The sequence below is a fragment of the Amblyomma mixtum genome, chromosome 7 (genome assembly GCF_055824585.1).
Source record: "Amblyomma mixtum isolate Tamu chromosome 7, ASM5582458v1, whole genome shotgun sequence".
NCBI lineage: Eukaryota > Metazoa > Arthropoda > Arachnida > Ixodida > Ixodidae > Amblyomma > Amblyomma mixtum.
The window spans coordinates 72,514,817-72,576,287 of record NC_143018.1 but is presented as its reverse complement, the minus strand read 5'-3'; the positions used below and the strand labels follow the sequence as shown (position 1 = coordinate 72,576,287).

Below are 61,471 nucleotides of genomic sequence, written 5' to 3'. Positions count from 1 at the left end.
GAGGAGGCGAAGCCAGCCTTGCTTAGAACACACGGCTTAGTGCGTCTACGTTCGCGTTTTCCTCGCTTCTAACGGACGGTAAACGACACCCGCTACAGCGGAAACTAGTGACTGCCTTTTTCGCTGTGCTGAGCTTTTCTCTCTCTCTCTGTACTTGTCTTTCCAGTTTCTACGGGAGCTACAGTACGAGAGCGATTCGCTTTCATAGACTGGCAACTTGTCCCTTTCTTTGCGCTTCGCGCGCCAGTCGCGACGTCCCATAGCGAGTGCGCAACGCTTCCGATGGGACCGTTCTTTCTTTCTCTTTGTTTTTGGCGGCAAGTGAGACCTTCCACGAGTTTTTAATTTCTCGCGCACCTGTTTGCCTTTCCGCTCGGTGTGTAGTTCGCCTCTACACGGCCTTTTGATTTTACGCCTACTAAGTGGCGTCATTTCGAATCGCGGCTTCCTATCGCGATAACTGTGCTTGGCTGAGCGCTTAGACGGTTTCTTCTTGGCAATTTTCTTGCCCCTGTCACTGCGGCCTCGTACAATCTTTCGCTCTTTGAGCCGTACACGCGCTTTCCTTCCGCGCGCGTGCCGCTCTCTGCGGGAGCGCGGTTTCCCCCGTGAATGCAGCGGAAAGCGAGAGCCCGCATGAGAGCACGTGCCTTTGCGCGTCTCGCTCTCTCTGTGCTGGCGGCAAGATTCACACTTCTCCCGCTCCTTAATTTTTCGCCTCCCGGGCAGCGCTCTCTTGAATCTCGGTTTGGTGCCTTGGTGCACTTTTCCGCGCGAATGTTTGCACGATTTCTTTTTGCAGTTTATTCTACTGCCCAGACCTATGTGCCCCGACACACTTATGCGCTTCGCTTTGCGCGATAGTAATGCCTCGCACATTTCTTTAGCTCTGGTTCTGACGCTAGTTTCAGGGCTGACAACGTGACTGACTTTACTGAAGTCATTTTGCCGGCGACGCTGGCGCTTCCGATGGTGGAAACCTGTTTTCGCGCGTTTGCCCTTTCTCTCTTTTCGGCGGCGCCTGTCTTTCTTATGCCTGCCTTTCATCTTTCGGCGGCACCACTCTTTCTTTTGCCTGCCTTCCATCGTCTTTCGGTGACAGCTCTCTCTCTTGAGCTTGCCTTTCCTCTCCTTTCGACGGCAGCACTGTTTCTCTTGTTTCGCTATCACCTTGTGGCGATAGCTCACATTCCTGAACTGGCGGTGCCTTTCCTTCCGGTTGCAGCTTTTTATCGTGAGCTTTCCTTTCACTTTCGCCTGTGAAAGCACATTCTGCTTCCGTCGCCTAAGTTTCTGCTCTCTGACAACGTCGCTTTGATTGTCAGCTGATTCATATGTGCTACCTAGATCAGGCCTGTCTTTGGCGCCTTTACTAGCATCCTCCAAACTGCGTTCTTCCTTGTCAGCGTCTCTGAGTGCGCATTCGTCCTCATCTTTCTCGGACGGGCTGACGTCTACCGCCCCCATGTCGTGTGGAGCGTTCTGTACTCCACTGTCGTCCAGCACCTTAGTTTCTTCAGGCGCGGACGAACCAGTGTTTTCAACTGACATGAGTGCTGGTATACAGTTCTCGTCATGCTCCTGACGCGTTTCAGCCAATTTCGGATGAGGGTCGGTTCTGCACTCAGTCGCGGTGTTCCCGCTACTGCAGCTGCTTTCTGGAAAGTCGCAAATCTCAGAGCAGTGCGAAAGCACAGGACTCGTTTCGCATTCCTCGCCAGAGACACCAACGCACAACTCAGCGTCCGCAAACTCTACATGCACCCGCTTCCGTTGATCGTAAGTGTCGGGTTTCTGCATTTCTGCCGAACGCGCTGCACAACACGGTGTGCCGTCCTTATCTACTTTGCTTGCGTCGGCGCAAGCGTTTTCATTAATGTCCAGACGGACGTCCTCTCTGCCCTGTTCGGCAACTTCTCCTGCTTTTGACTCGCTAGGAGATTCGCTTTCCGGTAACTCCGCCACAATCTCAATGGGCGAGACCTCTGTAAATGCATCGTCCGATGCTGTGACTACCTTATCCGATGGTGTAGAGGTTTTCTCAGTTGGCGAATGCGGGGCAATTCCCAATGTTACAGCAGCAGTTACATCTGCCACGTACGGACTACGTTCCTCTGTGCCGCACTGGCAGCTCTGCTCTACAGCTACGCACTCTACCTCTGCGTCACGATCCTCCGACCATTCAGCATTTTCGAGCCACTCTAAAATGTCGGCTTTAAACTGGTACGGAAAATCGTAAAACGATGGGGTGCTATACTCTCGCAGGTAACTCTGGCGAAGGTCCAGCGGTGACACGTTATATCTCGCCAGTAAGAAGCTTTTCAGCTCATCGTAGTCCGCCAAGCCGCCGTCCAACCGGCGCTTGACAACGTCATACGCTTCGCCGGAAAGCAGGGCTACCAACTTCTGTGCCCAACCATTCCGCTCAACGCGCTTTCTCTCGCAGACGCGCTCGAACTCCGCAAGATATTTCGCCATATCTTCGGCGATCACGAAGGGCTGCGGCCTGTCTCTCAGCTGCTGACCGTTGGTCTCATGCAGAGCGGACAATGTTTTATATCTTTCGAAATCGGTCTCATGCGCTTCAAGCTCTAGATCCATCAGTTTCTTAGCGCGAGCATACCGTTTTATCTCAAGCTGCCTCCGTTTTTCTGCCTCTTCGAGCTCAAGCTGCTTCTGTTTTTCTGCCTCCTCGCGCTCACGGCGTTTTTCGGCCTCCTCGCGCTCACGGCGTTTTTCGGCCTCCTCGCGCTCACGGCGTTTTTCGGCCTCCTCGCGCTCACGGCGTCTTTCGGCCTCCTCGCGCTCACGGAGTCTTTCGGCCTCCTCGCGCTCACGGCGTCTTTCGGCCTCCTCGCGCTCACGGCGTTTTTCTGCCTCCTCGCGCTCACGGCGTCTTTCGGCCTCCTCGCGCTCACGGAGTCTTTCGGCCTCCTCGCGCTCACGGCGTCTTTCGGCCTCCTCGCGCTCACGGCGTTCTGTGATCTCTTCCCAGGCCTCATTGGCTTCCTCAGCCGTTACATTCTCCTTCCGCATGATCTCAAGAATCGCATGCTTTCGTTTTGCGGGGCCCAAATCAATGCCCAACTCTTCACAAATTTCGATGAGTTCCTTCACTTTGAAGTTCTCCATCGCTCACAATAGCCTCTTGTAGTTTGCCCTTTTCTTAGAATTCCCTTGCCGTTCACTACTATAGCGCTACTAGTACGACACGCGCAAGTAATTCTTTCCAAAAACGCCTCGTTTACTCCCTGTGCACCAGCTTTCGTTTCAAAGCGCTCCGACTTGGCTCGAAACAGCAAAGCTCTCTCCAGTGCAACGCACAGCCCTACTCTAAACTACAATCACGTGTGCTAGAGCAGTCTGGCGAATTGAGGGGAAAACATCAGGCACTCACCGCGCCGAGGTAGCTGACGCCGGTCGATCCCGCAGCTGCCATCCACTGTTGAGACTGGGGCATCCCACCGCTGCCACCACTGTTGGGACTGGTGGTCCGAGCCAGGAAACGGTCGAGGCGACGGTGAGTCAAATGAACTTTATGTACAGTATGTACAAGGGCTTTTACATGATACAAGGGCCAAGAGCACCACGGGCGAGCACAAAGAAGAAGGGCGGCCCCGGCGGCGAGCGTAGCTCCGGCGTGATGGCTCTTCTGCTGCCCGTCTGCTGCTCGGGTTCAGCGCGGCTCCGCTTTTAAAGCCGCTGGAAACGGTTACGGCAGCCAGCCGTTCAAATCCTCCAATCACTGGCCACCTTTCAAATTAGACCAATGGTCGAGAGCCAGCGAGCGGCGGAGGAGTTCGCACCGGCGGAGAGGAGGAGAGGAGGAAGGGTCCGTGTCGGCGCCGCGGCGTCGGGGTGAGTCACGCTGCATGTCGCGACTTGTCCGAGAAAGTCTGGGCCTGCTTTGAGCGTCGGCGAGCGCGCAGCGCTTGTTTCCAGGGGGGCCAGCCAGCGAAATGGGAGCTCCGGCACTACAGCGCACATGCTATGTCTCTCATCCACGCCGGACATCGGGGCATCGTTGCAATGAAAAAGTGTGCCAGAAGCTACATGTGGTGGCCTGGCATTGACAACGACATCGAAACAGTGGTGCGAGAATGCAAGCCTTGCCAGAGCAGCCGGAGCGCCCCGCCGAAAGCTCCTGTCCCAGAATGGGAAAAGCCAGACACACCATGGCACACACTGCACATTGATTTTGCAGGACCAATTGAGGGCTGCACTTTCCTTGTGGTCGTAGATGCCTACACAAAGTGGCTTGAGATAAGGCAAATGGGACAGACGACTTCGGCAGCAGTCATTGACAACCTCCGATCACTATTTGCAACGTTCGGCCTGCCACGCAAGGTAGTGTCGGACAACGGAACACCGTTTGTGTCTGCGGAGATCCTCAAGTTTTATCGCGACAACGGGATCTCATCAGTTACATCGGCCCCCTACCACCCAGCGACAAACGGACAAGCCGAGCGCTACGTAGCCGAGCTAAAACGCGCCCTTGAAAGAGATCAGACAGGCTCGCTGCAGCGCCGCCTTGCGCGCTTTCTCTTCAAGCAGCACACGACGGTTCAGAGCACAACAGGCGAGACCCCCTCGAAAATGATGTTCGAGCGTGAAATGCGAACCCAGCTCACAGCCATCCTCCCCGAGCCAAAGGCAGAGACGTTCCGGGAAGAAAAAGCAATTCCGCGCTGCGGCACGCTTAATGAGGGGCAGCGCGTCCTCGCCCGACAGTTTCTGAAAAAGCCACGCTGGGAGGAAGCTACAATTGTCAGACGCATAGGCCTGCGCTCTTGGCTCGTCAACATACATGGCACAGTAGCACGCCGACATCTCAACCAGCTGCGTAGATTTACGACGCCGTCTGAGAGCTGTCCGCCAGCGGAGAGAACACGTGCACCATTTTCCCACATAGCCTGGCACCTCTTCCCGGAAGAAGAGACTTCGCCCAGGACAGACCCAGGAGACACAGCGAACAACAGCCAGCCTACAAGTGTTTCTCCCCCGAGCGCACAACGCCAGCGCGCCTCCACGCGTGAGCGCCGACCCCCTGCACGATACCAGGCAACTTTCTAAGGGGGAAGGAAGTGTTGTGTCCCCTTATTGCTTTTGTGTGTGTGCGCCCCCGCGTCCTCCTCCTAACGACAGTTCGCATCCTCCTCCTAACGACAGTTCGCATCCTCCTCCTAACGACCACTCAATCCTCCTCCTAACGACCACGACAGTTGCCCCTCGTCGCACGCTGTCGCCGGATGCCCCCCCACGGTGAGCCCCCGCACCCTCCTCCTGTTCTGGGAAGCCACTCCCTCCCGTGGACGACGCTTCTCCACTCCCTCCTTTCTTCTGGCGGCCAGTTCGGCTGCTGCCTCGGTCGACGCTGGTCGCACCCTCTTCAGCTTTAAATAAACGAAGTCTAAAAGTACCGTGTGCGTCTTTCGCTGCATTCAACACAGCGACCGGACACGACAGTCAGAGAGAAGACCTTGTTGTAATTGACCATATGAGGCACCTGAGCTACATCGGAAACATTAACGCGGTCGAGAGATTTTTGCTGCCGTTTGTCTCGTTTGTCTTTGTGTAGCGTCTCGTTGTGTGGCGTCTTGTTTATTGAGCAAACACACAGGAAACTGTTCATTTGTTGGTGTTTATATCAGTATAAATTGCGTTCTTATGTGTGCTCTGTTCTAAGGTCCTTTTTAAGGCGAAAACCTTTAATGGCTCATGCTGTGGTGGTGGTGAAAACATTTCTTTAGAAGGGACAGGAGGTATGTTTGGATCAGCCCGTAAGGGAACGATCCTTACAAACACTATTTGGAGGTCCCTAGTATGGGACCCCAGTGGCGGTGGCCGCCGCCCGGGCGCGCCCGACTAAGGCTTGTTGGGCCTGTAAGTCTTGGCAGCCGAGCAGGGTCGCCTAGTCCTCCCGGGTTGGGTTGGGGATGGGGGGAATAGCCGGGCTGGAGGAGCAGCCCCACACCATATGATCGGTGTCAGAAAACACCGCCCTACTGAGCGGGCCACTGCCGTTAGAGGAGGGGTCAAAATGTTTTAGTGCGGCCGGGCAGAGAAATGTATTGGCGAGAAGGCGGAGAAGGAGCCGCTCATCCGCCTTCTTCAGGCCTTTACATGGGCTAGGGTAAAGGCGATGACTGTCTTGTCAGTAGGTTGTATTATTTTTAAACGTATAGACCGGATTAAAATCGGCTTCCTGATCGGGTGGGGAGGAGAAAACAACCTGCTGAGAGAGCGCGTGGGCGGCTGCGTCTGCTGCCTCATTTCCTGCCAACCCCTGATCAGTAGGCGCCCATATAAGGTAACGGTGTGCGGGGTCCGTATCCCGTATGCAATTTTGGTAGATTCGAAAGGCTAGGGAGGGAGTGCAGCCTTGTTCGACGTTCCGAAAGGCCCCTCGCGAGTTAGTGATTATGTATTTTGAATCGGAATGTGAGGCCGCGAGAGCAATCGCGACCTCTTCTGCTTGTGTTGCACTGCGGGCTCTGAAGGTGAGGCCGTTAACTGTGTTGCTATTGTGAACTGCCGCGACCATGTACCATTCCCCGTGATACTGTCGGCCAAACTTCTGTCACACTATAGCTGTCAGTCAAACGGACGACGGATGTCCACCGACATATGTGCGACAGTTACTGCGTGTTCATTACGGCACCTCTTTCTTCTTTCACTCCCACTTCCTCCCTTCCCTTTGTCACAAACTTCAGCGCATTTTAGAAACAAACAAATAAAAACCGCCGCGCGCACGGCGTCTCGCCGGCGCGAGCCCAACGGGAGAGAGGGAAAGCCCCCGCCGAGCGCGTGCCTCTCTCTCCATCGCCACGGCGTGCGCCGAAGGCATGAGTCATCCACGCCGAAGATTCTCGAACATGCGAGTCGGTTCTTCTGCTGACCGGAGGAAAAGGGCGTAGCCTTGCGTGCATTAAGTCACGTCCCCCTCCTCTGCACTCGGACGTCGGCGACGCCGCCACGACGGCGCCACGCTAGAACACGCTGGAACCTTCGCGAAACGACTCCTGACTCTGCCCAATGGGGACGCGCGGCCAGTGAGAAGAGAGAAGGGAGACAGCACTGCAAATGCTGCGTGTATGTGCGCGCCTACTCTGGCGCGTTGAACAAACAGATGTGAAGGACGTTGACCGCTATCAGTCAGTCCGGACCGCCGTTTAAGCTTCGGAGAAGCGCGCCCGTTCGACTCCCGGGGAAAACACCACTCGGCCAGCCACGGACCAACGAGGCAACGTTCGCCAGTCTGCGGGACGGCATCGTCGTGGAACTCTGGTCGTCGGACTGCCGCAGTGCCCGGTGAACAAATTGTGTTTTGTTTGTTTACCTCTCTCTCTGTATTAGTGCACTTTAGGTGCTATATTGCCTCTGTATTGTTTTCTCTCTCGAATTTAAATTTGCACGAGTTGCATCGTTTGTTAATCACTTTGTATGTGCTTGTACTAGTGATTGTGAAATCCTCTGTATCGTCTCTTTGCTGTATAAACTTTGTTTTGTTTTGTGAACCTTTGGCTCCGACCCATTCTCTGGCTTGCGACCAGCGAAAGCTGGGCACCGAACGCCCAAAAACCTCTTGTCACTTGGTAGCTGGTCTCCGCTGAGATTGCCACGCTGAGCCGAGGGCATCTCCTTCGAGTCCGAGACCGCTACCCCCACACGCTCTAAGGGTGTCTGGGAGCTTCCCACGTAAACGTGCGCGAAGTCTGGGTGACACCCTTACGCTGCGGTTCGGGTGTCCACCGAGATGACAGAGAACTGCTACGCCATATCCTTCCGTCAAAAATGTGTTGCGTTCAAAGGTGTTTCCAACGGGCAAGGCATCGCGCCTAACGGGCGATAGCGTTCCGTGCACTCCCTGTCAGCGCTGCAACACGCGGTCGTGTTCCACTCCTAAAGGCGAAGCTTCGGCGTCATTAATTAGTTATTAGCCAATAGGGTGGTTGGTTTATGGGGTTTAACGTCCCAAAGCGACTCAGGCTATGAGAGATGCCGTAGTGAAGGGCTCCGGAAATTTCGACCACCTGGGGCTCTTTAACGTGCACTGACATCGCACAGTACACGGGCCTCTAGAATTTCTCCTCCAAAGAAATTCAACCGCCGCGGCCGGGATCGAACCCGCGTCTTTCGATCCCGGCCGCGGCGGTTAATTGGCCCTGAGTCATTACTTAAAAAAAATTCAGGGGGCACTTTGACTGTCTAAAGTGGGTAGAGGCGGAAGCGTTTTGCGCACCACCTTCGCTGTTTCTGTGGCACTGGTGGCGTCACATATATTTGAGTACTAATTACTAGGTGATGGCAAATCACTAATTAATAGTTAATTACTGATTAATGCCTGAATACTAATTAACTGCTAATTAATGACGCTTAAGCTTCGCCTTACACAAAGCTCAGTCCCACTTACTGGGAGCATCACTATACGATCCCTTCAATTGGTTGTATGGCTACTAGCCAAAGTGCAATTGGCCCCGTTTGAAATTCGCGCACTGTGACGTCACGACCGTTTCCACCAATTGAAAAGCGTGACATTTTCTGTCGACAACTGCTGCTTACAACGATGAGACATTAAAGGCTTCCGCCTTAAAATTAGACGCTAATTAGTATTAAGGCCTTTAATGTCTCATCGTTGTAAGCAGCAGTTGTCGACAGAAAATGTCACGCTTTTCAATTGGTGGAAACGGTCGTGACGTCACAGTGCGCGAATTTCAAACGGGGCCAATTGTACTTTGGCTAGTAACCATGCAACCAATTGAAGGGATCGTATAGTGATGCTCCAAGTAAGTGGCACTTAGCTTAGTTAATTGCTTAATTATCCAATTGACCTAAATAACTTTTCTAGTCAAGCCATATAAATAAATAAAGCCGAGTAGGAATTTGGTCGAGCTCGGGAATCGAACCCCGGTCTTCGGCGTGCGAGACGAGCATGCTATCCACTTCGCCATGCCAGCTCAATGGTTTGGAATGAACAAAGGCGCCTCTAGTGAATACGGTGTCTTCGCTCACTCCCATCCTCCTCCATTCCCTTCCGGCGAGGTTTAGGTGTCCACCGACAAATGAGAGACAGATATATTTCCTTTCCTCAAAAACCAATTTAGCGACGAGCGAGGCGAAGAACCGAAAGGACGATGGCGTTGTATGGAGTCCTTGGCAGCGTTGCAAGACGCTGTCGCGTTCCACTCTTAGCGGCGAAGCTTAACATCTTAACCACACATCAGTGACCACACTTTAGGTCAAAAAAGTGCCCCCCCCCCCCTGAATTTTGTGAGACAGTTACTGCGTAATTTCCTTTCCTCAAATACAATTTTCATTTTCTTCATTATGGCTCCTCTTTATCTATCTTCTTTCACTCCCACTTCCTCCCTTCCTCTACGGTGCGGTTCAGGTGTCCACCGAGATGACAGAGAATTACTGCGCCATTTCCTTTCCTCAAAAAGCGTTGCTTGGTTTGGTTTATTGGGGTTTAACGTCCCAAAGCGACTGAGGCTATGAGAGACGCCGTAGTGAAGGGCTCCGGAAATTTCGACCACCTGGGGTTCTTTAACGTGCACTGACATCGCACAGCACACGGGCCTCTAGAATTTCGCCTTCAAGAAATTCAGCCGCCGCGGCCGGGATCGAACCCGCGTCTTTCGGGTCAGCAGCCGAGCGCCGTAACCACTGAGCCACCGCGGCGGGTAAAAAGCGTTGCGTTCAAAGGGCAAGGCATCGCGGCGAACGGGTGGTGGCGTTCCGTGGACTCCCTGGCAGCTCTACAACGCGCTGTCGCGTTCCACTCCTAAAGGCGAAGCTTAAGCGTCATTAATTAGCAGTTAATTAGTATTCAGGCATTAATCAGTAATTAACCATTAATTAGTGATTTGTCATCCCTTCGTAACTAGTACTCAATTATATGTGACGCCACCAGTTCCACAGAAACAGCGAAGGTGGTGCGGGAAACGCTTCCGCCTCTACCCACTTTAGACAGTCAGTGACGTCCCCAGTGCCACAGAGGTAGACAAAGTGGTGCGAAAACGCTTTCGCCTCTACGCACTCCAGACAGTCAAAGTGCCCCCTGAATTTTACATTTTATGCGAAGCATATTAACGAGGTTTCGGGCCTTCGCGCGACGCCCGGCGGTGGCCACCATTGACCTTCAAGTAGGTCACGTGACATGAGGTCACGTGATGACGTCACACCGGCTGCTATAGATGGGGCCTCATATCGCGCCGTCGGTCGCCTCCCGGCTATAGTGCCTAGAATATTCTAGGCACTATAGACCAGATTTTTGAGCCTCTCCTGGGCGCTGCCATTTTGCACCGACTGGCGCGCCGCGGTGCGGGCGTTTCTTTGGGGACTGCGGGGCTGCGGCAGTTCCGCGGCCGCGCCTGCATATAGCCGCGCTTCGGGCGCTAAAAAAACATTGTCGAGCATACTTCCGCTGCGTGGCTGTGTTGCAGGAAGTATTTACGTTATCAAAGCGATAACATTGACGCGTTTTAATGACATTTAGTTTGACATTCAGGTTAATTGTGCCGGCGCTTAGAACGCACTCGTGCTTATATCGAATTCCGTCTTGGTGCTCCACCGCAAAGAAACTTTTTATTCAATATCAAGAATTAGGTGTGCGGCTAGTATGCAGTTCCAATTCCCATGCACTCTTATTCCTTCCTGCCGGCCATAAAGCCCCCCCCCCCCCCCTTCCACAAACGGCTTTCTTGTCGCCGCGCCAGTTTATCAACAAATTACCGCTGTGAGCTCAACTGAGTCGCAGCGCCAACAGAAAACAAATTTTGTCATGGTTTATGCAACCTGGTGCATAAAAACGTACTTTCGCTTAATTTATAAAAGCTTGAATAGATATGAGCAGCTAATCCAGCTTTCACTAATTCTGAGGTCCGAAGTCGCGTTATGTTATTCAGGAGCTCTCGCCGCGTGTGATAGCGTCGCGTAGGGCGTTTGGCTAAGTGTGGAAAATGTAATGAAATCGCGCATATTTTCCTATGAATAATGTATATACCGCACCGCTGCGGTGGCTCAGTGGTTACGGCTCTCTGCTCTGGCCCAAAAGACGCGGGTTCGATCCCGGCCGCGGCGGCCGAATTTCGAAGGAGGCGAAATTCTAGAGGCCCGTGTACTGTGCGATGTCAGTGCACGTTAAAGAACCCCAGGTGGTCGAAATTTCCGGAGCCCTTCACTACGGCGTCCCTCATAGCCTGAGTCGCTTTGGAACGTAAAACCTTAATAAACCAAACCAAGCTAAGGTAGATACCAACAGCAGAAAGATACTATAGATAAACCTTTACCCCCCAGATACCTCTGACATATGCGTGCGGAAAAAGCAGCTGAAATCGGTAGCGGTCGTGCTTACAATCCTGTGCATGAAATGTTCTGAATGGGAACAAGAGCAAGCTCAGCGCAAGGATGCTGAACACGTACTGGTGATCGAAAACACGCGCTCCGTCGGGACAACCTTCAGTCTGCAGCTCGCCTATCCAGTTACTACTCCACTGAGTCAAGTCAATAGATCTACATTCTAATGCATAATATTATCATAGATGATATCGCACGTAAAAGGCGACAACAAACGACACGACAGCGCAGAAATCTGCTTCGAAGTGCCGGTTTCCAGTCCGTACACTACCTGGTCGACTACTCTCGGATGTCAAGTTAACGAGTAACTGCGCACAAGATAACCGCAGCACTGTCTGGAAGAGGGCAAATGTGAGTAGTGACGCACAGCACACACCCTCATACGTTAGCTGATGGAGCACAAAACGGCAGAAGCGAACACGTAAACATGCGTTCTATGCGCGGCGCCGGCGCGACCCGCAGTCCCTCGGGCCGCGCGCGCCGACAGATGGCGACTGGCGTCGAGAGTAGGCGCGCGTCCGCAGCCTGCGTGCGAGGGTAAAAAAATCTGGTCTATAGACCAGAATTTTGAGCCTTTCCCGGGCGCGGCCATTTTGCACCGACTGGCGCGCCGCGTTGCGGGCGTTTCTTTGGGGACTGCGGGGCTGCGGCAGTTCCGCGGCCGCGCCTGCATATAGCCGCGCTTCGGGCGCTAAAAAAACATTGTCGAGCATACTTCCGCTTCGTGGCTGTGTTGCAGGAAGTATTTACGTTATCACAGCGATAACAATGACGCGTTTTAATGACATTTAGTTTGACATTCAGGCTAATTGTGCCGGCGCTTAGAACGCGCTCTTGCTTATATCGAATTCTGTCTTGGTGCTCCACCGCAAAGAAACTTTTTGTTCACTATCAAGCTTTAGGTGTGCGGCTAGCATGCAGTTCCAATTCCCATGCACTCTTATTCCTTCCTGCCGGCCGGCCATAAAGCCCCCCCCCCTCCCCCTTCCACAAACAGGGCTTTCTTGTCGCCGCGCCAGTTTATCAACAAATTATCGCTGTGAGCTCAACTGAGTCGCAGCGCCAACAGAAAACAAATTTTGTCATGGTTTATGCAACCTGGTGCATAAAAACGTACTTTCGCTTAATTTATCGAAGCTTGAATAGATATGAGCTGCTAATCCAGCTTTCAGTAATTCTGAGGTCCGAAGTCGCGTTATTTTATTCAGCAGCTCTCGCCGCGTGTGAGAGCGTTGTGTAGCCGTTTGGCTAAGTGTGGAAATGTAATGAAATCGCGCATATTTTTCTATGAATAAGATAGATAACGCACCGCTGCGGTGGCTCAGTGGTTACGGCTCTCGGCTCCGGCCCAAAAGACGCGGTTTCGATCCCGGCCGCGGCGGCCGAATTTCGATGGAGGCGAAATTCTAGAGGCCCGTGTACTGTGCGATGTCAGTGCACGTTAAAGAACCCCAGGTGGTCGAAATTTCCGGAGTCCTTCACTACAGCGTCCCTCATAGCCTGAGTCGCTTTGGGACGTAAAACCTTAATAAACCAAACCAAACTAAGGTAGATACCAACAGCAGAAAGATACTATAGATAAACCTTTACCCCCCAGATACTTCTGACATGCGTGCGGAAAAAGCAGCTGAAATCGGTAGCGGTCGTTCTTACAATCCTGTGCATGAAATGTGTTTAATGGGAACAAGAGCAAGCTCAGCGCAAGGATGCCGAACACGTACTGGTGATCGAAAACACGCGCTCCGTCCGGACAACCCTCAGTCTGCAGCTCGCCTATCCAGTTACTACTCCACTGAGTCAAATCAATAGATCTACATTCTGATGCATAAAATTATCGTAGATGATATCGCACGTAAAAGGCGACAACAAACGACACGACAGCGCAGAAATCTGCTTAGAAGTGCCGGTTTCCAGTCCGTACACTATACCTGGTCGACTACCCTCGGATGTCACGTTAACGGGTAACTGCGCACAAGATAACCGCAGTACTGTCTGGAAGAGGGAAAATGTGAGTAGTGACGCACAGCACACACTCTCATAGGTTAGCTGATGGAGCACAGCAACGGCAGAAGCGAACACGTAAACATGCGTTCTACGCGCGGCGCCGGCGCGACCCGCAGTCCCTCGGGCCGCGCGCGCCGACAGATGGCGACTGGTGTCGAGAGTAGGAGCGCGCCCGCAGCCTGCGTGCGAGGGTAAAAAAATCTGGTCTATATCCCGGCGGTGGCCACCATTGACCTTGAAGTGAGATCACATGATGTGACGTCACGTGATGACGTCACACCGGCTGCAGATGGGGCCTCATATCGCGCCGTCGGACGTCGCCCGGCGGAGGCCTCCACGGCGCGCGACGCGGCGGCGGCGCCACCATCGCTGCATCACGTTATATGTGACGTCACGCCAGGGATGAAGCGGCGCGGGCCCGCCGTCGCGTCAGTCTTTTTGCCCGCAACCGCGCCAGCGTCTTTGCGCCGGGCGTGTATGCGGTCAAGATGCCTCCAAACGCTAAGGACGTTAATAATAGGAATGCAAAACGAAGGCTGCAGCGTGCTACGGAAACCGATGAAGAACGCGAAGAACGCGTAGCCAAGCGGCGCGCTCAATATGCGGCTCGACTACAACTCTCCGAGGGTGTAAGTGAAGCCTCAACCAGTGATTCAACTAGCGGAATCAGCGACTGCATTTACAGACCATAAGAGTGTGTTTGTCGGGCTGCAAAGAATAAAGTACGACGATTAACCTAAAACCCCGTCTCCGTTACTTAGCCCCATCCACACTTAGGCAGCTGCTTAACATGCTTCGCATCCACTGGGCTTAACCTTGATAAGCCTCCAATTTTTTTTTCTTGCTTTCTCGTCGAGCTCCTACTGCCAGTCGCTTGGTTGTAGATATTTTACTATCAACTAAATAGAACTAACAACTCCTCCATAAACCTGTTCTTGTCGACTTGCTCCAGTAGAATCGAAGTGGTGCCTCCTCCGGTTAGCCGAGGGCTTTTACGATCCTCTAGGGATGTGTTTTGTTGCGAAAGGAACACTCAGACAGCCAAAGCGAGACAGTCTTAAAGAACAACCTCAGGTGGCCGCCATCGCACCATAGCTACGCTTACCTTGTTTCAATTGGTCGAAGTGGTCTTGACGTCACAGTGCGCGAATTTTGGCTAGTAACCATGCAATCAATTAAAGGGATCGTATAGTGATGCTCCAAGTAATTGGGACTGAGTTTAGTTAATTGCCTAATTAATGAATTAGCTTAATGAACCTTTCTAGTCAGACCAAATAAATAAATAAAACCGAGTAGGAAATTGGTCGATTTGGGGAATCGAACCAGGGTCTCCGGAGTGCGAGACGAGCACGCTAACCACTCCGCCATGCCACCTCGATGGTTCGGAATTAACAAAGGCGCGTCTAGTGAATACGGTGTCTTCGTTCACTCCCATCTTCCTCCCTTCCCGTTACGGTGAGGTTCAGGTGTCCACCGCGATATGCGAGACAGTTACATTTCCTTTGTTCAAAACCAATTTACCGACGAGCAAGGCGTAGAGCCGAACGGGCGATGGCGTTCTGTGGACTCCCTGGCAGCGTTCCAAGACGCTGTCGCGTTCCACTTTTAAAGGTGAAGCTTAACATCTTAACCACACATCAGTGACACAAGCAGCAATACCGCGCTTAAGGCGTTCACCTCACCGCACTTTAGGTCAACAAAGTGCCCCCTGAATTTTTTTTTGTGAGCAGAAGTTTCAGTCTCACTCACTCACTCACTCACTCACTCACTCACTCACTCACTCACTCACTCACTCACTCACTCACTCACTCACTCACTCACTCACTCACTCACTCACTCACTCACTCACTCACTCACTCACTCACTCACTCACTCACTCACTTGCGTCTCTCATAGCCTGAGTCGCTTTGGGACGTTAAACCCCATAAACCAAACCATCACTCACTCACTCACTCACTCACTCACTCACTCACTCACTCACTCACTCACTCACTCACTCACTCACTCACTCACTCACTCACTCACTCACTCACTCGCTCACTCACTCACTCACTCACTCAAAGAAAATCGGCTGTGTTTAGTGACATTACACGCCGGTCTTGCGTCAGGTGGAGCTTCGTCAAGTTGTACCGCGCGGCTTTTTTCAACCCTTGCTCCAGCCAACGGAAACCACAGGCGCTTCGTCGCATCTGTCTCGTGAATGTCAACGCACTTCTCTCACCTCACACGTTTGTGCTGCTTCTAGCATTTTTCAGGCCGACGCGTTAGATCTTTTTATTCTTCATAATGCATTCCTTAAGCCTGTTTCACGTGCAAGCGAGAACGCTATATAGCGATGCTTGCCGCCGCGGCGCGAAACACCTGTGTCGGGTCGCCGCGGCGGCCAGTGCGACGAGGTTCGAATAATTTATAAATTTCTCGCTGCGAAGCGCCACTCAATCGCTGAATCCGCTCAGTCATCATCATCATCAAAACTTTGTTATCAAACAGAGTGGTATGGAGCACGCAGGCTCGATCCCGGCACGGCCCCACTGCAGTCAAGCGTTGATGTTCCCGCGGTCCATAACGCTGGCAGCCCGGTCGGTCTCGATGGTCTGCACGACCGGTTCCTCCGGCTTAAGCAAATGCTCCGGCTTAAAGTTCTTTCGTGTCATGGGCGTCTGACGCATGTTTGACGCGTCATTCCACATGTCGCCGCTGCATTTAGGCGTAACCTCTCCGTCGGTAGAACACAACGGCCGCCTTTGTTGTCTTCTCAGTCGCAAAAACAGTTGTGGCCATGTGTGTGTGTGTCTGTGCGTGCGTGTCTGTGTGTCTGTGCGTGCGTGTCTGTGTGTGTGTGTCTGCGTGTGTGTGTGTGTGCGTGTGTATGTGTGTGTGCGTGTGTGTGTGTATGTGCGCGCGTGCGTGCGTGCGTGCGCGCGCGCGCCTTCTTCAGGGCAGAGCAAACGGCCGATGCGTTACGGATAGCAGATGTCTTCTGCGGAGGCATTGATTCCTTTTCTTTTTGCTTAGCTGCTTGTGCGATGTTTAAATTGGTTCGTACCTTGACAATGGTGCCTGCATCTTCGTGAAATCACTGACAAGCAAAAAGGAATAGAAACTGACTATGTTCTTTGACCCCTTATTATGTGGCGAAAAACTAAAGTCAACTCTGTGGTATTCGCCGACAGGCAATGACTCTTTTAGGCTCGTGTTGAAGAAAGAATTGTAGTGTTTCTTGCAAAAACCTCTGCAGCATTTCTACGACTCGTTTACTTTCTGCAATTCGTTTCTACGATATGTTAAATGAATTGCGCAACGTGCGCAAGGCGTTGTCAGAATTTTGCGGGGCCACTTTCCTGGCTCATTCAATGCGCAGTGGAGCCGCCATTCTAAAGAACCTGGTCATGGGTTAGGACGATAGAGCATGGACAACCTTTTCTGCATGCTGCCGATGCTGCGGAAAGCACGGGTGACGAGTTGGCGTCGCGATTACGTTATTTTACTAAGCATGTCCTCGAAGACAAGTTAGTAATTCGCTAATTTTACTTCCCTCAATCGCCAAGTGATTGCAGATGGTGTGGAGTTAAAACAACAGATGTTAGAAGCAAGGGCAAGGAATGCACGGCTAGGATTCAAGTCCACCTTTCTTGGACGAAAATTTTGAATATTGGTATATTGTATGGTATGGTTATGGAAATATTGAAGGTAATGATCCATTCTTCTTACTTGTAAAAAAAAAGAACCTCTATTTTAAAGTGTTTCCAACAATTGAAATCCAATGGGGAACGCTTTTCGCAATAGCAAACCCGTTATCAGAAAAAATTCAACACTGCCGTCGGGTGATCTGCGGATACATTGATTGTTATAGTGAAATTTTACATTATATGAAAAAATTGCGTTCATAAACTGTTTCTCGTTGAAAAATGATTTCCAGAATTGCTGGGTACGTATATGTCATAAAAACATTAACTTTGCCCAGTTTATGGGATTCGATGCCGTCTAACTGTAGACACCCCTCAGGGGTAACGACTGGACTTGGCGTGATTCGGCAAACATTAAGTCGTGATAAGGAAGAAATGCTGGAGGCGTAGATTTCTTCCATGTCGGCAGCAGTGAAAACTGTAATCAAATACTTAAATCAACTCGGTCCAACTAAGCTATATGATAGAAAATTCTTAAAATCCGCATTGCACCTTGTGCGGAGAAGTGGGCAAGTTATATCACATGAGGCATACCACAGGGGAGGCAGCGAGAAAAATCAAGATATACTGAGGATCAATGACCAAACAACTGAGGACTGGAAGGAAGCGCTATCTAGCTCAGACCTGGATGACCAGCTTTGGCTGGTGAACTGTGTCTGGTGTCTGTCATACTACGCATAGGCTATGGCTCAGGAGAAGTATGGATGTGCAGCACTCGGATCTATTCGCAAGTCTACGCTTGTATCACTACCAGCCTTTCAGCTTACATGTTTTTATGCGAAGCATATTACTAGAGCTACACTACAGCCCGTCGAGCGCGGCGGTGGAGCTACCATTGACCTTTAGCGTGACCACGTGACACCACGTGACAACATGACGTCACAGCAGAGGAGAGATGGGCTGCCGGCTCGCGCGGTCGGCCGCGGCGGTGGAGGCTCCACATCAGAGGCGCGGCGGCTGACCACGTGACGCTACAGCAGCGGTATAAAGCTGAGCTTGCCTCGCTCTCCGGGCACTTACGAGGCGGCCAGGTGTTGGGATGCCGCCTAGAAGCAGGGCTGATTTGAACGAGAAGCGAAAGCTTCAGCGTGCCACAGAGACCGATGAAGAGCGGGATGAACGTCTGGCTAAGCGGCGTGCTCAATATGCGGCTCGGCGACAACGTTCTACAACAACTGAAGAACAAAGCGAGGAACTTTACCAAGCCTAGTCATCAATATGCTTCGCATCTGACTAGGCTTAACCTTAGCTAAGCCTCAGCCATTTTTTTTTTCAAGTAGTCTGCCATGAGGCATCAGTTGTGAAAGGGAGTTGAATGTAGGATACAGAGAGTTAAAAGGAGGAATGTAGAATATTAAAAGTTTCAGCTTATACTTTAAGAAGGTTAACTGCTGAGCTAGTTGGTTTTCAGACGTAATAAAGAATGTTTAGCGCAACGTGGACACAACGCAAGAACGACGACAAGACGGGCGCTTACTCCAACTGTTTATTCAAGCGACAGCATACGAAATATATAGCCCTCCCAGCGCATGCGCACGCGTACAAGGCACCCAGATACACCATGCATCAATCTTATCACACTAGGCGCGACAAAAATTTTTGCTCAGCTTGATATAGAAAAACAGAAGTGTCACTAACACAGCTCAGACCCGCATTTTTGATATAAAAGGCCTCCAGAATTTCCTTCCCGCTTCCAGCTTATATGTAACTTGAACCACTTCAGTTTCTCTCTAAAGGTGCGAATTATAGCGCCACCTGTTAGCGGTAAGAAGCACTAAGCGTGAGCACAGTTCTCGAGTAACGTGCCGGGTGGTAGGAGAATGGAGAAAGGCAAAAGGAAAAGCGTCTCTCATAGCCTTAGTCGCTTTGGGACGTTAAACCCCGTAAACCAAACCAAGCAAAAGGAAAATAGAGGAAGCTATAATCTTCTTTTCCGTCTTTACTGTCTCTCCAGTGGCCTAGACGTGAACCGCCCAAACGCTTTCACCTTCTCTGCTACGTACTATGCCTGACCAGTAGTTCATAAAGCTATTTATGACCGCAAAGGAAGCATTAAATTACGGCTTCTTGATGTGAGGCTTGAACAACGCTCGCTGTGAATACCAAGCTTGTTACCAAGGGCTTTGCCGAGCTGCTCTGATATGCTGCTGTTGCTAGACTGCGGCTGCTATATTTTCGCTAGAATTTGCAAGAAATCATTTATTCACACTCTGGCGTGACCTAATTGCCACACAGGGGAAATGCTAAAATAGTCATAAGACAGAAAAGTGATTAGGTGCGTAACGTTGCTCTTTTCAGGACTATCTATTTGTAATCATTTGAAATGGTAACACCAGTATACTGTTAACAAGCTACTTCACAACGGGCATGCTTACTTAGTATGAACATGCAAATTTGAATATATCACGGCAGAAAATGCGTCAGCCTCTGGCTACATGAGTTATATAGAATGCCACTGCGAATGACGAAAATCATTGGATTGTTTCCGACTGAACAGCTATACCGGGTGTTTCACCTAAGACTTTCTACAATTTTTAAAAATAAGCTATTTGAATTAGATGCGCGCTTTTTCTGGCATAGCATTGTCAGTGGTGTAGTACATCATAATGCAGCTAAGACGTGCTAACTAGCAGGCTTGTTAACCAATATTTAATAGTTAACTTTTAAACTATTACCGTTAGGCTCCTTAATTAATGAGAGGCACGTAGGCCACCTTAAGTAATGTCCATATCCGTTTTTAGAATTTCGAGAACGCGATTATCCTCGGCGCTGTGGCCCAACAAATTTTGGCTATCTCGACGAGTTAGGTTCACTGGAGAGGTTGCTTTGCCTGCAAGCTTCTCAACCCGCATGTATTTTGGCGCGATGTAGGCGAAATTTGTTGGGCCACAGCGCCAAGGGTAACCGCGTTTTCGAAATTCTAAAAACTGATATGGGTATTACTTACGGTGGGCTACATGCCTCTCAATAATTAAGGAGCCCAACGGTAATAGTTTAAAAGTTAATTATTAAATGTTGGTTAACAAGCCTGCTAGTTAGCACGTCTTAGCTGCATTATGATGTAGTACACCACTGACAATGCTATGCCACAAAAAGCGCGCATCTAATTCAAATAGCTTATTTTTAAAAATTGCAGAAAGTCTTAGGTGAAACACACTGTATATATCCACTCATGCCCTCCCCCCCAGTGAAGGTTTGCAAACTGGTTTCTTCCGGTTAACTGCCCTGCCTTTCCTTCCCCTCTCTCGCCTCTGTGAAATGCGATTATGTTCTCAAGAATAGCCGTGTGTGAATGCCAACACGGTAAAATAGTCACCTATAAGTGTCACTTCCTCGCCGCCGTGCCGGAAGATCGAGGAGTGTGGGTTTTCTTTTTAATACGTTGTGAATGTTTTGTAACATGCTGTTTTATGGCAAAAACTGGAGGGGGACACTTAATCTCCGCCTTACGGGTATGATGCGACAGAGTTAATGGGCTAATGCTCATATATACGAAATTGATCATTGTCTACTTCACAATGAACTATCGCTGAGAGTCCTCATACCCATAGAGTTTCTTACTATTACTTAGAGTGAAAGCTGGCGCCCCTTCTATGGGAGTTTGCATGGCGGTCCCTCGACACCACTTTAGCCACCATGAGCGCTCAAAGCATCATGGGGTGGTGAGCTACCGACTGCAGAACTACAACTTTTGGCCAAAAAATAATGCAAAAATAAAGCTGTTTGATACATACGAATGTCGTACCATTCAATATTCTGTCTGTAAATTGCAACAAACGTGCAGGAAAGCATTTAAGTGCAAAGTTTGCCCAAAATAAGAGATGGCTAGCTCTCCTATTGGCCAAGTAGTGAACACTACAAAACTATTACTTCGTGCTGAACAGGTGCACATTTAAAAGAAAATATGTCTAAAAAATGTTGTTACCTAAACATTTTAAGAGTTTTTAATGGTATTTCGGAAAAGTGACACCTTTTATTGGCGTCTTGTGCTGTTGCGTTTTCACTACTATGGATTTTGCACACTGCGTGCGCGCCAAAGTCGTCTGCGCACACACGAACAGCGTTTTCGGTATGAAACATCTTAGCAGTGCCACTCTGCGTTCCCGAAAAAATACGGCTTTTCCGCAACAAGTAGCTGACCGCCCAAAGATGCTTTGAGCGTCCATGGTGGCTGAAGGGCAGCGCCGCCAGCTTTCCCTCTAGGTAATAGTAAGAAACTCCATGCTCATACCACTCATGGCGCAGTGGCGCAGCGGTTAAGCGATGCGCCACTGCCCTGCGATGGCGGGTGCTGCCATCGGCGGGGATGGAATTGTACGACCCAGGTTGCTTTTCCCGAGCTACTCCTCGCGACCAGTCATTAAGTGAACTCCACCTGTCACGGTGGGCAGTTTGGCCGCAATACCGCTGCCAGGTTGTGATGACGTCACAAGATCACGTGATCTAGGTAGCCCAACTGCGACCTAGGTGTAGGGGGCACGTGGGCCACCCTAACCCGGCCCATCTTCCGTTAACAACGCCGACGACGGCGCCGGATTCTTTGGAGGACAGGAGCGTAACGCTATTGCGTCAAAAGAAATGACTCATTAGCATTTGGCGCATGCATGCTTGTTTGTTTTTTAACTTGTCAGTATATTTCGAACACCTGTGGGCTTCGAGGATAATTAATTATTCGTAACTGTATGCAAACTTGTTTGCCACGTATCTGCTGTCAACGTCCGCAATCGAACAATCATGTAGTGCAGCGGCAAGTTTGCACATGTGATGGAACACTTCTCGATCTGCGGTAAGATTCTGCATTCCTTGCGGTGGTTCAGCCAGGTTTCGCTGAACGTATTATTCCTATGAAACAGTGTCTGTTTGAAAAGGAAAGGTGTTGCAAATAGTGGTCGCGGCTCTTCAGAGCTGCACTGAATTATGCTAATTGTCAATGCAATGCTTGAGTGCGCAGAACTCTCCTGTTTTTCTTTTTCGTACAAAGCACAATGAAATATTTGTTCTGCAGAGGTGGCCTTTACTGAGAAATAGTCACAATGAAGATAAGCGCCTTTTACAGCAGTAGCTTGTGCCATAGCCCCGCAGTGCCGACGCCGCTTCGTTGCCTCCTGAACTGCCGCTGCGCACCTAGCGGCAAGTTTTGTCCCTATATCAAACTTGCTCAGAATCTTCATATCAGTACAAAGGTGTTTAAGGACTCTGATATAACTCCTTCGCTTAAAGCGCAAACCACTGCCTTAAATTGCGCCGCTCCCCGTACATCCTAGAACTAACTGTCTCGTCGCTGCCGCACACTCTAAAAAAATTTGCATCCTTAAGAGTGCATTTGCGTGTCTATAACTCACACACTTGCACCTCCGAAAAGGGTGCAAAGTATGCTAGTCGCCCCCATAACAAGCGTGGGATAATTACAGTTGCACCCTTATTTTTTGGCTGCCTAAAAGGGTGCAAAGTATGCTTGTCGCACCCTTTTTCCGACTGCTTTAAAGATTCATAGGTTTTTATTGCTTTTAAAGGCGCTGATCAATTTCTTATCTGGAGTGAACCCTTGAATGGAAGCTAAACATTTCCTACGAAAAGCTTCCGACGAGCTGTCCAACTTTGCTCTAACGTTACGGCATGTCCAACTATAATTATAATACCGAGATGTGTGTCGCACGGTGTTTCTGAACCTCCTTGCTGTGGAGTTACATTTGTAGCTTAGCACTTCAGCTAAAATAATTCAGTTAATTACCACATTCTGGGGACACAGACCTCGGTCATAGCTGCTCGTATCAAGGTTGCAGCTGTCTTTTAATGGAAAACTCGAATAGCTCACATCATATTAAAAGCACGCTTGATTGAACTACTGGAATGTTGTTCGACAAGTCAAAGAATACCGTACACCCTTACGCACCCTTGCACCCGAAGGAGGTACAACATCCTCCCACCCGTGCAGCTTTGAAGGCTCCATGGGTGCATTAAAGGTGCTAACGTGCTAGCGCACCCTTCTAAAAAAATAAAAAAATGAGGGTGTGGAAAGGGTGCAGCCATGAGCGCTACACCTTTAAGGGTGCAAATTTTTTTACTGTGCAGAACATGCACAATCTGGGCGACATTCCAGTCCAGGTGGCGTTGCTGCACGCCTACTCGACATGGCCAAGATCTCCGACGTCCCCTTCTTCTACACGGATGCGCAGATCTTCGAGTTCTTCGCCGCGTCGGACGTGGTGGCCGCCAGTTTCAGTTCCACTACCGGCTGCGTGAGGAGGACGGCGCCCGATAGGTCGTGCCCAGGGACACCGTGGTGCTCGCCTTCCGTCCCGAGCGAACCATCAGGCCTAGCGAGAAGCACGCAGAGGCGCTAGGCTACCGCATATTTACCATGAAGCCGCACGTGACGGCGCCAACGCAGTGCTACAACTGCTTCCCTTTTGGACACATGGTCAGACACTTCCTTCGCCGCACACGCTGCAAGGTGTGCGCGGCCTATCACTCGTACAAGGTGTGCACGGCCACACACCAGCAGTCCAGGTGCTGCAACTGCGAGGGGCCTCATGTGGCCACATACTATGGCTGTCCCGTGCGCCGGGCCGCTGTGAGGGACAAGTGCCAGGCGCTCAAGTACGACCCCAGGCTCTGCGATGGTGACTGCTACTGAGGAATAAAACCGTAACATCCGTCAATGGTAGGCCTTGAGGTAGAGCATCCGCCTTGAATTCGGGAGGTGCTTGGTTCGATCCCCAGTGCCGCCTGGTACCCACCGGTTTCTTTAATAGGTACAAGATTTCCACTGGCCTTGTGCTCGGCTCTTCTAGGGTGAGATGCTTGGGAAAATGGCCTTAGACTACAGTTGACTTGACGGATCAGAGATAAGTTCCGCCGTCAAGCAACCCTAAATCCGCCTCTTGCAGTAGAAGCCCAACTTGTGGCCCTTTTTAATCACTGGTAGAGCATGACATCCGTCATGCTCTACCATTTCTTTAATCTGAATCACTTCTAAGCCAAATCAGCTCTCAGCCCTTTCCAGATGTCCTGTGTTGCCTCGGTGGAGTGCAGTGCCATCAAAGTAGGCGCTGCAAGAAGAAGAGAAACGATAAGAGGTTTTTGACATGCAGTTATAGTGAACTAGAATAGTATCCTAGTTCACTATACATGCAGTCAAATTGTTGTTGTTGTCCTCAAGAAGGTAATGGCGCGTACCCAGTGCGAGGGATTGGCCAAGACACAGGCGGCGACTAAGAGGTGCTCAAAACTTTAGGTGAAATAAAATGAAATAAAAATTAAGAAGTAAATAATAAAAACAACAACAACAATATTAATAACAATAAGTAAATAAATAAAAGAAATTCAGATTTGTTGATTTAAATCAACAAATAAAACTAAAATGGGTGAATGGAAGTGGGAACGGGGCTAAACGTGCCGTGTTTAGATCCGGTGCTCGAGAGTTCTTTTTTCTTTTGCCCCTCCCTTCGGCCGCCGCCGCTGCAAAAAAACGCAATTTCCTAAATTCCTAAACGTAAGGAAAAATCTCTGCTCATCAAGCGATGATCATTAATGCTGTGCAAGATAACGAACAACTTGCAAAAAAAAGAATTCGCTGGATGGTCATTGCATTGTAACGCGACATTCAGCGAGAGCAGTTTTGCACTGGTGCGAATACTGCATTTTTTATTTATTACCGCTATATTCTGAATACACAGCGCAACGCTCTACAGTGCAGTCATGCTTGACGTCACTGTCATGGTGACCAATCAGCCTGCCACGATGCACGTGCTTCGCTCTCCCTTCGCATTTTATTACGTCGACAATTTCTGAACCAGAAAATGTGTCTTTAACTGCTGTGGCTGTGGAAATAAACGTTCATAAAAAAGATAACTGCAAGCAAAAGTAAAAACGAGCGAGCATGGTGCGCAATATGATTCCCTTTGAAACAAATGCACATAAGTTATTTCATTTGTGCTCCCAGCAGTAATAACTCCGACGCTTAACCTGCCCTTGCGAGTACAATGCGCAGGATTAATGTAAGGGGTGTTTCGGGGAGTCTTAGACCCCCCACAGATCCTGCACCATTATTGACAAGGCGTCTGAGACCTTCTGTGCTAGAATGTAGGGTCCGCATGAATGCGAAGCAGGCAAACATTATTTATTCTTCTTTTGAGTGGTTGTCGGAACATTTCTTTGGTTTTGGTTTTATATGGGTTTAACATCCCAAAGCGACTCAGGCTATGGGGGGCGCCATAGTAAAGGACTCCGGAAATGTCGACCACCTGGGGTTCTTTAACGTGCACTGACATCGCACAGCACATGGGCCTATAGAATTTCGCCTCCATCGAAATTCGACCGCCACAGCCAGGATCGAACCCGCGTCTTTCGAGTTAGCAGCCGAGCGCCGTAACCACTGAGCCACTGTGGCATCGTTCCGAAAATTTCTCTGTGATTTTTAGTAACAACCATTAACGTGTTTTCATAAACTGGAGATAGAAAAAAAATTTCAAGGACACTTTGGCAACTGAAGTGTTGAGAGGCGAAAGCCTGTGTTTGGTATGCTGCTTTTGCGAATGATTGCGATTAATTACATTTAATTATCAATTACTTCACTCGAACCACCTCGCTTCATCTACATTGTCTTCTAAGCATTCATATTTTGCGCCACACGTCGACTGCGCCTACACTTCCGGTCACATGATACTGCACTTCCTGTGATTAAATTTAGCGTCACTATAGCCTCGACCACGGCCACTTTTGGTCGGTTTTTTGCCTATAATTAATTAACTAATTACTGTACAGTCATCACACTTGGCATCTACGTTCATTTTTTCTTCCTCTATCTGAAGCAACTATTGATTTTCTTGTATCTTTTTTAGTTCCCGAGTTGAACCCCTCTGACACGCTTCGTTAACGGACGACAGTATGAGCCATTAAATGTCGGCAGCACTACACAAACGCTAGAAGAAAAGGGGAAACCCGTGCCCTCTCACGACGAGTCAGTCCAGAGTTGGCCACTGAGCTCCAAGGCTACACGGAAACAATAAACAACAACAACTAGCCCACTAGCAGAGCATGGGGTCGTTTGTTTCATATCTGTGTCATAAATTGAGCAAACAACGACTTTTACAAAATCATTTCTTGCCTTCGTATAAAACATGACGCCAGCCACTTTCTCTCCATGTTCATTTCCCTCTCCATCTGCTCTCGAATCACTGGAGACCCCCTTCCCTACAATGGAGGCAGACTTTAACCATTGTAGTCAGTGCGAACCCACTAGAGATCCCTCCCCCGCAAGCACTCCTCCTCTTTCATAGAGTCATACATCCCTGGGAGTGCTCATACCACTCCTGCCGCAGCGGCGCCACAGGCGAGGTAGGTGGCTGTTTCAAACACAGCTACCGGTGGGACTTGTTAGACCCAGGCTGTTATTTCCGAGCTCTTGTAAGGCTAAGTTTTGTATTTCTCGGCCATAGAGCTGACGCGCAGTGTCATGGCGGGCAGCTGGTAATTGCATGCAATTTATTTGAATTGATTTCACTGCTACTTGCCATGCTGGCCTGGTTGTCCACATGTTGGGTGGACAGGGTTCCAAGTGCTTTTTCGTGACACGGACGCCGGCGCGCTTTTCTCGAGAACGAGAGCTCTTATGCTTTCGCATTAATAAAGGAGCTGAGTCATGTCAGTTGACATTGAAGAACTCCAGACGATCAAAATATTGTAGCGAAAGCTATATTGGCCACGAACTTGCGATTTCGCTGTGGCGGTGCTCCGAGGAGGCACAGAGGTCGACCTTGAGCCGTTGCCTAGCAACCGCCGCAGCTGGCGGACGCCGCGCGCTCGCCGCGCCATCTGACATGACGTCACACAGCGCGCCTTGCCGCGGAGCCGCCGCCACCGTTCGGTATGACGTCAAACCGCTTGCCTCGTCGTTGCGCTCGCCTTTGCTCGCTTCGCCAGCTGTGTCGCATGCCTGGTAACATGTCGGAGGATTGAAAAGGAAAGCTCGCGTTCGCCGCAACCACAGTTGAGGCGGCAGTATGGACGGCGACAAGCCTGCTAAGCAGGAGGAGGCCTGGAATCGACGTCGGAACAAGATGAAGAGGAAACGAATCGCCCAGGAAACAGAGGAACAGCGCGGCTTAGCTTTCGCAACGTATATCCTGGCATAGCCGAGCTAAGCCACTGCCAATTTTTGATTCGAAGTGCGCCTTTTACCCCCTCATTACTCCCTTTCCTCACAGAGTGGTTTGGGTGCCACCCTGAGCGTGACAGTTACTGCGCCTCTCCTTTCCTGACAACCAGTTATCACTTGTGCCCATACTACTGCTGGCCATAAGTCGCATGGCCTGCTGCTCTGACTTGCTTGTAGTCGCACCACTGAACAACAGCACGGTGCTGTGTCGCACAGTCGTGCTGCTCTTTTCGTTGGCTGCATGAAGATCTGGAAAGAAAAAGAATGACCTGATATCCTTTCTACAAGGTTTTCCCTGAATGTAACCTGCGAATGTGAATAAAAGACCAAAGCAGACACTGCTTAGTGGTTAAGTTTTAGTATATCGTACACTTGTTAGCAGAACAATTCGTGGGTGTTGTTCAAGAGTGCACGCTTGGGGGTGAGTCAGTCGCATATCGTTAAGCAAGGGACTGCACACCACAAACAACTGCACCTCTCCCGTTGTGCTCTTCACGTCCATGTTTGCTTGCAACAATGATTGAATCACGTACATTTTTTGGCTGTAGAATATGTCACTGCGGTGACCATAAGAGGAAGCCTTGAAGCGTACTGTCTTTGCTTTAAGTAACCAAGCAAGGCAGTTTGTTTCTTAGCCATATAACGGACCAATTTTAGAGAGAAAGGAATTTTAATGAGGGAAAGGTGGAGAGGTTGGCCGGTGGTAACATGGCCCTGGCCTGCTACTTCACACAGGGGAAAGGGAAGAGGAGGAAAAGGAAAGTGCGAATGAAGGCTGATGATGGCATAATACAATGAGTTTCACGGGTGATGTCTACACACACACACACACCACACTGGCTGGCACTCGCATCGCGGTTAGTAGACGCACATAAAACTCATAAAACTGGTGTCTGCAACACAAACACCGACACATGTCATTAACCATGTAGGTTGTGCACAGGTGGTCACAGACGAGTATCCAGGCCTGTTTCACACAAAAAGTTGAGCAGGGCCTTTATCAAACGCCACCAATCAGAACGTCTCGTCCTGGCGCCCAGAAGAGTTTCCTCAGAGAGAGGGCGAGAGTCCAGTTGTTTCACGGTGGCCTCCAATGTTCTTCTTTCAGCAGTATAGTTCGGGCACTCGCAAAGAAGGTGTCCAATAGTCTCTGGAGTGTGGCACTGTGCGCAATTTGTGTTACTTTCGATGCCGATCTTGTGAAGATAGTGTTTGGTGTAGGCAACGCCAAGCCGTAGCCGGTGGAGTCAAGTCCCATGACGTCGCACCACCATAGATGGCAAATGTAATCGTGAGCCAGCGTCAAGCTTACAGACGCGGTCCTGTTGATGACTCGAATCATGCCAGTGCGACTGCATTGCCGCTTGCATTAAATGCGCCAACAAGGTTCCAATGTCTGATCTAGAAAAGGCTATCTCAATGAAAGCACCATCACTATGTGCCATCCGAGCCTCGGCGTCAGCACGCTCGTTTCCCGCTATGCCGCAATGGCTCGGTTGTAATTTTGACACCCCTTAAGCTATAAATCTGCGTTAGGTGAGGAGAACCCTTGTCCTGACCCTTCAAGGCATTGTAGCCTGTAGGGGTGCCATAAGAGCTCGCCTACGCGTCTGAGAAGCAAACCGGGTTGCCTGGTTACTTTTGACAAAGGCGGAACATGTAAATTGATTTAAATAAAAATTTACGGGACTGTAGGAACTCTGCCTAGTGTTGAAACCTTGAATCACGACCACAGCATGAGCAACAATCTACTTGCAGCGCCATTGCAGCCGTCTTAAGTTGTATCAGCTTTTTGGCGGATACAATAGCATTTTACTCTGAGGAGTAGGGAACAGTTTTGTTTCATGGGCTGAGTGTAATGTCGAGTAATAAATTTCATTTTGCGTTGTTCGTATTTCACATCTTATACTGTACCAGAGGCACAAAAAGCGCGAATATTTCAACAGTTTACTTTATACAAGCTTGTGTTTTCAACCGGAACGCCTTTACATCAAAAGAGATATGTCCCTGCACTGTCGGCAGCCAATTGTAAAGTCCATAGCTCGTAAGTGTACCTAAAGCTTGGAGTAACTGTCACTGCCTTAGATATGAAATTTTCAGTCTCATATTCGCAAAGCCCGTCCTGCATTAGGTCTTTTGTGCTGAATCGATATTTTTACCACAAAATTTTCTACAGAAGGACTTGTAATATATGACATATTTTTGTGATCGAACACATAAATAACTCTTTTTTAATTAAAAAGAAGCTTAATTTAGCCTGTAAGAAAACTTTGCAATACGGCTATCTGGAGAGGAAGTTCATCCTGAATTTAATAAATGTTCAAAAAAATTTGGCAGGTGAAACGCTCCAAAATCACATGTGGGCATTTTTGTAATAAGGACAACCGCAGACAGCTACATATAAGAATGTGTATTTTCAGAACACTGAAAATATCTACTGTAACAAAGTACGCCGCATAGTCCAATCCCTGCAGGTTTCTGAATTTAGGGAAACTACGTTGGCTGGGCAGAAAATGCAAGAATGGCGTGACGAACAGATTTAGGCCTCCATTGTTCATTCAACAATGCATAGGGCTTTCTCGCTTGAGCTCAGTATACTGCCTGCCGCGCCGCAGTATGTAATGTATTGATCCCGGCACAGAAAGCCTCGCCTTTGGAAGATCAGGAGAAAGGACATTTTTCAAAGCGCACGTTCTTGAAACGTCCAGGAATAGGAGTATCACTGTTACTTAGCCGCCCGGATGCAGCAACGCTAGGAGGGAACTGAATTTTCCGAGTTTTAGCCATGCCTTTACCGTGTAACCACTCGGTTAGTGACTCCGGTTCGGAGGTGGAACCTATGGAAGACACTGTGGGGCGGAGTTCAGATGGAAAGCCTGACAAAAAGAAGCGACGTCAGTGTAAGAGCTCTTCACGCCATTCCAAATACAAGAGTGCCAAGGGTACCAGAAGCTCACCTTCTCATCCTAAAGACTCAGACGCAGTCTCTGAACAGCGCTCTCAGTCCGACTCGGAGTCAGACTGGGGCCACCGTTCGCACTCATCTACGCAGCCTGATTCGGACTCGGACAAGCAGCAAGACTTGAAGTCGCAGGCCGGCTCGAAGCCAGAGACAAGCGGAACGTCTTCGAGGCCTTCGGCGTCATCGTCAGTGCAGTCATCGAGATTCACGGCGAAAGCCACTAACGGAGGATTAGGGCGTCACCGTCCGCCCGCCGGCGGCAGTGGTCGGTGGTACCAAACAGGCCGAGGTTCTGGTCGCAGATGGTTCGGTATCCCGTCGTCATACGGCGAAGACTTCAAAGTCCACGGAATCGAGGTCATCATCAGGACCGTGGGGGAAGCGCCATCCTTCCTGGAGCTGGAGATGGAGCGTGTGACCAAGGATCTGACAGAGGCGGCAAAAGAACAAATACTTTTCCAGCGAGTCACTTACAAAGGCAGCCTCATCGTCGCCGTCGGCTCGGCCGAAGCGGCCGCTAGGTTGTTGCGTACGCGACAGATCGCGGGGTACAAGGTTGGCGCCAGGGTCAAGTCAGACAAACACAACAATATCGGCAAGATCACTAACGTTCCGCTATGCTACACGGACGAGGAACTTCAGCGATGTTTCGTGTCTCAGGGCGTCATCCACGCTCGTCGGCAAGTTGGGTACAAGAGGCGGGAGGATATGAGAGTCGAACGAGTACCCACGTTCAATGTCGTCGTGACCTTCAGGCCGGACAAAGTGATGCCGACCGCCATAGTTCCGAAAGGGGAGGCAACCAAGATACTCGGGGACAGGCCGTTTGTGGTGAGGCCGCACTACGAGCCCCCCATACAATGCATGTGCTGCCAGCGTTTCGGTCACATGGCCCGCTTTTGTTTCAGGTCGCCCCGCTGCAAGGTATGCTCGGGTCCGCACAGCTACAGGGAGTGCGACAAAAGGGACCGACTCTCTTGCGCCAACTGTAAAGGGCCTCATGCGGCTACCTTCACCCGGTGTCCACTACGCAGACAGGCCGCCGTCGAAAGATGCTGGTCTTCCTTTGGAGGGCACGGACGAGGAATGAGCTTCAAGCTGACCAACTGAAAATGTCCTTCACTTGCTGCTTTTTTACAACTGCAGCTGTGTTTTAGGATTGGACGTCTTCTGGGAAAAAAAAAAACTGTGCGCTCGGAAAGCTTGGAAAGTGCATCGGTTGCGTCCGGGGAGGTTTCTAGTAATTGCCACTTCTTGCTTCAAATAAATGAGTTTCACGGGTGATGCTTCGTTCGTTGTGATTTATATCGTATGCGCTGGTTACAAATAACGAGTTGCTTTATCAGACGCATACAAACTACAGTTGGTGTGGTTTCAAGAGACCCTTGGTAGTACATGTCAAATTAAGCTAATGGAAAGCCAGAACAAAGATTTTTCTTAAGCATCTATTCTCAACAGAAAGCCCCTACTGGCATCTGTCCCAAAAACTGAATAATTTAATCTTAACTTCACGTTGCTTTGGCGAAGCGCCTATGTTTTAGTATCTTACACGCACTGCTGCAACAAGCATCGTGTTTTGTGGTACAACCGCCGCTGTGGCTCAGTGGTTACGGCGCTCGGCTGCTGACCCAAAAGACGCGGGTTCGATCCCGGCCGCGGCGGTCGAATTTTGATAGAGGCGAAATTCAAGAGGCCCGCGTACTGTGCGATGTCAGTGCACGTTAATGAACCTCAGGTTGTCGGAATTTCCGGAGCCCTTCACTACGGCGTCCCTCATAGCCTGAGTTGCTCTGGGATGTTAAAAAAACCCCAATAAACCCATAGCTGCGTGGTGCATTTGAAACACGGTACACATTTCGAGAATATGCGTTCGAAGAAAAAAAAAGCGCGCGATTCATAAAAAAATAGCTTCCTTTTTTTTACGCGCGAAAAAAAAAGAGACAAAAGAGGGAAAATTGCAGGCGTGTCGTGCAGACTCTTACTGTCCACCGAACCAATTAGAACGACCGGTTGCGGCCCGCCCGCCCTCTCTAGGCGCTGGCTGTGTTGGCTGCTTAATTTATAAAGGAGTCCACTTCAACAAATTGTCATAAAGGAACTGGATAATGACAGTTAGTACTTCACAGCAAAATCAACCAGTGGGAGAAAGAGAGGAACAAAAAAGAAAACAGGACCGAGGAAAGCCGGCCGCCTGTCCCTTTATGTTGTCGCGTCTACTGCGCTCTTTCTTTTGCTATGCAAAAACATGCTGAATTCACACACACACACACGCACGCACGCACGCACACACGCACACACGCACACACACACACACACACACACACACACACACACACACACACACACACACACACACACACACACACACACACGCGCGCACGCACACACGCGCGCACACACACACGCACACACACACACACACACACACACACACACACACACACACACACACACACACACACACACACACACACACACACACGAACGGGTCTTGATCACCAATAACACAGCGCGAACACTCAAGAAACCATTGCGATTTACCGTGTTTCCTAGGTTGAGAAATTAGAACAAAATGAAATGACTCGCTACGGGCATTTGGAAGCTGTACAGCTAGTCACGAAATGTGGTAAATTCCCGCAGTCTGGTCGCTGTAGACCAGAAATGTCCAAGCCCGACAAACACCACCATATTCTCAATTGAAGAAGTGCTACTTACGAGGGACCTCCGAACAGATGTGACGTGCAGGACAATGACACACACCAAATCTGACATAGGGCACGAAAGCGCCAAACACCTACGCTCAGAGATGACTCTGCTTTTGTTGCATATCTCTACTCTATTTGAAAACAAAACCCGTACTTTCTACGCGCTATTCCCATTGGGGTGGAAGATTTTTGGTAACTTCCCGAGACTGTGTCAGCCAATTTTACATGACCCCACAACAAGGCCTACTTGTTTAACAGTCCCGCTTAATTACACGACTCACATGGCTCCTTTTTTCTACGGTACAACATACTGTTGTACACCTTGCACAAACCTAAAAAAAAGTTGTCATCTACCTCGTATTATTGTCCGCACGGCGATATGCTATCCAAGCATGTCACACTTGTTTTCAGGGTTCATTGGGGAGCCATCTTGGCACTCAAAGGCGCGGGAAAAAGCGCGGTTATGTTTCAGTGGCACGTTGCACATCGTCTCACCCTTGACATCGCCACAGAACAGGTAGCAACCGAAAACGAAAAACGCGCGGGAAGTCGTCAGCCAAGGTTTCAAAATGTCCGTTAGGAAGATAGCGTCTAGATCAGTAGTATCCTCGGCGTTGACTCTAAACGCGTTCCAAGCCACGCTAACACCGGCGACCGCGGCCTGCACTTCCAAGTTGGTCGCCTTGATATCCGAAGACTCCGTTGTGAGACACGTGTTATTGTAGAGCACTTCATGGCCACTGTCGAGGTGATTGATGTGTTCAAAGTAGATGGCCGCCGCCACACGTGACCCCACGCCGGCGTAGAGTACAGCTGGGTGAACACGATCAGAGTACCAAGGAAATGAAATGTAATATGGTGTGAGCCGGAAGTCCTGGAATGAAACTGAAAAGTCGTTCTTCCAGTCGTGTCTCCTCTCAACAGGGATTGGCACCGCGGAATCAGCGTTTTTATAGCGCAAGTCCACTCGCATAAGATGTTTTGCGAAGGCCATTCGATTCTGAACAGGACGCGAACTCAACTCGGGAAACGAAGCATACGTGCTCAGGAATGCCTGCAGTTTCGAGCTATTCAGTATTGCGAAGACGTCCCCAAAAGTGGGCATCTCTGATTGCAGGGATGTGTCAACTCGACGCGACGTGTTCACGTGGAGAGCGTTCGAAAACGCCTCGACGATTGTGCTTGCGCATGCTGTGACTTTGCCGAGGGCTTCTTCGGCTCCCTGGAGGAGAAAGTGCACCATGGCGTACCGAAAAACTGTGTACGCGTCACTGAAGCAGTGCTGTTCTTGCTGGGTCAAGGCTTCTTCTCTGGACCCGAAGAATCCCTCGCGGACTTCGGCGTTTAAATAAAAAATAGCCGCGTGGACTGCCAGGCATCCCAAGATATCTTTCGCCCCAGCATGACTGTGGGTTCGGATAAGGTCGAACACGGCCTCGAACGATGGGACGTCGAAAATCACAACCTTGTTGATTTCAGATGTACTCGTCCCCAGGTACTTTCGAAGTGCAGAATCCCAATTATCCCTTGGCACCATCGGCGCGTGCCGCACTAGGGATGACACGTTGTCCACAACCTCTTCCCGATAGTTGGATCGTAGGTAGACGTCAAAGGTTTCGGTCGCACTGTGGAGGTCCTTCAGGATCTCAGATAAGCGGGACTCGCTGACCTCGTCCTCTGCCATACTCTTGTACACGTGACGCAGATACACTGGCCCATTAGGGGATCTGATGTGCTGTTGGAGTCTTTTCAAGATGGAGTGGAAGGCTGCGTCAGGTGGAAACGCCAGCGTAAGGCGTCCGCTCCGTTCGTCTCTCACCACATCGATGCCGAAGAACACTGGCAAAGCCAGGCGCCTCGCCATGAAAAAGAGAGCGGACATGAAGTCCGAGCCCTCGCTCCTATCTGGCCACGTCAGGCCCTCCTCCGCTAGGGCCGCCTTCAGATCTCTCAAGTCCGTTCCATGACCGGCGGCAAGGCAGACGTTCACGAAGCGTGCGGCTTTACCTATCGGTTCCCGAGCCGACCGCTCGTCCATTTTTTCCTCACGCATGCGCGTCAGAGTCCTGTGTATAAAGTACCGTAGGTTCTCCACGCTGAACGAAGTGTCCGGGTGGTTCCGTTCCCAGGAGCCGCAGACAAACTGGTAGAAATTGTCGCAAGGCCTTCTATCCCAATCTAAGGCGTCACCCAGTAAGATGCCGTAGGCGTTGAGGGCTGACTCTCCTTCCTCGATTCCGGACTGCGCTTTTCTAGCGTTGGTCTTGTTGAGTTTATGCTGCAGAATCCGTTTCGGCCGCGAGGGGGCCTTGGCGATGGAGATCAGCCGCCACGTGAAGAGGCACAAGACGACGATGACGAATGCGGTCAGTACGCATGCGCCTATCATCACCCGGAAAGAAGTCTTCACTCGGTCTTTGTCGCCGGGCTTGGGACTCCCCTGGGTCTTGCTTCGAGTGGAGCCCTGGGTTAGACAGGACACCGTATGGTTTGCTGAGTCTTTAGTTAATCAAGTTTTACGAGCGAGAGCAATCCTATGAGCCACGAGGCATGCTGCAGTTAAAGTGGAATTGGTTTTTAGCGCAGAAAAACAGACAGGAAATAAAGAAATTGACACAACAGAGAAGTTTGCTGTCTATCTGCGCTAAAAACCAATTCCAGTAATGTACCAACTAGCCTGCAAAAATGTTCTGGCACTTAAAGGCATTGCATTAACTTCGTGTATAGAAGTTTGTTTCAACATGCACAACGACTGGCTTTTCCATCTGGAAAATCAGAGACTGAACCTGTGAAATCATGCCCAGCAGATGAGTGTCACATCCACTGAAAACTTCTTGCAAGCCGAGTGCTCTTTGAATGTCGTTAAATCCTAAAGCGGCGCGGATGTCAGTGGTGGCCTTTTTATTCTAGGGGACGCAGGCTGTATCATTGTGAAATAATGTACTGTCGTATGTCAGCCTTCTGCAAGCCAAAGTCCTGCCTTGAAAAAAAAAATCATTTGGAACCGCTCCTAAACGTTATCGGTGAACTCCACGAGGGCTTGGTGGTGAGCCGTATGGTGTACAAACTACCTCCAATTCTATAATCTGTATCACAATTTTGACCGACTAGAAATATTGCGCCGAAAGATAGCAAAAAGGACAGCCTTACCGCCTTCAGGGCTGACAAAAGCTGTTAATACAACGTGGTCCTATTTACACGGGTACGTAAACCGGACGAGCTGTAGTCCTTAGTCTCCAATAGAGGGCGGCGCCTAGAGCTCACTCGGCGCTTAACATTGTTAGCGCACAAAGTGTTCATTCTAGGAGGCGTTGGCAACGGTTAAAGCACCATTAGACATTTGAGGATCTCAACTGCACACTGGACATTTCCCCTGATCGGGCTAAGCGGAGAGTTGCTTTGGCTGAAACCCGTTCGTTCGTACGCGAGCATTTCGAAAGAAACTATGAATATCAACTGAAAGTGTTTACTGATGATTCTGTGGACCGGATGGGCGTGGTTACCGGTGTGGCGTGAATTATTCCTTATAGAGCCTCTTTGAGGTAGGCTTAAGAAAATCTAGGCCATTACCCTGTCAACCTGTGGTAATCTGGCCGCATTGCAAATGTGGAGCTATGCTATGCTATGCTCGACCTCGCCCACGAAAAGAGTCAAGTACAGGATTCTTGGACATCAGTTATAATTGTGAGGATACTGTGAAATATTGTAATATACTGTTGAGGAAGTATTGAAGCTAATTATCCAATCTTTCAATACCTTAAAGTTTTTCCTTCTCTCGCATCGAGTAATTAAGGCTGCCATAAAAATCAATTGGGAACGTGTTTGACAATAGCAAAAACACTATTAGCAAAAACCTACCACCCGCAATGAGATCTGCGGCCATATTGATCGTTATATTGGAATCGTACGACATGCGAAAAAATTCCATTCATAACTTCCCGTTGAAAAAAATGCACTTGTCCACAATTTCTGGACATGTACTTGCAGTCGTGTGAAGCAACTGCACATAATGACATTTGGTATGCGTTTTTAGAGGGTATACATTCGCACATAGGTGTTCTGGTAAACAAGGTGGCTGACAGCCTCACACGTGAAGCGCTGTGTACTGAACTATCAAGAAAAATATTTCAAGACGCCAGCAGATTCCGGAAAGAAAGAATGATCAGCTGTTTCAGATCCCCGTGGAGTCCACCCGACCAACCCTGTCTGGCCAAAGAGAAAAAAGGGCTGAAGCCGCTCTAGTACGTTATACTTCAGGAGGTTTGGCACGTATGCCAGCGTGGATGTATAGGACAGGTCTGAAATAGACTCCACTATGTGGCTCATGTGATGTTTGTGGTCATTTACAACACTTAATCCTGCCCAATTCACAAAGGGAAGCTTCCCTCAACAGTACACGGGTGCCACATGGTTAGCTGAAGTACATTGTTTACCCACGTAGGAACCATGTTAAGTACTAAAGGGAGGTTGTCGCCTTTTTTAAAAGTTCCCCCCGCACCTTAAACTTGTCTGCACATGATGACAGTGGCAGTTCGCGACTGGTTGCTTGTGCGCGTGTAAACAGATATCTGCTAGTTAAGAGAACTAGGACACAAACTACCGTCTTTTATTACTACAGCATCTCTACAGTGGAGCAAGTTTCAGCAGAATAGTTCAAGGGTAATCGCAACTGAAGCTCTCTCTCTGCTCAACTGACTTCGACCCATACCCAATTTCCATGTACCTGTCGTGTTCCCGAGAGCGCACATCGAAATTGAGTAATGGTCGAAATTGGTTGAGCACTGTCGAAAATGTAAAGTGAAGCAAGACTGCTCCCCAAGACTGCAAGACTTACGCGTTGTCTAGAGACACCGAGATCAGATACCTCACGAAATTGTGGAAGCCTTCTACATCCAATTAAAATGGAAGAGCAATTCGTTAATAAGTCTTCAAACTGCGCAGCATGAAAAGAAATTTACGTATCTTTGCCGGCACAATATCACTGGAGTGTATCTCTACCCCTACGAATCTAATTCTCTTGGTGTATTGTGACGTCTGGGTATGCGCATGGTGACATTTATCTTTTCTTCGAAGCCTTTCGTACTCGTAAAGTTTCAGTCGCAAGCCAGCACAAGTCGTGTCTTTTCTTCATTCGGCCTTGGTTTTTCCCTGTGTTAGACATCCAAGCATATCAACCAACCAACAAGTCCAGCTTGAAATTCTTACTCTGCAATTAACCCTGTCTTGTTCAATCTGCGACCACGCTATCTCCACAAATTTCCTAATCTCATCCGCCCACATAACTAGCTGCCGCACCCTTGTACGCTCGCCTCCTCTTGGAATCTTGTTCGTTACCGCGAGGGGCAACAGGTTATATTTTGTCTGTGTTACACACTCTACATGCGTTCAGTTCCTCTTCTTGGTTTAAGCTAGTGTATATTTAACTAGCCTTTATTTACGAACCTACTCGGTTGCCTTCCTGTCCCTTAATTATTTTCAGTGGTGGCTGAGCTACTCTCAATTTAATTTCAAGCCTTTTCGTAAGCGCGCAAGTTTCTGCCCTACAGGCGAGTCCGTGCAATGCACGACTATTATAGTATACACCTCCCAGCTTTCTTGGGCGTCGCCAACTAGCGCCATCTGTCGGCCTCCAGTAGCGAACGCTGAGTGACTCAGTGAGAATATTTTCATTTCTAATTGAAAGAAAGCTAGTGAGTGCGGTGAATCGTAGCGAGAAGAGATAGGTTAGTACTGAAGGCCTACGGTTTCTGCGCGCTGCAGAATCAGGCCTTAAAAAACAGTTCCCATGGTCGCACTGACTAGTTCTGACGGCTTAAGGAAATCAATGGGTTGTACCAAATATTGAAAAATTCCAGAGCCAGTTGTTTATGTTCGGCGCCATGGAGCACGTGATGGCAACCGCGGAATTTTGGAGCATTTATCCAGATTTTCAGGCCTTGTTCTGGTAATTGCTGTTCATGACCATGGAGCAGCTGCCAGGTGCCCTCCATTTTCACTGCTCAGACGATTTCCCTTTCACTGGCCGTATTTGTCCACTGCTTGTCGGGTGTTGGTGCATTTCGTGGCTCTAATACTTGGCTGTGTATCGTAAAATATCATTAATTTCCCTTGCTGTGGAACATTACCTTAGTCTTCTTGATGTTATTTTTAGATCCACCGATCTGCGTAGTGTGGTCAGGTCATCATTAAAGCTGCAATTACAGGAAAACAAGCTCCAAACATAACAAAGACGAGGCGAGAAAGCGGGAAGCAGATGAGAATTTTCACGTGGCCCCGCGTATCCGTTATATGAGAGGGTGCCTTAACTGTAGGGATTCCAACAAACGAAAATCACAAATTATCTCGCCGACAATTGGGGCAGCGGGTTAAAACTATTGCCCTAGCGCAGTCCACCTTATGTTAATGAGGACGGAAAACTGGGCGAGTTGGTGGAGATTCATACTTTCAACTGCGCAAAAAACACGGACACAAGGTAGACACAAGGTCTGCGCTCGTGTCGTGCCTTCTACCTTGTGTCCGTGTTTTTTTGCGCAGTTGAAAGTAAGAACCACCTTATGTCCTCAATAAGTGCACACATTACGAGGGACATCTTAGCTCAATAGCCAGAGGACGTACCATGGTCCAAGGCAGAAAGGCAGTTTCTGTGCAGCCGTAAGCAAGTAGTCCGCCACAGCACCCACTGTCCAATATCTTGCCGTTGCTTTCAGCGCCCGGACAGAAAAGGCCTCCAGAACCACACAACCCCTTGACAGAATAAGTTCTTATTCTTTTGCATACCAATTTTTGCTTGCTTCTTTCCTGAACTGACCTCAGGAGGCGCCACAGGCGGTCCTCCCATGCCAACTAAAACCCAGTTTGTGGCCGTTCCAAGCGCATTCGGACCAGATGCCTTCAAAAACGAGTGACCTTCGTCACGTTTTTGTCCTGGGCCGTGGTAGTGGTGGTGCCTCTCCTATCTTTTCCTCCTACGATGGGAGGCACACTCTGAGATTCAGCTACCACGGCAGCGTACTCGGTTCGATTCGGGTCCGAGCCAACAAAAAGGCAAGCATCCTCTCACGTAGTGTATGATGGAAGAGGCGAACTCAGGGTCTGTTGGCGTGCGCCCCGGCATCGATCTTGACGGCGACCGACTTCCGGGGGTTCGGCCTTTGGAATCCCGAATCAGCGACGCCAGTCTCTCGCGAGCGAGTGACGGTAGCTGGATGGCGGACCTGCGGGAAAAGTGTTACGCCGCAGCCGGAACCAAAACTGCATTAAGGCTGTAGTGCAGAAGTCCTTCCAATGTTTTGACGCTACAAGCTACCATCGTGATGCTTTAATTGCAGATTACATTGCACTGCACGGGACATCGTGATATCGTGACCACTTGCAACGCGTGTGTGAATACGAGGGAGTACGTGGGTTCCGTCTGTGGCCTTGTAGACCGTACTGCGACGAAGCTCAAATTGAAAACGTCGCGTTTCGCGGTGTTTCACTGCCCGTTGTTGAGCGCCAACAGAATATTTAGAGGCTCACGAAAGTACGCTTCATAGTCCATGGTGAAGCGTTTGCAAGTAAGATCTAGCATTCTAAGAAATTATGTATGTATGTATGTATGTATGTATGTATGTATGTATGTATGTATGTATGTATGTATGTATGTATGTATGTATGTATGTATGTATGTATGTATGTATGTATGTATGTATGTATGTATGTATGTATGTATGTATGTATGTATGTATGTATGTATGTATGTATGTATGTATGTATGTATGTATGTATGTATGTATGTATGTATGTATGTATGTATGTATGTATGTATGTATGTATGTATGTATGTATGTATGTATGTATGTATGTATGTATGTATGTATGTATGTATGTATGTATGTATGTATGTATGTATCGGCCTTTATTCATTTCGGCGCCATCGAAATGCTACCATCGCGGCCGGGATTCGACTGAGCGACTTCAGCGTTGTACCGAACGTCAAAGCCAGAGTCCGCGAAGAGGTTTAATAAGGACGGAAAACTGGGCGAGTTGGTGGGGATTCCAAACTGATTAAGGCTGGCACAGTGACCTCCTGTCTGAAAGCTTCCCTGGAAATATCCTATGAGCATAGGGTTCAGGCCAGCTTCCAAGCACAAATAAGGAGGTTGAAGGAAGCCGGTTATCCTGAGCTTGTTCTCGGCCAGATCACTGAAAGGATCTTAGCCGAGACAGGGGGCGGGTGGTCAAAAAGAGAACAGAAAAGGACGAATGGTAGGGATTCCATACGTTCACGGAATTTCGCACAGGATAAAAAAGTGGGGGCTAGATACGGAGCAACTGTCATTTTCACCGCAAGGAATAAGCTGGCGGGGGTCTGTAGCGCTGTACGCAACAAGCTTGAGCCAGAGGGCCACAGAGGAAAAGGTGGATGCACGGTAGCGCACAGGAAGGAAAACAGATTCGCGGATTGTGACACGGGGGTGGTTTATGAAGTCCCCCTAAAGTGTGGTAGGTCATACATCTGCCAGACGGGCCGATGTATTAATGAGCGGATGGCGGAGCACCGTAGGTCTTTGAAGGGCGCGGTCTCGTCTAACCTTGCATTGCACTGCAGGAATTGCCAGGGATGCTTTCCACATCTGAATAAGACCACAATCTTATTCAGACACCGAGACCAGATATGCAGGGAGATAGTGGAAGCATAACTCATCAAGAAAAAAGGAGATACATGCGTCGCTTCGCCTTCCATTGGCCTGCTGGATGAGGAGATACCTTTTCTACGCAATTATCTCTGCACGAGTAGGAAGTACGGAACGTTGGCCTGACCGAATGCCACCTGTTGGTTTTTCCTTTTTTTTTTTTTTGGGGGGGGGGTCGTTTTGTCGAAGTAATTGACAGTGCACGCGCCAAAGTTCGTGATTGTGTTGCGTTTGTTTCTATGCGTCTGTACCCTGGGTTTTTTTGAGCGTTTATAAGCACCTGATTCCTGAAATAAAAATTTAGTTGATAGTCTGCGCTCGTGTCGTGCCTTCTACCTTGTGTCCGTGTTTTTTTTTTTTGCGCAGTTGAAAGTATGAAGAGGTTTAAATAGCTTTTGGTGTTCTGGTACTACACTCAAAACACGAATACACCTATATGAGAGTAAAAAGTGAGTAAGCTGCCCTCTAGTGGACTTCCTTTTTAAAGGGTGTGTGCTAGAGGACAGCTTCACTCCCTTTTTACTCCTTTCTGTTTAGCCGCCGCGGTGGCTCAGTGGTTACGGCGCTCGGCTGCTGACCCGAAAGACGCGGGTTCGATCCCGGCCGCGGCGGCTAGAATTTCTTTGGCGGAGAAATTCTGGAGGCCCGTGTACTGTGCGATGTCAGTGCACGTTAAAGAACCCCAGGTGGTCGAAATTTCCGGAGCCCTTCACTACGGCGACCCTCGTAGCCTCAGTCGCTTTGGGACGTTAAACCCCATAAACCAAACCAAACCTTTCTGTTTACAATGTTTACCTCTGTGGACTCGCTGGCGAAGACGTGCCGGAGCGCCTTTTCTGGCCGCGTGCTTCGGCGGCGAGGCGTACGATGGAAGATCCGCGTTCATAGACCGTGGCATCGTCCTCCTCGGCGTACACGGATGCCCCGGGTGGTCTCAAGGCAGGGGAGGCGCGGCCACTACCTCCACGACTGGCGCTGCGTCGGCGTCCGCGGTCGGCAGTCAGGGCAGGCGCTGAGTAACGGTAGGGCAGGTCCTTCGGCGAGACTGCCGGCTGGCGTTGTGATTCACCAGGTTGTCCCGCGCCAGCCTCCGCTCTCAGTAAGCCGGCGTCGAGTTTAGCATTAAGGGCATGATGGTCAGCTCTGAGTGCACCATCTGTTATGAAACGAACGCATTTTGTTTAGTGAAAAGGACTTGAATGTACATTACGAATATTCGAAACCTGTTCATTAGCTTTTAACAGAGCCAGCTACGGGACGTTGGCGGATCCGGTCCAATCTGACGTCACAAGATAATGTAGCACGATAATCAATGGAGCCAAGAAGTGGAATGATCGAACCTCTCTCCGCAGTATCCCATTATAAAAATGGTCTATAGACAGTCTATAGACTTCCTAAAGACTCTGTTGCACTCCTGTAGATATTTATTTTTGTCTACTCATAGTATATATACAGTCTTATGACAAAATTTTACCACAAGTATATGGCCACAAATCTATAGACTGTCTATCGACTGTCTATAGCATTTTTATTGCCTATAGACTGTTCTTTAGGATTTGTATATAGAGAGTCTACAGACTTTATAGACACAAGTCTATGGATAGCCTATAGACTGTCAAAAAATTTTTTGTACGGGTCCACTAGCTCAGCCATCCCTTGGTCTACTGCGCCACTACAGCATCCGCTGCAATAGCCGACTTATGTCATGCCGTGGCCCTGTTCCTCCGGCGCTGCAACTTAACCACTTAAATTATCAGTGTCACCTGCCTGCTAGTTCTTTAATACGTGTTTTACCTCGCAACTAGCAGCCTTGACGCGCCATAATAACCTGCCCTAAACTCAATGCGACTTACTGGGTAAAACGTGATCGCTATGACTAAGTTGAATTCGCGCCAGAAAGTTCTCACAGCCTCTGTTTCATTCGAGGAAGGGCTGTGGCTTGCCGGGCCTATTGCACCTGCAGCAGATGAAGAGACACTGGCATAACAATCCGTAAGAGAAAAGAACGGCCATAGGTGCGCCATCAAATTTCTTGGATATCATTGATGCTGCGGGAGCAAAGCTAGAGCTAATGGAAGCTGCATTTACAGCAGAAAGAAAACCTAGAGCCAAAAGTCTAACATCACGCTAATGAAGGTGTAATGAGCTAATGAATGCTGCTTGCGTTAAAGCGGGAAAAAAACAAAGGTTTAATTTTTCCATACGAAGTGAAATACCAGGCAAACATGTGGGTAGATAAGAAAAGAATGTTGAAACGAGCAAAGACTTGGGAGAGTTGGTTTCTCTTCTTATAACCGAAATGGCGCTAAATTGCACGAAAGAACAAGTGTCTCTCCCTTGTCCGGTTGTGCAATTTAGCGCTATTTCTGTTGTAAAAAGCATTCTAGTTTGCTTATTCGTCTTCCAAAGAAAGAATCACTTGAGTACCAGCAAGAGTGTACAGCAAGTCCGAAGTAAAAGAGGCTAAGAGACGGTTTTCAAGACTGCTCAAAATGTGTTCAGTATGTAGAACGTACGCTTTGAAGCATTCGCACCAAGTATGAGCTTTTGGAACAGAGCCGGCGATTTTATTATTAAATTTTTAAAATCGTGATTTAAAATCGCGCTGGCCTACCGCGTAGGGATGGTTTCTTGAATTGTTTCGTAGGTCGGATACAACTAAAAACACGACTGCAGTTGAATCTAAAAAGAAGTCCTCCAGCTAATGGCGTCGACGGATTCTCATGACGTTGTGGTTAATCCCCTCGGATCGCTTAGCATGAAACCGTAGGGTGGGATATAGATGAAAGGGAATTAACTACGGCTTAATAGGATCAACCGCAGTGTCATGAACATCGGCGGAGGACAATGGCTGGAGGATCTCATTTAAAAAGCATCTGCCGCCTCGTTCTTGAGTTGTGTCTGACTATAAAGTGTGTAAGTCACGAGCATCGATGACTTCATGACGTCAAGAATCGACAGATCCAATCTTTTTTTCCAGTGGCTTCAAATAGAACAGGAAGTGGGCTTTCCACTGTTTGGTACTGTGTTTATTGGAGAGAAAAACATGAAAATTGTCGACGATTGACACTTTTAGGAATCGTTACCCCATCTCACGCTGTAGGGTTATAGGACAACGTGCCCATTAGCACGTCAACGTCGCACCGTAGCCGAGTGGTCTAACGCTACACCGCATAGATAAAGGTTCTAAGAAAGAACCTTCCCCGCCGCCTTCTGTTTTCTTCTTACGAGACAAAAAAAAATGCATTAGGTTGGTTGGTTTGTTTATGGTGTTTAGCGTTCCAAAGCGACTCAGGCTATGAGAGACGCCGTTGTGAAGCATTTGACATGCGCCACACGGTAGCAAGGGAAGTGAACTAAACCGCTGTCCCGAAAGCATAGCAACACTGTCCGTAATGTCACGACAGGGGCTGAAGAGAATACTGAGCGATAGGTGAACAATGATAGTGCGTCCGAATATATTGTTTGAAACGACTTTATGTGCCCAAATATATCAATCCTGTTATCGTTGTTTGAACCGTAAGACATTATCTGCGAATAGTCAGAATGAACACTTTTCACCCGTCAAATGCGCATTCAATGCTTCACAAGTTCATACCTGATCTTAGAGGCGTTCCTCCGCGAGCCGGCGACCTTCCTCCACTTGGCGAGCTTTGCCCGGCTGGCGAACTTCGTCCGGCTGGCGAACTCCGTCCGGCTGGCGACCCTCGTCCGGCTGGCGAACCTCGTCCGGCTGGCGACCCTCGTCCGGCTGGCGACCCTCGTCCGGCTGGCGAACTCTGTCCAGCTGGCGAACTGTCCCCCACTGGAGATCTTCGCCCAGCTGGCGAACTATTTCCAGATGGCGCGGCTCCCCCCACCTTGCGACCTTGCGACTTGGGAGAGATCTGTCCGGTTTTCGTCCTCAGTTTCGGGAACGACGCACCCGGGTGCGCTGAAATCTTGTCACTTGGTTTTTGTGATGGTTCGTCTCTTGACAAGTTCGGTGGAGAGTCGCCGCGTTTCTCCCGACTGTTGGCCGTCTTCCTTGCCGAGAGGCTCCCATCCTTTTCCGGTTCGTCGCGAGGCTTGAGCGGCGAGACGGGAGAATCTTGAGGCGAACCCTGACCTGCCGAAGAATCAATGCCCCCGCTTGTCAGCGATCTTGGTGAGCTGGTGCCTTTAGAGAAATGCCAGGTTTTCTTCAGCGGAGTTCCTTTTCCTTCTGGCACGTTTAATCTTTTCGGAGAGCTGGAGCCAGACTTTCGAGCGTCCGTCATTCTACTTTGTCTTCTTTCTCTTCATGCGTGTTACTTCCAAGCAATAGAGCTGATGGCGGGTGACCACTGCTCAGATGGCTTGGTTACTTAAGGAACTTATGAATCGATATGAATCGGTGGGGCTTACAATATTGATCGAGAAGATCCGGAGGAAAAATCCAATTTGCTCCTGGAAAGAGTGCCCACCCAACAAACCTCGATCTATTCTCTACTTTAAATGTTTTCCACGCGCTCAAACAAGACCACAGAATGTGACTGCTATAATGACGGTGGTGATAGTGTAGCGAATGAGTGAAGCGCCACCGCAAGCAGAGATGCAGACTCGCAGAACTATGCATTCTCAATTGATCGCGGCCGTACGGAGCGATGGCGGGTTCATTGGGATTTCCTTCAGGCGATATATCCACAAACTGATACTTGTAAAACGAGGCGCCTGACCGGTGTCGGATTTTCTACACACAGGGAAGTCTCGTGGAGACACGGCAAAAGCCCTATGCCTACTTTTATGCACGGTGCAAACTGCACTCAGGGATGATGAATAGATGATGATGATGGTGATGATGATGATGATAATGATGATGATGTCCTCGGGCTTAATGGCCCATACCCACGGTGGGGGATTGGCCAGGGTGCATAGCGGATACAAACGCACTCATGCACAAGGAGTGGAGTATTTTGATAATATTGGGACGTATAGCTAGAATTTGTACAAAATTAAAAATCCGGAAAAGAAAAAGTAGCGAATTCCCATGCTAGCAGACGAATCCACGAGATCAAAGAAAAATAAAAGAAAAGAAAACTGTTTATTTTCTTCGTGCTCCTTTCTTAGTACCGTTTACATCACGCCGTCTCCCCATCATGCAGTACAACTGTAGATCTTTAAGCGTGTGACACACGAACTGGAAACAGAGGCAAGGCGTTTTGGGGTGAAAGCAATCACGTGGTTCAGTGACGTTGAACTCCACATAATTGGTTCAATTTTATAGCAAATTTGTGGCATCGCAAGGTGCCCCATATTCAGCAGAATTCAGAAGAAAAAGAAATGAACTATTATAACATGGAATAAACATCACAGAATTGCGCAGCACAATAAAATACGCGCTAAGAAATACGATATAGAATTGCGCAATGCTTACGCTGTTCTGATTAAACTCTTAAACTCTTCAAGAATCTATTTGCGACGTGGTGCTAGTCGTGGTTTTGTATTTGGTCTAGATGTCGCTTTTATAACCCAACATCGCACATAGGTTTCGTTTGTTTAACAATCTACATAGCGTGGCATAAACCCGCCAGATACACATGCGTGGATTAGATGGTTCCTGTGGCTGCGTAATGTCAGTCGCGCTACACTAAGTCCGAAGCAACGTGCTAAAAAATGGCTGAGCAGTGCCTCCGTGACAGGAGCGGGGCAGAAAGGACATGTCAGTGGAGAGGCTTCTTATGTCCAGGGCTCCGAGACCGCAGGAGTCAGCACAGCGCCCACTCGAATTTCCAGCGCGACCTCCTCACGGCGAGTTAGACCACTGGGAAGGTTACATCCACGCGTTGGAATTGTGCATGCCCTTACTGGTCCTTCAACGTAACCTTTATTTCAGGGGAAGCGGTACTGTTTATAAAATGCCATTTTTCGCCTCTTCCGAATATGCCACTTCTTATGGCTCACTTCCATCTCCTTGGCTTATTTTTATGATTTTCTTCCTTTTATCCTTCGCCTTCATGTCTGCTCCAGCCGTTATCATCCCTGGGATGAATAAGTATCCCGTTCCTAATTCTCTCTTTCTGTCTCAGGACAGGCTGACAACAGCCATGGCAAAAAAATTCTGTCGCCGTCAAGCGGTGATAGATTAAGTCGACTCGAGAAAAAACAAACACGGGTAGCACATAAAGATAAAAGAAGAAGTCAAAATTGACACTACACCCTATCAAGTCCGGGAGATTTTTGTGTAACCCTTCTTTTCCTTAACTTCACTCAAAATTTAGTTATTTATTACATTTAAGTTTTAAATTATTTCACCCTCACCACTTTTTTCCTCGATTTTCCTTCAAATGTCTTCGAAATTTGTTATTTACTTTCCCATATTCGTCAATTTTTTTTTAATGAACCGTTTGAGTCAAGTCTGGGTGGATTTTTTCCCTGTTGGGATCTGCACCGAACTCTGGCCAATCCCTCACCGTGCGTATTTGCCATTGCTTCAGAGGCAACCACAGTAACTCGGTCAAGCTGATTTTTAATTCAATAGGCAGCGCTCAGGTGAAGACGAAGATCAAGAAGCGCATGCACTGGCATTATGCCTGAATGCATCATCACCATCGGTCCAAAGCAGACGAAAAAGAGCGACAGCAAGGAGGCGGACTGAAATTAGAAAATATATTAATTGTTGAAATTTTTAAATAAATTAAACAAAGTAGATATACCAGGAATAAAATAAATACGCTTTTTCGACATGCGGTTAACAGGGACATGGACATGGAGTTAACAGGGTAAGCGACCAGTTGCAATAATGTTATCATGAAGGTAGCCGCAAATAGTCCTTAACGAGAACCCCGTGGGGCTCGCACCAAACGAGAGCAGAACTGGTAGAGGCAAAGGGAGTGCTAACCTCGAAAGAGGGACCTCCAAACACTGTTTTCTCTGAAATGCGAACCGCCGGCAAGAGAGGAGAAAACGATCGATTGTTTCAACTTCTCCGCATGAGGTACACAGGTTTGTCATATCGAACCCGCATCTGGATATTTTCTAATTTCAGTCATTCTACTATTCTACTTAGTTTTTTTTTTCCCCGCACATATACTTCCTTGGCATTCACCGCCGCACCTTGGCCAATTCCCCCGCGTGGTTACGTGCCATGTTTGCCGTGGAGAAGAAGAAGAAGAAGAACGAGGAGGCCTAAGCACTATTTGAGGCATAGAGTTTCTTACTATTACCTAGAGGGAAAGCTGGCAGCCCGTCTATGGGAGTTTGCATGGCGACCCCTCGAGACCACTTCAGCCACCATGGGCGCTCAAAGCATCATGGGGCGGTGAGCTACTTGTTGCGGAACTGCAACTTTTGGCCAAAAATAATAGAAAAATAAAGCTATTTGATAACTACAAACATCCTAACAATCAATATCTTGTCTAATGATTGCAACAAATGAGCAGAAAAGCATTTAAGTGCAAAGTTTGCCCAAAATTAGAGACGACTCGCTCTCCTATTGGCCTAGTAATGAACACTATAAAAACTAATATTTCGTACTTAACAGGCGCACTTTTAAAAGTAAATATATTTTCAAAAAAGATGTTGTTGCTTAAATACTATAAGAGGTTGTTTAGTGGCATTTCGGAAAAGTGAAACCTTTTATTGGCGTCGTGTGTCGTCGCGTTTTCACTACTATGGGTTTTGCCCACTGCGTTCGCGCGAAAGTCGTCGGCGCACACACGAACAGCGTTTTCGGAATGAAAAATCTTAGTAGTGCCACTCCATGTTCCCGAAAAATTACGACTGTGCCGCGACAAGTAGCTCACCGCCCCATGATGCTTTGGGCGTCCATGGTGGCTAAAGTGCAGCGCCGCCAGCTTTCCCTCTAGGTAATAGTAAGAAACTCTATGATTTGAGGCTACCTTCATGATTACATCATTGCAACTGGTCGCTTACCCTGTTAAATCCATATAAAATTTCACCGCATGTCCAAAGAGCGTATTTTATTTTATTCCCGGTATATCTAATTTGTTTATTTATTGAAGAATTTCAACAATTGATGCATAATTTTTAATTTCAAAAATTCTACTATTCTACTAAGTCTTTTTTTTTCCCGCACATATACCTCCTTGGCATTCACCACCGTACCTTGGCCAATCCCCCCGTGGGTATGTGCCATTTACATGTGGAGAAGAAGAAGAAGAAGAACCTATGTGACTCATGCGGGGTCGTTGAATCTGTGGACCATTTCCTCCTCTGCTGTCCAAAGTTCGCACTTCAGAGAAAGATTTACCTGGAGGTCCCTCTCTCCAGGTTAGGGCTCCCGTTATCTCTGCCAGTGTTGTTATCGTTCGGAGCGAGCGCCAAAGGATTTGCATTGGGCTCAATTTGTGGGAATGTCTATGATTACATAATTGCAACTGGTAGGTTGATTTGCTAACTCCTTTAAAAGTCTCGGAGTTTTTTTTAAATTATTATTATTCTCGCCAAAATGTTCTTTGTTATTTCACTTCAAATATTCTGCTGTCGTTTTTCATGAATACATTTTTCAAAATTCATGTTTAATCCTATGAAAATTTTCTTATGTATACCACTACACCTTGGCCAATCCCCCCACGTGGGTATGTGCCATTATAAAGAGGTGAAGAAGAAGAAGAAGAAGAAGAAGAAGAAGAAGAAGAAGAAGAAGAAGAAGAAGAAGAAGAAGAAGAAGAAGAAGAAGAAGAAGAAGAAGAAGAAGAAGAAGAAGAAGAAGAAGAAGAAGAAGAAGAAGAAGAAGAAGAAGAAGAAGAAGAAGAAGAAGAAGAAGAAGAAGAAGAAGAAGGAGGCCTACGAGCATCGACCCAAGATTGGACTGGCGCCAGCATATTAAGAACAATGTTATTAAAGGCGAACGTGCTCTAGGCCGGCTGACACGGATAGGCAATAAAAATTTTGGCATGCGTCGCGACACCTTACTGTTACTCTATAAGGCTTATATGAGACCAATTCTGTAATTCGGCTGCGTCTTGTTCTCTGGCAGCGCAAACTATAAGCTGCAGCCTTTAGCCTTAGTGGAAAGGCGTGCCCTACGGCTATGCCTAGGGCTCCCAAGATCGGCTTCCAATGCTCTCCTTTATCTGGAAGCCCGTATTCCCGATCTATATTCCCGCTTCCAACTACTCACGGTGCGTACTTTCCTCAGGTCCTTTGACCCGGCCCCCGGTGTTAATGCTCCCATTTTTCTATCCCACCCACACCTGTTTTTCTCTGCTCATTGGCCACGTTATCAGCTCCCGCAAGTTCGGTTTACGCAGAACCTGTTGGCCCCGCTTCAAGTCGATCTGACCTCTTTGCAACGAGTTGCTGACACGCAGGCTGATCCCATCTTCTGTTACGACCATATCTTTTCATCCCATGCAAAACACATGCCCGCAAATATCCTAAATGGTCTTCTGGCTGAGCACTTACAGCATTTTCCTCATCATGCTGTTCTCTCCACCGACGCTTCCGGGTGCTGTGAGAAGGCGGTAATTGGGATATATTCACAGGATCTGGCTTTCAGCTATTCCGTTCGTATCCCGGATTACACTTCTGTATTCTTTGAAGAGTTTTTGGCACTCGGTTTGGCTCTTCTTGAAATTCCGAAGCATGTAGCACAGGTATTTATCCTTGCAGACTGCCTCTCAGTTTTAGTCGCTCTCCAAACTTCCGGCACCTCTCTATTGATGCGTTCCCTTAGGTTTTTTGTTCCGCGCACAGTAAGGGAGGTCCGCTTTGTCTGGGTACCTGGTCATTCGGGAATCTATTTCAACGAGGTGGCCGATTTATTGGCAAGGTCAGCTCTCACTGCCCCTGTAATATATCCCGTACCGCACCTTATTATGTTGGAGACTTCCCGTTTCCAGCGGTTCCAACGTATCTCAGCCAGCTTGGGTGATCCGTTGCTGAATACCGTGGACTTTCAACATTTAAAGTTCCCATGGAATGTTCGATCATGTAAGACAAGGTGGTGTGAGGTGTCCATGACGCTTCTGCGATGCAGAATCCCCCACCTCAACTTGTACTTATGCAGATGCGGGTTCGCTACGAGTAACCTTTGTAACACATGCGGAGAAGTTGAAACAATTGACCATTATCTCCTCTCTTGCCGACGGTTCGCATTTCAGAGAAAAAAGTATTTGGAAGACCCTCTTTCGAGGTTAGGACTCCCTTTGTCTTTACCAGTTCTGCTCTCGTTTGGTGCGAGCGCCACGGGATTCTCGTTAAGCACTATTTGCGGCTACCTTCATGATTATAGATCATTGCAACTGGGCGCTTACCGTGTTAAATCCATATATAATTCCACTGAATGGCCAAAAGCGTATTTTATTTTGTTTCCTGATGTATCTAATTTGCTCATTATTAAACATTTCTAACAATTCATAGATATTTTCTGATTTCAAACATTCTACTATTTTACTTAGCTTTTTTCCCGCACTCATACCTCCTTGGCATTCCCCACCGTACCTTGGCCAATCCCCCCGCGTGGGTATGTGCCATTTTCATATGGTGAAGAAGAAGAAGAAGAAGCATCGAGAAGGCCAAACATGCACGACGACAAGCACAGACCCAAAAAGAAGCGCTCGAAGGAGGCTTCCAAGGCGAAAGGGCACCAGCGGCCACATCACCACCCATCTGAGCAGAAGACTACCGCTACCCAGAGGCCTTCATCGATGGCTGGCGACCGAAAACCACCACATGCCTTCCGACAGCGCTCGAAATCGCGGTCTGCTCCCGCCATGTCGAAAGCCAAGGAGGGCTTCCCTGCCACTGCACTCGACACCGCAGTTTCGTCTGGAGTCCACAAGACCTCGAAACGGCCCAGACACTCGCAAGGGATACCTGACCACGGAATCGAGAAGGTTAATGGGGTAAGCCTCCTTAACGGGACCTTGAAACGATTTCGATGGGCATAATCTAGGAGGTCTTTGTGGGTATTCGAGTCAAATTTTAAAGCTCTGAGTGGATCGTTGAATATAGAAAAAGATGAAAAATCTCTGCTCGTAGAAGCTCGCAACCGATTAGGACGGCAGACCTCACCGTGCGTCCCCTACCACGATGACGTAAGTGGGCAGACAGGGCGAGTTTGAAGGCTGGCTGCTTTTTGAAGGTTTGAAGGCGTCGGTTGATAAGCCTGGATGTAACTCTCCTCCTGCAGTCGCCTCTGATTGGCTATTCGGAGCTTGCTGCGATTTTCGGGGCCCTCATTCTACGGCGTAGTTCATTTTAGTCGCTGCCATGGGAATGCCACCGACCCCTCTTTTGCCAGTGATCGGCTGCAGCATTGTGTGTAGTCTCTCTGTTATTTCGTGCGGCCATTCCCGCCTGCTCGTAACTTCGGAGTTAAAAGCTTATAAGAACCACGTGGCTCGACACAGCTCAAAGCGAATTCAATGAACAGTGGCTCGCGCCTTTGTGCGACTCAGTAACATCGGCACATATCGGCAATAAGGGAAAAAAATGGCTGAGGTTCAACCCGTCCTAACCTGGTAGATGAGCGGAAGCAAAGCCGGCGGTATTTGTAGTGCAAATGTTGTGACGTCATTGCTACGTCATCGCATGACGTCACATCAGGAGACGCGAATCTCCGCTCTAAAGGTAAAGGTCAAAGGTGAGGTGACCACTGGTTATCGGTCACGTGGTTGCTGGTCATTAGCTATGAACAGACCATACGGGCATATGGCTTTGCACAGCAAGACACATAGTCACACATTGTTAGTCTTAGGGTGTGTGCTTGGTTTGACCTTGATCGGGCTTCGAGGTCAAACGCGCGAAGCCAGGCGACACTCTGCGTTGTGCACCGAGTAGTAGAGCTTTCGCTGTAAGAAATAGCCCCGAGTAGTACAGCTTTCGCTGTAAGAAATAACTCAAACGTTAAACTCCTGCTTGTGAGGGTGAGGGAAGGCTGACAAAGTGAGGTGAGGGCGAGGCAGGACTACCACATTTAACGAAGTTAGGATGAGGGTGAGATAGGGGCCGACGATTTAACGGTGTGGGTTAGGGATGAAAGGCGAAAATAAGGGCATTTGCCCATCGCTGGTGGTGACACGCGCTATATTTAACATAGCATAATATAACATAACATAGCATAGCATAACATAACATAACATAACAACATAACATAACATAACATAACATAACATAACATAACATATCATAACATAACATAACATAGCATAGCATAACATAACATAACATAACATAACATAACATAACATAACATAACATAACATAACATAATATAACATGCATGACTGAAGCCAACAGTCGCCGAAACCAAGGAACATAGGGGATGGTTTATTATTTATTACGCGACAGGGTATACAGCGCGTTCGGTCGAAAGGCCCCTGGCGTAGTCGGCTCCGTGTGTCGGAAATAATCGGGGGCTGCGTAAAAAAAAATTGTGCCAGGCCAACCGTCTGGCGCGGAATGCTGCGTATGATGTCACGTGATGCAGCGTTTCGTGTAGCATAAACCTACAAGTTAAGTTGGAACCTAACTCACGCCAGGGATTTGAACCGGCGACCTACAACTGAGGGCTGCGTAAAAAAAGAACTGCACATGTGCTAGATTTACCGGAAATGACGGCGTTACGAATATACCGTATTAACTCACTCCACAATAGCCCACGCCTTACGTCTTGGCTGAAGTAGAAATTCGGAGGGTAGAAATGAGGTATTCGCAGACTACTGGGGGTAGAACTCTTCTGAACGCTTAACTGAATGCATAGGGATCCTGTTTGTGCCATTATGCAGCATAAAACGAAGATTTCTGTAGGAGTACTGTGCTGATGGAGTTTCCGGCGTAGTGTTTTTCTTCGAAAGAATGCTGGACATTTGCATCAGTGGCCGTGAATTTAAATGGGACAAGCAAAACGTGCTCTTTCTCATCCATCGTAACTTGCAAGCTAAGCAAGCGCAAGCCAACTACCGAACACTGCCGATGATGCCCTAATCCTGGTTCCTGCCATAAGAGGAACGGCTTTCTCGCATAACTCCGTTCCAAGCCTTGCGAGAAAGAATGCTGCAACTCTGCTAGGGAACCATGGAGGAAAAAAAACTGAGGAGGGAGCGTCCGGCGACAACCTTGAAGCCTAGTCTTAAGAAGTAAAGATATAGCAAAAAAAGAGAGTGTGTCCCCCCGTGACGCACCACGTGATAGCGTGCGGTAAAGTCTAGCCCCGCTGCGCGCGCGCATGCGCCGAGTAGCGCGGCAGACTAACTGTAGATCAACTTCCTTGCTGTAGACGCCCGCGCCGCGGGTCGCGCATACGCGCGCACTAAAACATACCGGAATCAAAACATAAAGGACCGGCTCGGAGAGCGAAAAACTGAAGGAGAAAACGACTTCAAAACACTCGGCTTGCCAACGCTGGCCACGTGACGTCATGCTCCCTCCTTAGTTTTTTTTCCTCCATATAGGGAACACTAGGTTGATGTGATCTAGCTGGTGATGATAATGGAAGTGTACTAGAACATGCCGTTGGGGCAGCGAATACAAATTGTAACATGTCTAGTGTATTTAAAATGGTGTCCTCATGGTTCTACATGTATGCAATGCTTTACTGAAGGCGTAGGCGACGCTGCCAGCCCTACCGGTCCGTTTCGTGAAACCAAGCCTTCTCTCTACTACCCGTTGATCTCTCCTGGCCGCTAGCCTTCGTGCCATTTACGCAGGTGCAATTATAGGGGAGTGCAGTGCACACCATGGCTAGTCACACATCTCACGAAATGCTAAAAAAAAAACAAAGCGTAGGCAATATCCAACGAATATTATGATTATTAACGAATATATCCGGATATCTACTTTTTTAATACCAAAGTATACAGCGCAAGAAGAGAAATCGTTTGACACCACATCGAATGTCCTACGTCAATTAGTTTGGCCGTAATGTCGGTTTGAAGTTTCAAGAGGTCATGGTTTGTGGAACCAAAGGTCGTCGGTGCGAATCCCTGTGAAAATACGCTTTGATTCGACTAGTCAGATCATGCTCCGTAACGCGCTGAATCGTTTGATACCACTTCGAATATTCTGCACCAAGTAGGTGGCCCACAATCTGTGTACCGATGGTACCACCCACTGGTCCCACTTGAACGTTCTTGTGTTTCATACTAACGCGACCTTGAGTAATGCGAGTATTAGAGCGAATGCTCTTAAATTTTATTTCTGTTGATCATCAGGTGGTGATTTATACAGGCGCTTTGGACAGACATAAGCTAGCAGCTGGCGTGGAGTTTCGTGCTCGCACTGTGACGCAGGTCACCGTTCGTGACAGCATCTCGTTAGTGTCGCCACCTAGGGGCGAATAATAAAGAGGCATTGAAGGCATCTCGCAGGTAGTCGCGAGAGGGGGCTGGCATACAAAGAAAGGAAGCGCTTGCGTAGTCTTCACCAGCTAGTCCAGTTAGATGTTCCGTGGAGTCAGTATGGTGAGGTTTTCGAACCACTAAGTACCACTACGAGAAGCTTCGAAGTAGTAGTCGTATAACTGAGGTTTCTCGACATACATGTCTTCATGCAATTCAGCACTTCTAAAGTTCGGTTCGCTTGGTCCTATTTCGCTTTTATCGTACACCACCCCTCAGCGTGAAGTTGTTTTGCCTGTAAGAGAGGGTGGCAGAAATCAAATGAAATAAAGATCAAAATTGTCAGGTTTTTTAGCAAGGTAAATAGATTGCGGTGCGACAACACTGCGTATTTTTGGTACAATTCGGTCAAGGTCAAATTTCGGAGTGGCCACGGACGATTTTTGGAAATGACCGGGACCAAATTTAGAGGCTACCATCGTGTCGGGCACGGTCGATTATGGTTAGACATCAATTTTGGTGCAAATAGCCGAAGGACAAAATTTTGAGGGTGTCCAGGACCAAATTATGGAAATGGCCTAGTCAAATTTGGAGGCCATCATCGTGTTGGGCACGTCGATTATGGTTGGGTATCGATTTTGGTGCAAATCGGCCGAGGTCAAATTTTCGGGATGGCTCGGGCCAAATTTTGGGAATGGTCAGGGCCAAATTTGGAGGTCATCATCGTGTTAGGCATGATCGAATTCGCGGTCGGTTGGACTAAATTTGGAGGGAACTATTTTTATGCGTTTTTTTTTAAACTTTAGATGGCGTCGCTTTTTCTAGATATCTGCGCAAGATCTGACAGACAGGATTCTTGGGCGGTGTGGGTGAGCGTATCCTCTCGCACTCTTAGTTAAGATAGAGCCTTGGTAGTATACTCTTCGCAGTCAGTTTGCTAGGCCATAGTTGGAAATGTAGCCAAAACAGATAATAGCAAATGCGCACAACCGCCACATATCCGGGAGTGAACGCACACCATTCGGTGAAAAACTAAGTGATGGCGATGATTATTTTATTTTTTAGGGAGGGGGGGGGAATGAAAACGACACAATACAGATTATTGGCACACAGTAGTTCACAAATACAAAGAATAACTATATATACAGATTGCAAGTACACAGCACTGCAGTCGCTGAAAGATACATACGTTGAGCGTATGAGACTTAATGCTTCGACGATGCTGAAAATATCACGGTGAGTTTTGTAGGTCAAGGTGCGCTGAAATTTTTGTTTGGAAATGTGATAGCTCAGTTTCAGCAACTATGTCAGCCGGTAACGGGTTCCACTCTGCCATAGATAATAGTAAGGGTGATGTCTGATATTTCAGCGTTCGTGCGAAGATGGGTTGCACTTTCTGGGAATGTTGGTGATGGTGGTAGTAAAGGTGAGGGTAGTGAACTCTGCGGCACACTTCCCACCCAGATCGACCTGTCGGCACTGGGCGTCCACGATCCGGCCAAGGAAGCGCAGCGGCAGCAAATGAGGCGCGTCTGGCTGACCACCTCGGCGGTCGGCGTGGTCGCCGTGGTCGCTCTGTTCCTCGTCGTGGCAGTGGCCTTGTTCGTGACATGGGAGTTCCGCAGGAGTCACGCCGCTTACCGCTCGTCATGCGACACACCGGCATGCTCGGACTACGCCTCTGTCATGAGTGCCGCCGTCGACGACACGAAGAACCCATGCGACAACTACTATAAGCACGTCTGCGGCATTGAGGTGCGCTAGACAGCAGCGTTGCTTTTCACGAGCTGGCATATTTTATTGCTTTTAGAGTGTAGCTCTACTCGCTGGGGTACAACTTCAGAAAACGCCTCATGCCGGCACTTTGACCTTCAAGATCAGTCAAGGTAAAAGCGGGACTTAGACAAACTTGCTACTGTCTAGCTATGTGTATAAGCATAGTATATATCACGTGATCAGCCATAACTTTGTACAAGTAGTTAATTATGCAGGTCTGTCAACTAATTACTGGGCCGACTCAGCGTTAAATAGTTAATTAACAACTAAAACCAAACTTCGCGCTATAGCATCGAGTCATATACCGTTGGGGAGCTTAGGTTGTGTGCAAATGCGCTGTGCTAGTTATCGACACGAATTAATTATCATTAATTAGTTAATCGCAGTTAAAACCAAATATTGCTGTATAGCACCCAATCATATTATACCGCCGGAAATGTTGGTCAAGTGTGAATGCACTGTGCTATCTAGCAACTGGAATTAGCGTTAATTAGTTCATTGCAGTTTAAACAGAACTCAATCATAACCACAGAGCTAGCGCTCTACTAACTGGATTGAACAGTTTAACCTTTGCCACTTTTTTTAGCCCATAAACAAACCGGAAGGGTACAATTTCTTTACGCTCACACCTGACACATCATTTATTGCTGAAAACGCAAGACAAACCTTTACGGGAAATACTTGGAGACAAACTCACAGGTAATCAAATTTCATTCTCATACACAAGAAATTCGGAGAACTAAAGGACAAAATTTTGAAATGAGGATTGACACCTAGATTTTGGGCGCGTGTTTTCTTCTTTGTAATGGTGGCTATAGCATTATTATGCAGTGACTACCACGTCGTATTCGTCTACGCCCGCTGTATATTTTATAATCGAATTTTTAATTTATAACAGAGTCAAGCATTAGTTGCTTATGTGCAAAAAGAACGCAACTCTTTATACAGTTTTTGCTAATTTATTTTATGTGGCTTAATATCTTGCATGAAAGCACCAGAGAATTGACTCAACTCTGAGAACGAGAGCAAACGTATTATTTGTACTTTTATTGACGAAATTGTCACCATATAGAGCGGAGATAAAGAATAGATCAAGTTAGAGGAAACTTTGGGATAAAAATTAAAAGTTCTTTTCAGTGGTGAAACGCAAATAGACGTTACATTTTTCACAGCGTGCGTGGTCCTTTGAATGACATCCGGGGAGTGTTGCTTTGTGCCCTTTTTATGAAGCGATTAAAGGCTCCTACTTGGGTGTTTTCTCCAACTAGCTAGATAGGCTTACTTTCTAAGTGCTCCCACACATGTGCGGTGGGACGGAACTCTCTGATTTTCACCTTAGTGTCGAAAATAAGTTTTTGTGCATCCAGCCACTTTTATGAGCAGGACACGTTTAGGTTATGCTATTTTATAGTGAGGTCTGGTATGGTATGGGATGGTTTGGTATCTGATGGTAAGGTATGGTGGGCTATGATTTTGCATTGTATAGTAAGGTTGGGTATACTACGGTTTGGTATGGCATTTTATGGCATGGCATGGAACGGTATGGTATGGTTAGGTATGGTATGCAGGAGACGGGGGAAGCACTCTTTAATGAGCATGGGAGATTTACGCCATATCCTTCTATTTCATAGTGTCACGTTGTAGTGACGGTAGTCCAGCGGTCAGGAAGGCAGCAACAAGACTTGCAAACGAAGCTCTTTATTTGTGCTGAGTTGCGCCCGCAAAAGAACTGAATCACTCGGCGGCGGCGTAAGCAACAAACGGGCTCGTCAGTCGTTGAGCTACGAATGCCCGCCGCTCGCGGCATCGCTCAATTTAAAGCCGGCAAGGAAACTTCGCGATAACAGATCAAGATCATCTACAGTAGTCTGGAAAAACGTAGATAGAGCTCTTCATGGCTGCGATCAATCGAGATTAGTCCGGTCGCTTCTGGCGTCACAAACAAAAATGATAATACCCCCTTACTGCGGCCTTGAGCGCGAACGAACGGATATGATACGCGGCAATAGAAACATGATGCGTACATAACTCCGAAGCTATGTTACGCCAGGGTTCTCCAGGCTTTGTGTAGAGTGGGTGTGATGTGGCAGTGTATGTTATGTTATTGCTTCTCATGGCATGGTATTGTGTGGTATATTGTGTGTGATTTAAAGACCACTAAATGCACGTCTCCTAAAAGGGGTCCATATTGCGGAGGGCTCCGGATCAATTTCCACCACATGAACTTATTTTAACGTGCATACAGAGCACACGCATGTTGTCGTACTTCGCCGCCATGGAAACTCGCCGCCGACGACCTTGGCCTAAGAACCTGAATTTAAAAGCTGCTCAGCCACCACGGCGGCTAGTTTGAAGGGGGGTTCCACGTCCACTACGATAGTACTGTCTAGCAGCCCAGTCAACCACGGATATCCGTGGTAGGTTCGAGTAAGATCCGAATCTCCAGTGCCAGGCTGGGATGTCCATAGGGCATGCCTACGTATGTCCATATTCGGATATACGCATCGGAGATTCTGTGTATGTACGAGGGACGTTCGTTTTTAGATAGCTGGCGGACATCCGCTGGCGGATGTCCGAGGAGTATCCGTAAACATCCCTCTTGGGATGTGAGCTTACATGGCATATATAATTTGTTTTCCCTCAGACGAACATTTTAAAACAAATTCTCTTTTGCCAATGCCAAAATTCACACAATCACATTTCTACCACCAACTAGTTTAATATTCAGATTGATTAAAATCACTCAACTATGGTGTTGATGTAAAAGAACCAGAATTAAACGAATCGCTTGGCTTTCTGGCGCCAGTGCTCATAATTAACGCCCTTTTATCCTGCAGCACTCCTTCGAGGTAACCGAGGCATGTAGCCATGCATGCTGCCTTCCATGAAAACAAACCCGCATAGCGCGTCCCTACCAGGGGCCGCGGCAGAGCGGTAAGCCTAAAAGTCATCCCAATCCAATCTATCAGCCAAGCCAATATTTGTGGCGCGATGGTCTCGTTGGTTTTCGTCGCGTGGTGCTCCTTTCGACTATTTCGACCTTTACTTTTGCTGCAATGTGCGGTTTGTTCGCTCTGTGGTTGCTTGGCTGTGCTACAAATGTGATGTGTCATCTACGCGCTCGAAAAGACGTTCGTTTGATTCTGAAGCTCTCGTGAAAAAGCTCCGGTGTCGCCTGACCCCTTGCCGAGACATGCTTTGTTGCTTTGGATGAAAGAAACGGCCATGGTGTTAACACTTGCGAGGTAAGTAACTGTGCTTGAAAATTACTTTCAGGGTGTTGCTGTGGGATGACTAAAGCGCATTAACGCAGTTGTACTCTGTTGCGCTACTTGTTTGCCACGGAGTGGAAATTGCAAGCACTATGTATTAGCTGCCGCAAACGTGTTTCTCGTGTTTGTGAAAAAAAGTTTAGACTGTGTATAGTTGTATGGTGTGAATCTTAAGGCAATTGCGCGTAGGTTCATAATTACGATAAAACAGAATGCACGAAAAGCATAGTGCCAGGACGGTGTTAGTTTTTCAGTGCTTCGCGACTTTGTTTTTCTTACTTTTCTGTTGCCTTTGCAGTGTGGATGTGGCCCGGCTACCGAGTGTATTGGTGCCTACATTAATTATGCCAAGCCGTGGAAAGCACAGGTAGGTTGAAAATGTCATATAAAAGTTGTGCATAATTCCACAGCTTATCAATTTATTTATTAGGCTTGCCAAATGGAAGTCTCCAACCATCCACTCACTACACAGTACTTTGCACTCTGCATTGTTTAGGACAGCTTAACTGTTGTGTTAAATTTGCGAGCTTCAGTCACATTTTTCACTTACTTCCCAATCACTGAGTGCAGTGAGCTCTTGCAGTACTTTGGTATAACTTTGCCAAACATG

At 48.4% G+C, this 61,471-nt stretch overlaps 2 protein-coding genes, 1 long non-coding RNA gene and 1 pseudogene across 3 annotated transcripts in view; 3 read left to right on the top strand and 1 right to left on the bottom strand.

The window, feature by feature from the left end:
- Positions 1 to 21,329: 21,329 nt before the first annotated feature.
- Positions 21,330 to 23,685, top strand: LOC149336471 (uncharacterized; annotated as a pseudogene).
- Positions 23,686 to 30,046: 6,361 nt separating this feature from the next.
- LOC149336470 (uncharacterized) lies at positions 30,047 to 31,279 on the top strand. Its single transcript, XM_089554150.1, has one exon. It carries the CDS (start codon positions 30,047 to 30,049, stop codon positions 31,277 to 31,279), a length of 1,233 nt encoding a protein of 410 aa, XP_089410276.1.
- Positions 31,280 to 33,256: 1,977 nt separating this feature from the next.
- LOC149336469 (neprilysin-1-like) lies at positions 33,257 to 35,263 on the bottom strand. Its single transcript, XM_089554149.1, has one exon. It carries the CDS (start codon positions 35,261 to 35,263, stop codon positions 33,257 to 33,259), a length of 2,007 nt encoding a protein of 668 aa, XP_089410275.1.
- Positions 35,264 to 60,630: 25,367 nt separating this feature from the next.
- Positions 60,631 to 61,471, top strand: part of LOC149336468 (uncharacterized) — a 1,147-nt gene continuing 306 nt past the window's right edge. The window contains exons 1-2 of the long non-coding RNA XR_016284281.1: positions 60,631 to 60,834; positions 61,160 to 61,228. This is a non-coding gene — a long non-coding RNA (uncharacterized LOC149336468). The remainder of the gene's footprint in view (positions 60,835 to 61,159; positions 61,229 to 61,471) is intronic.

What these genes read in the sequence shown, in the direction of transcription:
- LOC149336469 (XM_089554149.1), bottom strand. Translation starts at nt 35,263, where the DNA reads ATGATAGGCGCATGCGTACTGACCGCATTCGTCATCGTCGTCTTGTGC.
- LOC149336470 (XM_089554150.1), top strand. Translation starts at nt 30,047, where the DNA reads ATGGAAGACACTGTGGGGCGGAGTTCAGATGGAAAGCCTGACAAAAAG.